The following is a 72089-nucleotide window of genomic DNA, read 5'->3' on the forward strand; positions in this document are numbered from 1 at the left end:
AAGCTTTTCAGCTTAATATAGTCCCACTTACTCATTTTTGCTGTTGTTTTCCTTGCCCGGGGAGATATGTTCAAGAAGAGGTCACTCATGTTTATGTCTAAGAGGTTTGTGCCTATGTTTTCTTCCAAGAGTTTAATGGTTTCATGGCTTACATTCAGGTCTTTGATCCATTTTGAGTTTACTTTTGTATATGGGGTTAGACAATGGTCCAGTTTCATTCTCCTACATGTAGCTGTCCAGTTTTGCCAGCACCACCTGTTGAAGAGACTGTCATTTTGCCATTGTATGTCCATGGCTCCTTTATCAAATATTAATTGACCATATATGTCTGGGTTAATGTCTGGATTCTCTAGTCTGTTCCATTGGTCTGTGGCTCTGCTCTTGTGCCAGTACCAAATTGTCTTGATTACTATGGCTTTATAGTAGAGCTTGAAGTTGGGGAGTGAGATCCCCCCTACTTTATTCTTCTTTCTCAGGATTGCTTTGGCTATTCGGGGTCTTTGGTGTTTCCATATGAATTTTTGAATTATTTGTCCCAGTTCATTGAAGAATGTTGCTGGTAGTTTCATAGGGATTGCATCAAATCTGTATATTGCTTTGGGCAGGATGGCCATTTTGACGATATTAATTCTTCCTAGCCACGAGCATGGGATGAGTTTCCATCTGTTAGTGTCCCCTTTAATTTCTCTTAAGAGTGACTTGTAGTTTTCAGAGTATAAGTCTTTCACTTCTTTGGTTAGGTTTATTCCTAGGTATTTTATTTTTTTGGATGCAATTGTGAATGGAGTTGTTTTCCTGATTTCTCTTTCTGTTGGTTCATTGTTAGTATATAGGAAAGCCACAGATTTCTGTGTGTTGATTTTGCATCCTGCAACTTTGCTGTATTCCGATATCAGTTCTAGTAGTTTTGGGGTGGAGTCTTTAGGGTTTTTTATGTACAGTATCATGTCATCTGCAAATAGTGACAGTTTAACTTCTTCTTTACCAATCTGGATTCCTTGTATTTCTTTATTTTGTCTGATTGCCATGGCTAGGACCTCCAGTACTATGTTAAATAACAGTGGAGAGAGTGGGCATCCCTGTCTAGTTCCCGATCTCAGAGGAAATGCTTTCAGCTTCTCGCTGTTCAATATAATGTTGGCTGTGGGTTTATCATAGATGGCCTTTATTATGTTGAGGTACTTGCCCTCTATTCCCATTTTGCTGAGAGTTTTTAACATGAATGGATGTTGAACTTTGTCAAATGCTTTTTCAGCATCTATGGAGATGATCATGTGGTTTTTGTCTTTCTTTTTGTTGATGTGGTGGATGATGTTGATGGGCTTTCGAATGTTGTACCATCCTTGCATCCCTGGGATGAATCCCACTTGGTCATGGTGTATGATCCTTTTGATGTATTTTTGAATTCGGTTTGCTAATATTTTGTTGAGTATTTTTGCATCTACGTTCATCAGGGATATTGGTCTGTAGTTTTCTTTTTTGGTGGGGTCTTTGCCTGGTTTTGGTATTAGGGTGATGTTAGCTTCATAGAATGAGTTTGGGAGTATCCCCTCCTCCTCTATTTTTTGGAAAACTCTAAGGAGAATGGGTATTATGTCTTCCCTGTATGTCTGATAAAATTCCGAGGTAAATCCATCTGGCCCGGGGGTTTTGTTCTTTGGTAGTTTTTTGATTACCTCTTCAATTTCGTTGCTGGTAATTGGTCTGTTTAGATTTTCTGTTTCTTCCTGGGTCAATCTTGGAAGGTTATATTTTTCTAGGAAGTTATCCATTTCTCCTAGGTTTTCCAGCTTGTTAGCATATAGGTTTTCATAGTATTCTCTAATAATTCTTTGTATTTCTGTGGGATCCGTCGTGATTTTTCCTTTCTCGTTTCTGATTCTGTTGATTTGTGTTGACTCTCTTTTCTTCTTAATAAGTCTGGCTAGAGGCTTATCTATTTTGTTTATTTTCTCGAAGAACCAGCTCTTGGTTTCATTGATTTTTGCTATTGTTTTATTATTCTCAATTTTATTTATTTCTTCTCTGATCTTTATTATGTCCCTCCTTCTGCTGACCTTAGGCCTCATCTGTTCTTCTTTTTCCAATTTCGATAATTGTGACATTAGACCATTCATTTGGGATTGCTCTTCCTTTTTTAAATATGCTTGGATTGCTATATACTTTCCTCTTAAGACTGCTTTTGCTGTGTCCCACAGAAGTTGGGGCTTAGTGTTGTTGTTGTCATTTGTTTCCATATATTGCTGGATCTCCATTTTGATTTGGTCATTGATCCATTGATTATTTAGGAGTGTGTTGTTAAGCCTCCATGTGTTTGTGAGCCTCTTTGCTTTCTTTGTACAGTTTATTTCTAGTTTTATGCCTTTGTGGTCTGAAAAGTTGGTTGGTAGGATTTCAATCTTTTGGAATTTTCTGAGGCTCTTTTTGTGGCCTAGTATGTGGTCTATTCTGGAGAATGTTCCATGTGCACTTGAGAAGAATGTATATCCCGCTGCTTTTGGATGTAGAGTTCTATAGATGTCTATTAGGTCCATTTGCTCTACTGTGTTGTTCAGTGCTTCCGTGTCCTTACTTATTTTCTGCCCAGTGGATCTATCCTTTGGGGTGAGTGGTGTGTTGAAGTCTCCTAGAATGAATGCATTGCAGTCTATATCCCCCTTCAGTTCTGTTAGTATTTTTTTCACATATGCTGGTCCTCCTGTGTTGGGTGCATATATATTTAGAATGGTTATATCCTCTTGTTTGACTGAGCCCTTTATCATTATGTAGTGTCCTTCTTTATCTCTTGTTACTTTCTTTGTTTTGAAGTCTATTTTGTCTGATATTAGTACTGCAACCCCTGCTTTCTTCTCACTGTTGTTTGCTTGAAATATGTTTTTCCATCCCTTGACTTTTAGTCTGTACATGTCTTTGGGTTTGAGGTGAGTTTCTTGTAAGCAGCATATAGATGGGTCTTGCTTTTTTATCCATTCTGTTACTCTGTGTCTTTTGATTGGTGCATTCAACCCATTAACATTTAGGGTGACTATTGAAAGATATGTACTTATTGCCATTGCAGGCTTTAAATTCGTGGTTACCAAAGGTTCAAGGTTAGCCTCTTTAGTATCTTACTGCCTAACTTAGCTCGCTTATTGAGCTGTTATATACACTGTCTGGAGATTCTTTTCTTCTCTCCTTTCTTGTTCCTCCTCCTCGATTCTTCATATGTTGGGTGTTTTGTGCTGTGCTCCTTCTAGGAGTGCTCCCATCTAGAGCAGTCCCTGTAAGATGTTCTGTAGAGGTGGTTTGTGGAAAGCAAATTCCCTCAGCTTTTGTTTGTCTGGGAATTGTTTAATCCCACCGTCATATTTGAATGATAGTCGTGCTGGATACAGTATCCTTGGTTCAAGGCCCTTCTGTTTCATTGTATTAAATATATCATGCCATTCTCTTCTGGCCTGTAGGGTTTCTGTTGAGAAATCTGACGTTAGCCTGATGGGTTTCCCTTTATAGGTGACCTTTTTCTCTCTAGCTGCCTTTAACACTCTTTCCTTGTCCTTGATCTTTGCCATTTTAATTATTATGTGTCTTGGTGTTGCCCTTCTTGGATCCTTTCTGTTGGGGGTTCTGTGTATTTCCGTGGTCTGTTCGATTACTTCCTCCCCCAGTGTGGGGAAGTTTTCAGCAATTATTTCTTCTAAGATACTTTCCATCTCTTTTCCTCTCTCTTCTTCTTCTGGGACCCCTATAATACGGATATTGTTCCTTTTAGATTGGTCACACAGTTCTCTTAATATTGTTTCATTCCTGGAGATCCTTTTGTCTCTCTCTATGTCAGCTTCTATGCGTTCCTGTTCTCTGATTTCAATTCCATCAATGGCCTCTTGCATTCTATCCATTCTGCTTATAAACCCTTCCAGAGTTTGTTTCATTTCTGCGATCTCCTTTCTGGCATCTGTGATCTCTTTCCGGACTTCATCCCATTTTTCTTGCGTATTTCTCTGCATCTCTGTCAGCATGTTTATGATTCTTATTTTGAATTCTTTGTCAGGAAGACTGGTTAGGTCTGTCTCCTTCTCTGGTGTTGTCTCTGTGATCTTTGTCTGCCTGTAGCTTTGCCTTTTCATGGTGATAGGAATAGTCTGCAGAACTGGGACGAGTGACGGCTGGAAGGACTTCCTTTCTTGTTGGTTTGTGGCCCTCCTCTCCTGGGAGAACAGCGGCCTCTAGTGGCTTGTGCTGCGCAGCTGCGGGCAGACAGGGTTTCTGGTTTCTGCTTCCTGCCTGGCTGCTATGGAGTTAATCTCCGCTGTTGCTGTGGGCGTGGCCTGGCTCGGGCAGCTACTCCAAAATGGTGGAGTCGCGTTGGAGCAGGAGCTGCTGGGAGGCTATTTATCTCCGTATGGGGCCTCCCTGCTCCCTGCAGCCCAGGGGTTAGGGTGCCCAGATATTCCGGATTCCCTACCTCTGGATTAAGTGACCTGCCCTGCCCCTTTAAGACTTCCAAAAAGCACCCGCCAAAACAAAACAATGACCAAAAAAAAAACAAGAAAAAAAATTTTTAATTAAAAAAAAGGTGGTCTTTCGTTTTTCTTTATTCTCCGGTTCCAGCCTCAGGCCTCTGCTCACTGGTCTTTCTGCCCTGTTTCCCTAGTCTTGGGGTCCCTGTCCCTTTAAGACTTCCAAAAAGCGCTCGCCAAAACAAAGCAGCAAAAAAGCAAAAAAAAAAAAAAAAAAAAAAAAAATGGTCGCGCGCTTTTCTTATGTCCTCTGTCGCCCAGCCTCCAGTGCCTGCTCACTGTTCTTGCTGACCTGTTTTCCCAGTATCGGGGGCCCTGCACTCTGGCCCGGATGGCTGGGGCTGGGTGCTCAGCAGCCCTGGGCTCCGTCTCCCTCCCGCTCTGCCTGCTCTTCTCCCGCCGGGAGCTGGGGGGAGGGGCGCTCGGCTCCCGCGGGGTCGGGGCTTGTATCTTACCCCCTTCGCGAGGCGCTGGGTTCTCTCAGGTGTGGATGTGGTCTGGATATTGTCCTGTGTCCTCTGATCTTTATTCTAGGAAGGGTTGTCTTTGTTATATTTTCATAGATATATGTTGTTTTGGGAGGAGATTTCCGCTGCTCTACTCACGCCGCCATCTTCCGCCCCCCTACTGCCCATTTTTAAATCAAGTTTTGTGAGGTATTTTTGCCCCTGAGTTATAGGACTTCCTTCTATATTCTAGATTTAACAACTTATCAGATATATGATTTGAATACATAATCTTCCCTTCCTTAATTTTCCACTACAGTTTTTTAAATTCGTTCCTTTTATTTGCAGAGTATTTTTAGTTTGCTTTGGTCTCAATGTTTACTTTTGCTTTTTTTTTCAGTACATTTGCTATCATATTAAAAAATCATTGCCCATGTCAATATAAGTTTTCCCAATATTTTACTTGAAGTGTTTTCTATTTTCAGGTCTTGCATTTAAGTCTTTCTTCCACTTTTAGTTACTACTTATGTAGGAATAGATTATGTCAAATTTCAATCTTTTGCATTTGACTATCCAGCTTTCTCTGTACAATTTATTGAAGATATTTTCCCTATTGTTTTCTCTTTGAGTCCTTGTGAAAGATTATTTGTTAACACATGCAGCTCTTTATTCTTTTCCATTTGTCCGTAATTCTTAATTCCAGGACCATACCGTTTTGATTACAGTAGATTTTTAATATATATATATATATTGGATTCTTTGGGAGACGTGGCTCTTTTTTACATCCAATTTTCAACCAAATTCACAAGTTATGCAAGGAATCAAAATTATGTATTATGATAGGAATAACAGCTGAACCTATGTAGGAATAACAGCTGAACCTACCCATGAAGGAACGCAGGCAGTAGATGTAAGTCATTGATATTTTAAATTGCCTGACATATGTTAAAAGCTAAAGGAAAGACACGGAAAAGCAACTGAAGGAAAATAATATGGACAAAGAATATTAACAAAGAGATAGTAATTGTACAAAAGAGCTAAACAGAATTTTCTCTAATATTAAATATTAACTGTGTTGAAACAAAATCAGTAAAGGTTTCCAACAGCATACATTAACAGGCAGGAAAAATAATTGAACGCATTTGCAGATAAGACATTTGAACTTTAGAGGCTGAGGAAAAAAGACACAAGAATGAAAAAAGTGAACAGAGCCTAAGGAAAATTTTGGAGAACTCCAAGTGGAAAAATGCATGCAGTATGGGAATCCCAGAAATAAAAGAGAGAAAGAAAAGGCCACAAAGATTATTTGAAGCAATAATAACTGAAATCTTCCCAGAATCGAGGAAATACTTAAATCTGCAAATCCAGGAATGTCAATGAACTTCACATAGGCACCCACTGAGATGCTTTATAATCAAACTGTTGAAAGACAAAAGAAACAGTCTTGCAAGCAGCAAGAGATGAGTGACATTTGAAGGAAGCACACACAGAAAAGACTAAGAAGGAATCTGTTAGTAGAAATCCTATAGAACAGTAGGCAGCCAAATTACATATTTAAGGTACCCAAAGGAAAATAAAAAATCTGTCAACTGAGAGCTGTATCTGAAAACTATGCTTCAAACATGAAGGAGAAATTAAAACAGCCCCAGAAAATCAACAGAGAGACTCATTACTTCAAAACCTCCCCTAAAGCAATGTTAAACTGAGTTTTTTGTTGTGAAATGAAAAGACACTGGAGAGTAATTATATGCTTTAGAAAGTTATTAAGTTCCAGGAAATGGAAATAAGTGGACAAATGCAAAAATGAGTATTATTACAAATGAGCATTATTGCCAAAGATTTGCTCAATACAGGTTTGCTTTCACTTTGGAACAAACACAATATCTATGAATTTCAGTAAAGTGAAACACAATAAAATGAATATGTTCATTTAACCTAGTGGGAATTCCTTTGTATGTGAGAAGCCTCTTTTTCCTAGCTGTTTTAAAAATTATTATTCTTTAATATTTGACTGTTGATTACAAAGTGCCTCAGTGAAGTCTCCAGTTTGAACCTGTAGGGGGCATTTATCCATCATGTACACAGATGCCTATCTCTCTTCCCAGAGTTTGGAAGTTTTCAGTCATTATATTTTTTAAGTAAGCTTTTCTACCTTTTTTCTGTATGTTTTCCTTCTTGGACACCCATAAAGCATATATTAATATCTCTGATGAAGCTCCATAAATGCAGAAGGCTGCTTTCTTCATTTACTTTTTGGTTGTTAAATTTCCTCTCTCTGGATTTCCAAAGATCTTCTCTTTAAGTAAGAGGATTCTTTCTTGAACTTGAATAACTTTATTTTCTTGAAGAAAGAGAAACTTGTTTTCTCAAAGAATTTCTTTTTGAGTTCAAATTTCAAGGACTTCTTAAATGTCCTTATATTATTTTCTGAATATTGTTAGACAGTTGGTATTTGCTAAGCTTTTTCCAAAAATCTCACAAGAGTTTTAAAACTGATTCTGGAATTTAACACATCATAGTAATGTGCATTTCCATTGCACTCAGTCTAAAGGAATTTGTGTACATGACGGCCTATCAATTATTGAACATTCTGTAAATGTGAGCTAATTTATTATGTAGTCAGTGCTAAGTATAAATAAATTAATTGTTAGTTGGTTAAATTATCTTTCATATGCCTCACTGCCTGTATGGACTTGATGTTTTTGAGTTTGTGATATTGATTGATATCTGTAGATACCCCAGCAGTTAACCTTGCTGTAATTTAGTTCCTGCTTAAGCTTATTCTACAGCTGAAACTAATCTAAGAGAGAAAAACTACAGGCGCTGCGTGTTGGAATCTGGTGCGAGTCATGAGCAGTGTGACAAGGACTGCAAACAGTTCTTGGGATCCTTTCCGAGGCAAACTCAGATGGGAATCACACCGTGAGGCTCAAGTGGCCAGATGACTTGATGAGACATAAGAGAAACTTTAAGAAATAATTAGCTTGCAATTCTTTAGCTTGATGAAAAAACTCATCCTATAATTGTTAATCGATGCCCGTCTTTTTGCTTGCTGTAAGAATAAAAGCACAGGGGAGTGGTGCCTTGGTGCTTAGTCTCCAGAAGAAGTCTAAGCCCTCTGCTTAAACGTCATTCTGACTCGGTTTCTCATTTTCACAGTCCCCAACTGCTACTGATATCAATCATTGGAATCACGTATTTGTCAGCCCAGATCTCTACAATATGAAGGGACACTCCAACACTACAAGTGGAAATATGACTTTGTGATTTCAATATTCTAAGTTAATAAAAGTGTATTTGTACTGGGAGTAAGATGACCAGCACCTGGAAAAGTGCCAGGTGAATGGCTCTTCTCCATAAGAGCTCATTGCGTGTCTGGGTAAATATATTTCTTCAGTGCCTTCTTACCAATTATGGAGATTCTTGACTGCATGCCAACATAGAAAGTGACTCATTAATTAAGGAAAGGCCATTGTGTTACTTTATTTTCACAGGATGCAGAGTGATAAGATTTGTCCCATAACAGTGAGGGACAGTTCACATAAGTCAATTCCAATGAAAGTGGCATCATTTCCCTTTGGAATATTCCAGAGTTCAAGCTTTTGGGAGATAAAATACTGATATCATTGTCATATTCGTTCTGATTGCTCTTTGTAAAAACTGTGCTAAAGTTGAAACATCAAGAATCAAAGTGACTTTCAGGAAAGGAGTTTCTCAATTCTTGAAAGTCAGAATTAGTGATGTCCTTTTTTATTAATCATCGGTAATACTTTCACCAGCAACTATACTCAAATCTTGCTGATGTCTTGAATCTTCTACAGAACACTTCAGTGAGTTTATTTTCTTTTAATCTGGTTGTTGATAGTGATTTCAGCCAGAAAAGCATAGACTTGCTAGAAAATTCTTAAATTCTTCAAAAGTTTCTTGGGTCATTACATGTTAATGTTAAGGTTTCTAAATTTGGGTTTGGTAACAGGCCACAGGAAAACTATATGTATATATTTACTTATGTTCCAAAACATGAGCTCATATACCAAATACATATTAGACTTTGAAACAGTTACAGAACTATTTAAAGCATAAAAGGATGCTGAGTTCACTGGAATCAATAAAAATCGGTTATGATATTAGGTACATTTTATTTCAGTTATAAGCAGAAAGTAATGAAGAATGAAGTAAAATAATGATGTGAAGTACTTAAAATATAGCTAATTTGGAAATAAATACCACTAAAATATATAGAATATAACTTGGATCATAAGCTAGTGTCTTAATAAACATTGCTTAATTTTGACTCATGAAATGGGAAGGTGCCTTAAATGATGGGTTAGATAAGAAAAACACTTTTAAAATTCTAAGCATTTGATTATGTGTGATGAAGATTCTGGTATAATTCAGTTATAAATCTCTTCTCCACTATTAAATCTGATAATCTGTAGTGAATATAATTTTGAAATTGTTGGTTTTAAGTGGTTTTCTTCTAGTAAAGGATGAGAGCAGATATATTGTGTTTCAAATATCCAATTGCAATCATTATTTATGTATTTATTATTTATGTATGTTACTCAAAGTATAAAACTGGACACACACACACATACAGTGCTTAAAACTTGTGTGTATGTGTGTTTATTTATACATGTGCAGAGAGAAGGGGAGTGGGAGAGAACACATAGCATTAGTGAGATAATGAAATAAAAAGAAGCCTGGACCAAAACAAGTAAATAAAAAGATACATTAATAGTATTATGAGAGTTAAGTGAAGGAGTATTTTAATAAAACTTGTGCACTGAAGAAAATGACAAATACCTGTTTGAAATGATTGCTATTGTTTACTCCTGTTATTTAAAAGATCAGAGGGCTTTTGGAGGGAGCCAATCTATCATCTTTCTAGGCATATAGATATCAAAAATGTATGAAATGACCTTAGAGAATGCCTGTTGTTTTGTGAAGTTCATATTTAAGATGAAAATGAGAACAATTAAGTCTAAGTCAAATAATCCATTGATTAAAAGTAAAAAATTGTAAAGCACAAGGATAAAGGACATGGCATGCAATGTTTGCATTTTTAATATCTATCCCTTCACTTCCTTTCACATGTAAATTAATATTTTTCTCCATGAGGGGTAGATAGCATGGTGCAGTGAATATGGTAAACAATTTGTACATATGCTTTCATTGCATTATAACACTTAGACACCTAGAGAAACAGAAACTTTGAAAAGAAAGGTACATATACAACACATGACTAATTAATTGGATTATGTTGTTGGAGAAAATATACTCTTAAAACTGTTTTTCACTTTCTCTTTCACACAAACACAAATACACATGGACACACACACATTCAGTGACAAATATTAAATAGGAACACAGTTTTTCTTTAGCTGTACAGAAGTAAAATTAAGTAGGTGTAGAATTTTGACCACTTTAACCATACCTTTTCTTTTATTAAATGCAGAACATTTCATCAAGAATGAAGATTATCTCAGTGGTGACAGAATTTCTTCTCTTGGGCTTTTCTGGCCCATAGAGGCTTCAGTTCTTACAATCTAGGATCTTTGTAGTGATCTACCTGATGGCCCTAGTGGGGAATGGCCTCATTGTCACCATAGCATCCTTGGATCCCTGCCTGCACACACCCATGTACTTTTCTTAAAGAATCTGTCCCTTTCTGATGTTTGCCTCATGTCTTCCACTGTGCCCAAAACTGTTGCCAACTCCTTGACACACATCAATTCCATCTCATTCTCTGGCTGTGTCATGCAGGTCTTCCTGGTGCCTTTTGCCACAGTGGCAGAGCTGTTCCTGCTCACAGCGATGTCCATTGACCGCTATGCTGCCATCTGCCAACCTCTGCACTATGAGCTCATCATGAGCAGGGGCCTGTGTGTGCACATGGTGACTCTGCCCTGGCTCAGTAGTAGCCTGACATCCGTTATACATACAGCAGGAAACTTTTCCCTAACTTACTGTGGGCCCAATGAAATCCAGCTATTCTTTTGTGACATTCCCCAGTTGTTAGCTATTACTTGCTCAGAGACTGTAACTGCAGAAATCGTGCTCATTCTTATAAATGCAGTCTTGGATTTATGTAGCTTTATCTGCATCATAATCTCATACATATACATCTTCTCCACTGTCAGAAAGATTCCATCCACAGAAGGACAGTCAAAAGCCTATTCCACTTAACTCCCACACCTGGTATGGTTTCACTTTTTCTCTCCACTACTTTTATTACTTATCTGAAGCCTATCTTAGGGCCTACATCAGTCACTGATCATGTTCTATCATCTTTCTATATTTTGTTGCCTCCTTCCCTTAATCCCATCATATACAGCCTAAGAAACAAAGCCATGAGAGCTGGTTTGGAGAAGCTGATCACTAAGAAGCTCTGGGTGAAGAGAATATCATTTTTCTCCAAGAATAAAGGCATTTTATTCTTAAGATTTGTGTAAGTCCAAGATTAATTTAGCTGCTCAGTTGCAAATCTGTGCTTATCTCCAGGGTTATGTGAAACCCTGGTGGTGATTCTGCAGCAAATTCGAATAAAGTATACTAATGGTAATGAATGAAGTTGTCCTCAGGTCTGACAGTTACAACTTTTAAGCATTGGTAGAAAAAATGTGTACATTCATATTTGTACCCAGTTTCTGTTAGGCTGTCTTGATTTTTGTTTATTGATCATGCATCCTGCTATTGGGTACTGGAGTAGATAGTCAGAAAAGTCTCATACTTGAAAGGGAATGTGGATTCCCAGATGTTCTGGTTTGCAATCCAGAGGAAACATGTCTTCTGTGACTAAGAATGGCTCCTGGAAACAGCCTGGGTGTTCTGAATCTCCTTAATATTGCCTTAAATGTCTGTGTTCTTCCTGCACTATACTGTTTAACAAATCTTTCCTTAGCATGCACTGGCGGATTATACTGGTTCTTGTGTATTATCTAAATCCAAAACCTGGAACAGTGGCAAATAAAACATTTGCTTCTATCTCAAAAGCAATTCATAAAGAGAATAAAAGAGGAGGGACACTTCTTCCTGGGAGATTCACTTCTCCATAGACAGGCAGTTCTTCTACCTCTCCATAAACTTTGTATTTACTACACCCATGTGTATACATCATTTCAACAACTTTGGATTGTAGTACATATGGAAAAAACTAAGAATGTATTAATAATTTGTGTTCTAATTGCAGAATTAGTTATTTTATTTATTTAAAAAATTTCACTTTACAATCTACTTCTTATACAACATTTTTAAAATGATATTAATTTTCCATTATAACTGACTAGGACACAAATATAAATGATATGGGATTCCTTGATGTGTGTTTTATTAGAGTTCATTTTAGGCACTGCCAATTCAATCTCTGTATCAAATAACTACAGGAAGAAAAATCGGCTAAAGAACAAACTCAAATTTCTCAGATAATATTGCTGAAATATACATCTATATATATATTCACATATGTGCATAAGTTTCTATACTTTTCTGGCTCATGATCTCAGCTAATGTGCATCAAATAAATCTTTACATGAAAAGAAGTGTTAGAATTTACTGGAGAAATGTGAGGGGTAATGATGTGAGCCTTGTCTGCTTATGCTTTTATTACATTCCCAAATCTTCACCTTTTGAAATGATTCACTTAGTTTTTGACATTGCATATAATATTTTTCACCACTAGTATAATTGCTATATATTTATGTTTTAGAAGAAAAGTTTAGCATATTACGATCATGTCTTCAAAAATGTACAAGGGTTAATAAATTTATGACTTCAATACTGGTTACTTAATTTGAATTTCACATTATACTTTACACTTATTTATAATTCCATATATACACATATGTACTCATTTTCTTTCAGTCCATATTTTAAAGTGAATACAGTACATTGTTTATACATATATTTAGCTCTAATATTTTCTCCTTTCAATACAGAGATGTATGTCCATATTGTATATATGATGGGAAGTAATCGAACTTCAAGTCATCTTTTTTCTTCTGTTGATTACCCATTTTGCTCTCTCTCTAGAAGTGCAACGAAGTGTGATTTAAACGTCAGTGTTCAGCAAATATGCTTCAGTTGGATTCAGCTTTATATCCATCATGTGTATAGCTAATAGCTTCCTGTTTTAATGTCACTGATATTCCAGAGCATTTGCATGATATATGAGCAATGGATAATTTAACACTTATGTATTTTTATAATTTTAATGTGTTATAATTTATTGTTCATATAATTATGTGTTAAGAATAATACATGAAAATACATATATGTGTATACATACACACATTGATCTAAAAAGACAAATATTCAAGTGGTCCACTCATTTCAGTAGTTGACTCATAAGATTAATATATGCCATATTTTTTAAAACTAAAAAAATTAAAAAGAATAAAACAAAGTGTGAATAATAATTATTGACTTTAAAGATTTGAAAAAACTTACTAGAACTAACATAAATGGAAACAGATTGTTGTTTAAATTAAAAATTAAATGAAAGCTTAAAGATTAAAACAAGTTAATGAACTCAACATGAAGATGAGCCAGAACATTTTACAGAGAAGGAAATAACATTTTACAACCACCCACTCATACACAAACATACACATGAGTAAAAATATAAAGTTATATAGAGAATAAAGAAGGAAAGAATGAAGAGACACTTTGTTTCAGTGTGGGCAACATAATTTACTGGACATGTCTTTTCATGAATGTAGGGAGGCATTTCTGCTGGAATCCCACGGGACGGCTGAGCTGGCTGAGAGGTCTTCCCAGACAAAAGCTGATACGGCAGTTTCGCCCAGAGTTGAACTGAGTTGACAGAAGTGTCCGCCCAGAGCTGAGACCTTCATCTCTCAGACCACATAACCCATATGGAAACCTTCAGCTAAGGTTCCAAAGGAATAGTGGGTAGTGTGCACAGGATGACCTTTTCTTGGTTGTTTAATAGATGTGGTTTAGCCTTCACGTGTTTGCACTTCCTTCAAGTTTCCTTTTTGTAATTGATTTCTTGATTTATACCACCGTGTTCAGAAAGTTGTTTCATATTGTGTCAGTCCTCTTAAATTTATTGAGACTTTTCTGTGGCCTAACATTGATCTACCCTGGACAATGTTCCACTTCCACTTGGAAAGGATGTGCATTTTGCTGCTTGAATACAATGATCTGTGTGTGTGTGTATTTATATATGTATATAGTGAAGTCCCTCTGTTCTCATGTGTCATTAAAGGTCAAAATTTCCTTATCGATTTTTTCTGTCCCGGTGATCTATCTATTGATGTAAGTAGGTGTTACAGTCCCTACTATTATCACGTTGCTTCTCCTTATCCCTTTATATTTCAGTAGTTTCTTTATAGAATTAGGTGCACTTAGCTGGGCTGTGTAGATATTCATAACTGTTATAAGTATTTTGTTACGGTAGTTGTTTTGAAGTCTATTTTGTCCGATATGAGTCCAGCCTCCTTTGGTACCCATTTGCATGGTAACTCTTCCATCCTTTCACTGTAGGTCGGTGAGTGTCCTTAGGATTTAAGTAAGTCTGTTGCAGGTGGTATATTGAAGGGCCTCTTTTTTTCCCCTCCATTCAGCCACCTATGTCTTCAACTGGAGAATTTAGCCATTTATTGGCAAATGAATTATTGGCAGGCATGTACTTCCTGCCATTTTGTTAATTGCATTTCTCACTTTTTTTGTAGTTTCTCTGTTCCTTTCTTCTTTCTTGTTTCCCTTGTTACTTGAGCATTTTCAGAGTGTTGTGTTTAGATTCCTTTCTCTTTTTCATTTGTGTATTTACTATAGGCTTTATCTTTGTGTTTTCTGTGAGGATCACATATAACATCTTATGTATATCACAGTCTCTGTTAAGTTGATAGTAACATAATTTTAAACACATTCCCAAGCATTACATTTTAGCTCACTGCCCCATGTGTTATATTTTGGATGACACATCTGATATTTTACATTATGTATCCCTTAACTATTGTATTTTTAATTTATAATTTTGTTCTTTTATCTTTCATACTTTATTTGTAAGTGATTAATCAACTACCATTATTATTTACTTTAACAAGTTAGATATTTACATTTGTATGTCTTGTTATTTTTAACTAGCTCCACTTATTAACTCAGAAAATTCCTTTTTATACTTCCTGCAAGGCCAGTTTAGTGGTGATAAACCCCTTTAGCTTTTTTTTAATCTGGAAAACTCTTATTCTGTTCATCAATCTGAATGATAACCTCGCCACTTAGAGAATTCTTTGTTGTTAATCTTTCTTCCCTTTCATTATTTTAATTATGCCATGTCTCTCTCTTCTGTTCTGTTAAGTTTTGGCTGTTAAATCTGCTTATGTCTTATGCGGTTTGCCTTATAGGTAATATGCTGGTTTTCTCTTCTGCATTTAAGATACCTTTTTTTTATCCCTAAATTTCACTATTTTAATTATAATTTTTCTCCGTGTGTTTCTCTTTTAGTTCCTGGCACTTGGAACTCTTGTTATTCCTGTACCCGAATGTCTGTTCCTCTCTCCATATAACAGAAGTTTTCCACCATTGTTTATTAATGCAGTTTTCCTTGCCCTTTCTTTCTCTCTTCTCCTTCTGGGGCCCCTCTAATGAAAATGCTGTTCTCAATGTTGTCTCAAAGGTTCCTAACGGTGGCCTCACTTCCTAGCATTCCTTTGTCCTTGTGCTCCTATGCCTGGGTATTTCCCATTGCTTTGACTTCCAAGTCACTGATTTGTGTTTGAGTTCATCCATTCTGCTGGTGAACCCTTCTAGAACATTTTTCATTTCAGTTATAACTTTTCTTTGGTATTTTCTTCATTTTTTTCTATCACTTTATTGAAATTATCATTGTGTTCTCCCATTCTTCTGAGTTGGGTGAGCATCTGCATGATCATTGGTTTGAATTCAGTCAGACTGCTTATCTGTTCCATTAATGTTTTTTTTCTGTGTATTTGACTTGTTCTTTGGTATTGTACATATTCCTCTGTCTCCTCATGTTTCCCATCTCTCTGTGTTTATCTTTATATATTAGGGGAAATAGCAACCTCTTTCAGTTTTGAAAAAGTGGTCTTTGTAGAAGCTTTGTTTGCTGGCCCAGAGCTCAGCCTACCCTGGACGCCAGAGCCAGGAACCCTGTAGGAGTCTCTTGTGTGTCTGGGAGTGTCAGCTGTTCTGATATGGCTGCAGCTGCTGTGTGTGCAGGGCAGGGCTTGGTGCACTTGGCCACCTGATTGCAGTTTGGCCACTTAAAAGGGAGAGTGGGGTTTGGGCCACTTTCTCACCCCTGTTGCAGTTGTGTCTCTGCATAAGTTGGCCAGAGCTGAGGTTGCTCTTCTTGCTGGGGGCAACTTGCTACCTGTACAGTGAGGATGATGCTCAGGGTGACTGCCAATCCAGTTGGGGTCCAGTCACTATATGGGAAAGCTGAGCTTGGTGCGCTGACCTGGCCTGTTTGCATCTGCACTGCTGATCCAGGAGGATGGTGCTCAGGACAAGTGTTCTGGCCCTGTCTCTGCATGGTGTGGGGCAGGTCTGTTGCAGGCTGGCCCTGTCAAGGCTCGAATTATGCATATGGTTTGGGTGGGGCAGTAGCCCAACCAAGTGACAGCACAAGGTGGGCAGAACACACTCTCTGGGACTTGCAGGCCAGGAGGGCACCAGAAATGGATTCTGTCAGCTCCATCCCCACAAGTTAGGATGAGACTGCAAAAATGTCTACCAGTGCTTCTCCCCTTGAGGGTAGTCCCTGCATTCCTGCCTCTACAGCAGTCACTGTAAAATTACGACCATTTGGTAAACTCCCCATAGGTCCATGGTTCTCCATTAAATCCTGTTGATCTTCAAACTTGACATTTTGGTGTCTCATCTGTATGGTCTGAAAGTGCAGTCTGCCCCTGCCACAAGAGCCAGACACCCTATTGGTGTCTCTTTATTGTTGGCAATAACCGCTGGTGGAGATAAAGCTGCAGCTGCCATGTGGTGATGGTCTGGACACTCCAGAGTCCGGGTGTCTGATGTGGGCAGTCCCTTCACTCCATGAGAGTTCAGTATTTTGGGATCCCTCTTGATTGCAGGCTTCTAAGAGAGGCTGCATCTCTGCCTCTTTTAAACTTCTCAATGTGTCTCTTGTCTTTTCTTGTAGAGGTGCTGTTCATTTAGTTCTCAGGTCTTTTTGAGGATAATTATTCCATATTTAGGCATAAATTTGCTGTGTCTATGGGAGGTGAGGTCAGGTTCTTCCTGCTCTGTCATCTTGAACTCTAATCCAGAAGGTTATACTTTGTGCTTTAAAATTTGGTGTATGATCCATGTTGAGTAAATTTTATTGCTGTTTTCTTCTTATGTAAGAAATCTAGCATTTAATGAGTTTTCAAAAATATGAGCAATGCTCATTCCAAGTCCATATCAGAAGACAGGAAGTGACTTCAAAAAGGATTCCTGGTACCCCACTCAGCCACCTACAAATTTATCACTACATAAGCAAAAACTGTTGGGATTTTTCCAGAATAGGTTAGTTTATTCTGATCTTTTATAAACGGAGTGAGCCATTGGATATCGCAGTGATACTATGTACTTATTGCACATATCAGTACAGTTTTCTTTTTTGATGTCATAAAATCCTAAGACACTGAGCAAATCTACCAGAAATTTTGGTTTTTCAATTTTTTGATACTTGGACCTAAAATTTGAGGCTATTGTGAATAGTATTTCATGAATATTCTTTTAAAGCCTGATTTTAAAAGTAGGACTAAGGAATGGATAAATGAGGATCATTTTTCTTAAAACAATCAATATATACTTTTCTGTTACAACACTGTGCCTCTGTGCATTTTACTCAGTACAAACGCAAGAAATGCAAATACTGTTATTCCAGGGATTCCCAATTACCAGGAAAGAGTTGGGAAAATGTGTATGGGCTTAAGGTCTCACACTGGAATTTACAAGTATCAGGAGAATGCGGATTGTTTGCCTTAAGTAAAATGAGCTTTTCACTAATGGATGTGGGCAGCTGATCTCTGCCTTCTACGTAAGGATGATTTGTATCCACAAACATGGAGTTGTAAAGTGTATGAAGGTGCACGGTCTCTAGAGCCAACATATCAAAAAAAGCCATGCACTAAAGCCATAGCCGCTTTACTTTTTTTTTTTTTTTTTTTTTACTGATAAATACTGTGAAATGCTTTAATTTACTGTGGTAGATACAAAAATCAAGAAGTAACAGATTATATAAAAAAAAAACTACATGAATTTTATAGCTGTTTAAATAAACGAAATATAACAGTAGTGTGTTTTTTAAAAAAGAGGTATTATTACACTGTAAACAAAAAACAGAGCATAAATAAATAAAGGCAATGTGCAATTAATAAATGGTTATCATTTTCAACTTAATAACAACAGACAAGAATTTTCCAGTTATTTATGGACTCTGCCATTTAAAAATTTGGCTTGCTTGTGTACTTCTTATTTAAGGATGCCATAGGTATCAATATACAAGCACATCTTTAAACATGCAGACCAAGACAACACAATTTTCCCATCCCTATTAAACAAAAACTTTGTTTACATTTTATTTAAAACACTTAAATGTGGTTTCTTATGTGATTCTCTTGTGCTTATTAGTTAGTAGCAACCTACATTAGACATCTTACTTCCTAGTCCAAACAGTGTAAGAGAGAATCAGTTTTATTTGCATATGGATTAAAAACAGAGCAAACAAAACAAAGTCAATATGCCTGTTACTCTCTTAGGCTATCCAAGATTTTTAAGAAGAAAAAATCCTTTAAATGGTATACCCAAATGGAAAAGCAAAGTCACTTCTGTTTCAAAGAGAATAGTACCCTAAGTAACTCCTTTTCCTCAAAGATTCCTGGGTTGGCTTCAGAACTGCAGGAGAACAAACTGGTTAGTTCCTCCACCTTAAAAGGATTCTGCTGGTTAGGTGCAGGAAGCGTAGCAGGAGGAAAATAGCATAACTTAGAAAAAATTTTGGGAAAGTATTATTTGCCTCTGAACCATATGCTGGTACTAAATGCTGGCTTTATTATTATTGCAAATAGATCTTCAGAGTTTTCTGAGGGAAAGCTATCAAAGCACAATAACATGAGAATTCTTCATTTGGAAATATTTGTAACATGCTAATAAAACTGCTTCATTTGCTATAAATTGAAAAGAAAACCATTTACTGTCTGACTTAAAATGCAGTTTCTTTTTTCATGCTATTTTATTAGAAACTCCAAAATGGGTATTTTGAAGTTACTATATTCAGAATCTAGTGAAAACCCAACATTTTGGCCAAAATGTTGAACTTTATTTTTATGCCAAGCTACATCATTTTGACACAAATGTTATTACTGTATTCACTTTTGTCTAGTATCTTATCCTATCTTTCTCAAAAGTTAGTGTTTTAGTACAACTCGTGATCAAAAAAATTAGAAATAAGCCTTGTGTATCAATCAAAGTATATATAAAAATGGTACTTTTCTTTTGTGCTTGTAATTGGCTTACTTTATCAATGATTCTTTAGATCTGATTTCCTTTCTAATATCCTGACCCTTAAGGAGAAATGATCATTATACAAATATTGCAAAGTACTCAAAGTAACTAGTTTACTACCAATGTGCATGCACACTAACAATAAAACTGAAAAGAATATAGCCTTGAATCTAATTAGTCTGAAAATAGTTACACTCTTGTACAATCATTTTTATTGATTTGTAAAAGCTGTATACACATCTAAAACCCTGAATTTACTTTGTAAAAATAAATCTTTAGCAATAAATGGCACTATCAAAATCCCATTATTCTCAGTCTATAATGTAGTTATTTACATGCTTTTCAACAATTGAAAAGAATCTTATAGGACCAAAGCCAGTATATCAAAATACCCTGTGAATTGCATTTATACTGTTGTTTACCTCTATATGAAAATATGGCTACATGCCTTAAATTAATGCGAGTGCAGCTATCTGTGCTGCTACTGAGTGCGAGCTGTGCACACCTGCCACTAGGTTCTCCCCCGTCGTTAATGCCTTCTTCACTGTGCTTCCCTCCCCAGTGGGAACACCTGTGACAAACGACTTATGGAGAATGTTAAAGTGCTATAAAAGAGGGGGACTGGACCTACATCTGTCTCTGCCATCTGGACTTTTCCTCATTCAAGCAATTTCTGTGTTTTTATAAAACCATGCCTCCTCCCCTGAACATACTTCAAATTGGATAAAAAATAAAACGGTATTCTAAAGTTGGTGAGCTTTGTCAAGGTGTTTTGAGACATAAACATGAAAAGGTTAAAGGCACAATAAGAGGGAAGTGAATGCTACATATAAAATATATTTCAAGTCTTCTAGGTTACTCAAGTCCAAAACCTTCTGAAGTCGAAATTCCAATGATCAATTTCTGTTTCAGGTCCTTTTTGCTCATGTAGGTGTTAAGGCAAAGTTTATTGAAGCAGGTGTGGGCCACAGGCAACCAGTAAGTAGAAGTTTCATTTTTCGAGATTTTAAAGTTCAAATCAGCCATCCCTCCTACAGGCACTCTGTCACTTCCTGTAGTAAAATGTAGCAACTTCTTCTGAAGATCAAAAGGAAATCCAAGCACAACATCCCAAAAATTTCTTATAGTTAAGTCAGTTTTTGCATAGCCGTCATACTGAGTACTTCTCTGCAGAGCATGCATATCCAGTTCAGGGCTTCCACATACTAGAATTTCCACCTCTTCTGGACGAAGAAGCATTAGGGCATTTGAAGCACACACACTGTGAAATCCATAATAAAATTCAGCAAACTGCTTATAGATGGATTTGTTGAGAAGAAAGTCAATATAAAGATGTACATATTCTTTCCTATTTTGATTGTTAACTGGAATTTTATCACCACCTGCCTTTAAATTATAGGATTTAATTATTCCAAATTCTTCTTGAAAAACCTGGAATGTTGAATAGAAATCTTCTTCAACATTGCCTTCATATGACAGGAGTTCACTTAATCCATGAGCCAACTCAGGCATGATTTGACATAAATCATCAGTGGTAACATTGCAGACACCTACTGGTGTATTTTGATCACTAGGAACGATGGGAGAGCTCAATAATTTCTTGTAACAGCAGGGGGGGAAGCGAATATCCAAGGTAATGCTGTTATAAACTGCGAGTCCCTTAAGAATTCCAACCAATCGGAATTCAGAATAGTTATCACATTTAAAGCTGCTAAACCAATGACAATGTGAATCCTTGTGGTATGCATACATGCCATAATCTGGATGAAAAATTTGGCGAATTAAAAGAAGGAACCATTCTTTAGTCAAGCCACCCATATCCAAACCAGCTTCCCCTACAAATGTAACTTTCAACTTCTTTTTCAAGTCTGCTTTTTTCCGGGTTAAATCATCAAGTGAATCGCTAACCAAATGTGTCCGTTTTACTTTCATATTTAGAAATAACATATTCATATCAGGTCTCTGTCTTCGAGATACTTTATCCACCAGACTTTGCCTTGCGATGCTTATCATCTGTTGTTCTGAGTCTTTCTGAATAATGATTTTTTTTTTGCAGTTATAGAAATAACGAATGGATATTGACAGAAGGAAAACCTGTGTGAGTTTCCAAAGCTCTGCCAGGTGTGGTATTCTTCCATGAGATCAATGTGATCCAATGTAGAATTATAGAAATCAGTATAAGGAATAAGGGGAGGGTGAAGCAAATTGTTTGCAGTATTAAGTAAAGCCAACACTTTAGATGCTGATGGGATCCACCAGGAACACTTTGTTATAGGTGGAAATTCTTCAGGCTTTGCAGAAAACAGGCGTAAGGAAATAAATTGCAGCAATTTTTCTACCAATTGTTTGAACCTCTTCTGGGATAATTTTTTAAACCAGTGAACTAGGAAATGATGGTCAGCTTCCACTAAAGTAGCTATCTGTCGAAGCAAGTGAGCATAGATGACATACGTAGATGTGTTATTAAATTGAGGATTCTGTAAAAGTATAAAATATGCTCTAAGATCATCTTTTGCTCGTGGACCTTTCCATTCTCGTAGTAGGCTGTTAATGATTCCCTTTAATACTGTCTTCTGAATGTCTTGAGGAGTATTAAGTAAGGCATCATATACAGCATTCACAAATTTAGCATTAATCCCAGAATCTTCAATGGTATTAAATGAGGCGGTGGTGTCTTTCTTAAATGCAGCATTTAGTTCTGGGAAAGACTCAAACGTTGTTAGATAAAAATCATGTACTGCTTTCCAATCTCCAGATGACTTAACTTTTTCCACATCTTCCTGAAAGTCTTTTATAGTTTTGGGCTGGATAGGAAGGGCAGGTTCTGGAAGACCTGGGACCTTCGTTTCGGATAATAATGTATCCATAGAGATGCGCTGTTTCTGTCTAACAACAAGGCAAATTGGTGTTAGGTCTCTCACATTCTTGATGTTAGGGAAAACACGATGTGTAGGTGAACGTCTGTTTTCTGCAGCTTCTTTATTCTGGCTAACAGTTGAAATAAAACTGCTGAAAGTGGAAATTTGGCCTTCGGATCCTCTGTCCAAACCCGCAGCAGCGCCGGCACCCGCCGGCACGATGGGCGGCAGCTTCTCCCGCTCCGGCTCCTTCCCTTTCCTCTCGTCGGGCGCGGCCACCTCCGCCGCCGGCGGCGCGGAGAGCGAGGGCACCCGAGCCGCCTCACTCATGACGGGCCGGGCGGCGGGCGCGCGAGGGGGCGGCGGCGGCGGCCGGGCTCTGCTGGGGCTGGCGCTGCTTCCGCCACGGCCGCGAGAGGGCTCTGGGCCGCCGTTCCCACCGCAGCCGCCGCTGCGACCGGCCCGCGCCCGCGCCCGCGCCCGCGCCGCTTTACTTTTTAATATTAGGCTAGGGATTTCTGGTTGAGAATTTGCATAAATACAAGATGGGTATTTTAATAGTTAAAATTTATCTCCTTTTCTTGGACCTTCTAAACATGGCAAATAGCTCCTTGATTTCATAGGAACAGATATTAAAATATGTATATATTATATATTTTCTGTAGATTTAGATGGGTTGTGTGCATCTTCTCCTGTGTGTTTGTGTGTTTCTAACAGGCATTTCTAACCATGAAGGAAAAGAGAGATTTGGAGAAAATGTGCAAATATATATCACCTTGTGCCCACAGAGCCATTGAAAAATATGTAAGCCTATGTCATTTTTGCAGCTTTTCTTAGAGTGACAGTGCTTGGCTACTTGTTTTCTGATATTTTTGTGATATCTTTCAAAATTAATAAAATTTTAAGTACCATCATTACTTCTTAGGTTATAATTATTGCTTCTTTGTTTTGTGGGAGTAATCTTTCCTAACCCCAAGGTCATAAAGTTGTTTTCCTATGTGTAGCTCTTGGGGGAAGGGTGTTCCAGCTTGGGGTGAATCCCCCATGAGACTGGTAATACTGCAATAATTCAAGGGACAGTGTGGGCTGGGTGAAACCATTTTTCTTGCTAACAGCCCGCTGGCCCTGTCTGGTGCCTCTGGCTGCTGCTTTCACTCTACCCCCATGGTAGAACTATTTTATTAAATAAAAATATTATTAATATCCTCTTATGCTGGCTTTTCAAGTAGGAATTCTAGACTACTTTGAAATACCTTTATTAATATTGCTAAATAAATTTTGTTAGCCACTACCCAAAACATACCACAATAGTTGTGTTCCACTGATGTCTCCAGGTATTATTTCCATGTGTCTGAAGAACATTCCAGAGTGGCTAAAATACTACAATAATTTTAAGATACATCCCCATTATTTAAATGGTAAAATTTGAAAATGATGTATCTCGGAACTAAGGAGGGATCTCTCTCTAAAATAATCAAATGTATTTAATTTGCCTTAAATGATACAATTCCAAGGATTTTCCCAACAGTCAATTTTATGTCCTTGTTTCTATGGCTGTAAATGATGGGATTCAGTGATGGAGGCACCACTGTGTAAAAGACTGATAAAGTGATATCTAGGTGTGACCTTAATTCAGAAGTTGGCTTCAGGTAGGTCATGGCACCTGTTGTAAGAAACATAGTCACAACGACCACATGAGGGAGACAGGTGGACAGGGCTTTGGACCTGCCCTCCAGGGAGGAGACCCTGAAGACAGCAGAGAAGATGTGCACATAGGAATATAAGATAGAGAGGAAACAAACCAGTGCAATACTTGCACTAAATGCACTCACTGCCACTTCATTTATATTCATTTTGGTTTCTGAAATCAAAATAATTTGAGGGATATCACAGAAGAAATGATGGATCTTATTGGACCTAAAAGATGTGGAAAAAGTCGTGGCAGTGTGCATGCCTCCATAGACACCCATGGTGATGTATGACGCCACCACCATCCGCCTACAGGCCCCCTTGGTCATGATGGTCTCATAGTGTAGCGGACAGCAGATGGCCACGTAGCGGTCATAGGACATCACTGTGAGAATGGCAAATTCAGAAGAAGCAAAAGTCACAAAGAACAACATCTGGAAAACACATCCATGGAAGGATATTTCATTCCGTTTCATCAAGGAGTTGAGAACAAATTTAGGAACAGTGTCAGAAATGTAGCAGAGATCTATGAGTGACAGGTTCTTCAGGAAGAAGTACATGAGTGTGTGAAGCTGAGGATCCCAAGTGATGAGCATGATGATGAGTCCATTTCCTAACAAGGCTGCCAGGTAAGCCACGAGGAACAAGCAGCCATGCAGGGTTTGCATCCTCGGGTCCTCAGAGAATCCCAGGAGGAAGAACTCAGTGACGCCTGTGTGGTTGCTCATTTCATGCAATGGCATGTTTCCAGGAGTTAACTGTTTTCTGTAATCAAAGTCATAGAAATAAAGGGAAATGGTACCTAATTATCTTCTGTTTGGTTATTTTTTTCACAATATTTGTTCAAGAATTTACATAGCACATATGTGTATCTCCATATCAGTTATACACATTAAATATATATATATATATATTATTTGCCATTTAATGTCAAAAAGGTGGAAAATAAAAGTTATAGTGTCAAGAAAAAATTAAGATGTTAAGATTGTAATTCTAGCAGGGTAATTAACTTTAGTGATTCCCAAGTTGCAGGGATTCATTGATTTTCTATTGTGATGATGGGTGCACAGCTGTTTAATGACTAGCTGGGATGGATAGATGAGGTGACCATTTAATGTTTGTCCAGTCCAGTGAGGTCATCACCATTACAGCTGTGTCAGCTTTCCAATGGGTCACAACTAACAGTGAGGAAGTAATAAATTCTGGAAATTCCTCTCCAAGCTGTTGCAGGAAACTCCAGCTCATCACTATAAAACAGATCCAAGAAAACCCAAGAACAGGCAAAACCAAAGTCTTCCTGTAAACTTATTTAAATATTCTCATTATATGCATATATAACAATGCATTAACATGTTTTATTGGTTTTATTCTCTTTAAACATGAGTTAGTCTTGAGTACATATTGTCATTAAAATAATCCAGTTGCAAAATGACAAATACTGTGTGATTCTATGTATATGGTTTCCCTGGAATAAACGTCCATAGACAGAGACTAATGGTGATGGGAAGGGCTGGGGGGATGAAGGAACTTGGAGTCATTGTTTAATGAATACAGTTTCAGTTTTGCAAGAAGAGACAGTTCTGTAAATGGGTGGTGGAGATGGTTGCCCAACTGTGTGAATATAGTTACTACGACTTGACTGTACACTTAATAATGGTTAAAATGGAAAATTTACTACCTATATTTTACCACAATTAAAAGTAATTTAGTACTGAAGGACCAAAGTTTCTAAGACTCAGAAAAGATTCCTGTGATATGAATGTTTGAAGAAAGGAAATATGAGTTCTTAATGTAAAGTCACAGCAGAAAAAAGGTGTTCTATTTTCAACATTTGTCAGATTTTTTCAGAACATTTCTTATTTGTGCAGAAGGTATAAAATAATTCATTCCATTTCTGAATTTTAGTCAGCTAATTTTGGGAAAAAGAATTCTCTATAGGTTTATAGAAGGACTCTGAGATTCTTTTAATAAAGGAGAAAGGACAGATCAGGGATTAGAAAAATTCTTGTTTTCAGTCTGAACCTGTCATGTAGTGGACGAATTACCTTGTGGTATTTGCTTAATGTTATATGTGACCATGTTTTACAATAGTTAAGAAAAGATTATATGTGGAATCCCATGAGAGATTATTAAAAGGAATAGGCATATTTTTATATCACATCTAGAATTAAGTAAACATCAATGTCTGTAAGCAGCTGGTAAATAAGACAGTTAAAATAAGAATTTTTTATTAGACATTTATTATTTATTATTATAATTTATTATAAGATTTGATTATAGACATTTACTTGGTATTTATTTGGCATCAGGTAAAGTTAAATGTAGTGGGTTAAAAGCAAGGCTACCAGAATTTTTCATGTATCCCTTATTGTTGTTCCTTACTAGTTATAGACATTTGACAAGTTACTTGAAGCCTCTGTGCCTAAGTCATGAATTTGATACAGGACTGTTTTAGATACTAAATTAGTACATATTTAGAAGTCTCTGAAGCACTTTACTAATGAAATGATTTTGGCAGCAGTGATGGTCATCATCACTATGAACTACTGAAGATGTTGAAGTTATTTCTTAAAAATTTTAGTCCACAGAGTGAACAAGAGAGTAAGGTGTCAATACTACTTTCATTTCACCAGTGAGGATAGTAAGACTTGGAGAGGGTGACTGTTCCCCAACCTCCAGCCCCAGTGTAAAGGGACATAACCAGTAAATGGCAGAGATGGGAGAGGATGGTTTTTCACTGACTTCTATTCATCCCTGTTCTCTGAAGAGACACACAGCATAGGGAGATCTTGGCAGGCTGGAGGCAATAGTTTAGAAAACAATAGAAGATAAGTTTAATTTTAGGCCCACATGAATGTTAAAGTATAGAAAACTAGAACCAGGCCATTTAATTGGTGCTAACAACTTCATCTCAGAAGATCCTGCCATTCTACCTGATTGAAAGGGTGCTTAAGTACATGTGCAGCTACTGCACTTAAGTATTTTGTATAAAGGGCAGGAAAAGAGAAAATTGTCTCAATTTGAGGTATGTTTAAGTCTTTCCAGTTCTGGTTTTCAATAAGAATTAACTATGCATCACATACTACTTGTGTTTACACTATCAGAATATATTCTTTCCAGTTTATTTGTTTACTTCAACCTGGGTCTAGAAGACAGAATCCTCCACCTGTAATTTCAGCTTTTTCCAATTTTTCAGAATTTTTTTGAATTCAACAGGAAGAATGGCAAAACTTTTAACTCAAAATTCCATTACTCAGCAAAAATTACATTTCCTCCTCCTCTGGCCATGGCCTTAAATACCATTGCCTATTATTGAAAACAATGTCCTTGAATTGTTTCTGACTTTTGTTCAGTGTCTCTGTCTTAATTATCTCAGATATAATACAGCAATCTTTCCTCATCTTTAAGTGGCTTTATAAAGCCCAAATGACAAAGGATTCATCCATGAAATGGTGTCCACGAAGAAAGTGATGAAAACATTTCTGATAATGCCTGAGTACATTTATAGATTTCCAAGTCCCATTTGAACCTGGATTGCATGTGTATATGAATCAGCAAATATAACTCAGTCCCCTAGGGTATGTCAGCATCAAGTATTGCTGTGGCTTAGAACACTGTGCTGTGTCTTGTGTCCAGATCATGGCTGTCCAATGAGGCAGAAAGATTGTGGGAAGGCTCATTCTCAGGTTGAGCCACTCCCAGTCTTTGTGTACTCTGGGGTTAGATATTTCTTTCCAAATATGTTTTAAGGAGAGCCTTGGAAAAAGAAATAGTCACAGAGAAACCCTTTTTACTGTATTATAATTTTGATAAAAGTTTGTAATCATTGTTTAATCTTGACTGGCAAGAGGTCATTAGTCATTGTCCTTTCTGGTTTACTGTAGGCTTAATTTTTATGGAAATAAAAACATACTTATCAGAATATATTTTGAATATGGAAAATAAATTTAAACTGTTTACTATGTGTCTAATAAATTAAATACAAAAAATTTTCAGAATTTATTTTCAAAATGAAATTGGAAGGTGGTTTTAAGAATAGGGAAAGGTACCCAAAACTACAGATTCTTATAGGTTATGAAAGGTATTTTGATTTTTAACTTTATGACTTTTTGTTGTATTTGGGAACTCATTGGGACAGAAAAAAATACTTCTTACTGTATTTCTGTGTATTTTTTGACAAATGGCTTTATCCATACCACATTCCTATTTATACTTTCCTATTTATGCATGTATGAGTGTGCTTTAGCATGCATGCATGTGTATATGTGTGTGCCTGCTTTTACTTATGCTCACAACACACATGTTTTTTTAAATTCTTGGATATTTATCCTTTAACTGTGTCTGCGACCAAATAATAAAAATTTTCAATAAAACTCATGATGATTATATAGGTTTTGAATCAGGGTCTAAAAATCTACAGGTGCAAGGATTACACCTAACTTTTCAATTGGATCTTATGTTTGAAAAATAATCCTTTCTATAGACAATGAATATTTTATCCTATCCAAAAGTGCTAAATAAAGGTTAATTACATTTTGAACATGTATTAATCTCTGAAAAACGTTGCTGTAAAAGAGACTGTTTCCTTATTATAGCAATTCTACATGTGACTTGAACTCTCCAATCTTCAAACATTCTCTTCAGGAAAATTTGTTCCAATTTATTGTAACAGGAAATAGTATAAGGCTTGTATCTCAACTGGAACTGTGGGGAACTCAGTAATCCTCACAATGAGAGATCACTTCCTACTGCCTAAGTAAAGACACATGGTTGCAGCTCTGAGGCTCTGGGGTCTCCCCTAAGTCCTCCCAAGAACTCCCAGGAGAGGAGGAGGGGGAAGCAGACCAGGGGGGGCAGTTGCAAGTCAGGGACCTGGAGACCAGGGAATAAACCCACAGGTCTGCTTCAGGGAAAACTGTTTCTTTTGTGATGCTGTTTGGGTGGGAAAAGACCAGTTTAGCAAAGCAATTCAGCATTGAGCTAGGAAACCTCTGAGAAAGTTAAAATCCCTAGTGCTGATCTACCAACTTCATTTTTTCAATACCTAGAAATGCAAAACCTTTTTCTGTTGTCTAGAATAAGAATTTTCATAATAAAAAGTTAAATATTAAGTCTTTAAAATGTCTCTATATCTTATACAACATATATCCATTGAGCTAATTTCTGCCTTTATTGTGTATATTTCTTTGGTTTTACATTAAAAATTATATTACCTAGGTTTTTCTAAAATATTGCTCATTTTATTTGTATTCCAAACAAATATTAATGTTTTAAAATAAGGATCAAGTGATAGTTTTCCTGCAGGGATGATTAATTTGATGTAATTATTATTTGCTCCTGCTGAAATACATGTGCTTAGTATTATTTTACATGTTATCTTCTGTTATTGTTTTTTTGTTTAACGTGATGAAAAAAATAAGAGTAATAATTGCAAATATGGAATGAGTAGGAAATGCCTTTAAAACTGCCTGAACCACATAAAGAACATAAAATTCAACTCCAGAGAAAATTGTCTGAGGGGATGCACTGCTTAGAAATCTAGAAGTAGCTTCCCAAAGTGTGTAGAACTACGTGATGCACTTTTCAGATATGTAACATTTACAAGAAGGCTGAAATCATGAACAAAGATTTAGAAAGAACCCTTTCTCTCTATCAAAAAGGAGATTCTCTTCTGTAAGAAATTCTCAAGTTGTTTGGCACCTCTGTCCACTGAGAGGAAGCTCAAGGAGCTGAAAAAAGAAATCATCAGGGAAATACTTGCTAACCTCAAGTTCTAGTTTGGCCTTTCCCACGGGGCCCTTTTGGTCCTTCTGTTATATGCCCAGCTCACAGATCCCAGAATTATTATAGAATAATTGGGCCTTGAGGTCCCCAAGTAAAGAGCCCAGTCATATTTTCAGGACTCAGAAATCTGGAGTCCCCTCCAGATTTGACTTGGCTTTTATAGAAACTGATACCTGAACACCCACAGTTACAATATAATAACATTTATGCATTTCTTCCCTCTTCATACATCATAATATTTTCATTAGTTTAATCGTATATTCCTTGAATAACTAAGGGAATTAAGAATTTCAACCTTTTGTTTCATGTTTTGTCATTTTTTAAACCTTTGTTATTTTGTGTAAGATAATTGTTGTTTACTCAAATACCTGATAAATTTGTGCAGTTAAAACAAATTTTGCCATGATGCATAAAGAAAAAATAGTACATTACAAAACAAACCACACATTTTTAGAAAATACTTCCAAGTAACATATCCAAATAAGAGACTTTATCTAAGTTATAAAGAAGAATGGGTATGTAATTCTCATCAAACAATCACAAGAAAACTTAAAACATTGACAAGTAATATGGTATTGCCCATCCACACTTAAGTATTTATGCAGGGTAACCAGAAACACCTGGCAATAAATGTTTTCCAGTAAGTTATTTTTACTAGGCTGAAACTAGAAACAATACATATGTTCATCAACAGAAAATGGATAAATGAAGTGTGATTATGTCCTACATTCAAAAACTACTTTGCAATAAATGAATAAACTGTTGATTCAGAAAATCTCATGGATGACACTCAAAATTATTATGATCAGTGATGAAGCCAAAGAAAAACAAGCACCTGCTTTATTTATACCTAACAAAAAATTCAAACACACATATAGTCAGAGAAAGCAGTTCAGAGATTGGGGGTTTGGGAGACAGGGAAAGCCAAATGGAGGGATGACCACAGGGCCCAAGGAAACTATAGAGGGTGATGTTTGTGTTTATTTTGATATGAAGAAAAGATTTCAAGGGTATATATGGTTGACTGTGTATGTTATCAGGTTGTGCACTGGAAATATATTCAGTTTACTGTACTTCAGTCATACTTTAATTAACCTGTTAAAATAAAACAACAAAAATCGAGTGTACTAGGTGTTTTTTTCCATTGTTTTGGTGTCATATAAAAAAAATCATCTTCAAGACCTATATCCAGGAGTTCACTGCATAAACTCTTTTCCTAAGCGTTTAATGATTTCCGGGCTAACATTGACGTGTTGTCATCAGTTTGAGTTATTTTTACATAGTGTGTAAGACAGCAATAGTTTTATTCTTTGCTTGTGGCTGTCCAGTGTTCCCAACCTCATTTATTCAATATCTCATGTGTATATCCCATGTATATATTCTTGGCTCTTTTGCCATATAATAATCAACTATATATGTAGGTTTACATCTGGGCTTTTTATTTCCTTCTTTGATGTATGTGCTTCCTTTTAGGAAAATACTACACTCTTTTGATTACTATAGGCTTACAGTATAGTTTGAACCTGGGGACCATGCTATATCCAAGTTTGTTCTTCTTTCTCAATATTTTTATGACAGTCTGGGTTCATTTGTTCCATAAAAATGTAAGGATCATTTGTTCTATTTATGTGAAATATGCCACTGGAAATTTGAAAGGGATTACATTCTATCTGTAGATACTTTGTGTAGTATAGACATTTTAACAATATTAATTTTTCTAATCTATGAGCAAGGAGTATCATAAAAAATTTTTGTTCTTTTAAAATGTCTTTTCTCAATGTATTTTAGTTTTTAATAAACAGGTCATTTTCCTCATGGTTAAAATATTTAAAAAATTGTATTATTTTTCTTCAGGTGCAAATTATTTCTTTTTAGTGACTGTACCAATTTATATACCCACCATCAGGGTAGGATGGTTATCTTCTTTGGACATCCTTTAAAAATTTTAATATATAAGTTAAACCAGACTATTATTCCTTAATCATGAGTCAGGTGTATCTAAGAGAAAGGCTATAGAATATTTGTATTACATCTCATGATATTCTATCTTATCTCTTGATTTGTGAATACTGCGTTATAAGTTTTTACTATATACCAAAGTATAACAATATGAATAATTAACAAAAAAATAAAGCATATGGCTTGATAATTTTTATAAACTCACTATGGGACTGAAACAACCAAACAAATCAAGAATAATTACTACCATTCCAACAATATAGTTTTTGTCCACTTTCAGTCATTGACCTTTTAAGGTGAAACAATTGAATTAATTCAAACTGTCAATTAGCATGGATGACTTTATGTCTGTTAATAATGGAATCATCCTATGAGGTTTGTTTTTGTCAATCTGCTTTTTATTATGATTGTGATTGACTCAATATTGTTTTTCTAATGTCACCATGAGTAAATCATAATGTAACTTTTTAACTGGGTTTCCGCATTGTATTAGTTTCTAGTCTGTGCAGCAGAAATTACAGGACATGTCTTTTGGTGAATGTAGGTAGGCATTTATGATGGAATCCCATGGGATGGCTGTGTCCTGGGTAACTGGATGTCCATGGCATGCCCCAATGCCCCCATACCACAGCCATATTCCCATGAGCACTACTGGGGGAAGGAGGACAGGGTTCCTGACCATGAGGATATGTCCCTTAAGTTTCATGTCACTTTACCTCTGACACTGCCCAGAACATAATCACATGTTCTTAAACAGTTGTAATGGAGGCTTTTTTGTAATGTCCAAGTGTGATCAAGAGCACAGGGAAATAGCACTGTTGACATGAGACACTTACTGAATGTGTACTGTAAACATATTGTTGCAGTGGGACAGTGTGGTGCACAGGGGTCTCGCCTCCTTGTCCTGGAGAAGGACATACCTGGGCAGCCTCTTGGCAAGAGGAAGAAGGTAAAAATACTAGGATACAGTATGCTTCTATCTACCTACACACCCCTCTATTTTCTATTTAATTGTGAGCCTAAGAGAGAAAGGAAAACTGCACTTTTCCATTATAAGGATAAATGAACTCTCATTCTGACAGTCTGAACAGAAAGGGCAGCGGTTTCATACCAGGGCCAGGCTGTCAAAACCGAGGTTATGGGAAAAATAAAGACAGGGTGTGGATACACTTGATATGAAATGATATAGCAGTAAGGGTGCTAAAATGTAGGAAATGTAAGCAAAATATTTGATAAACTGTAGGATCATACTTGTGCAGGTCCAGGTATTTTTGAAGATAAAAAAGTACATAGTATGTTATTACTCATATCCACCTAAACTGATTTTACAATGAGGAAGTGTAGATTTATTTTTTAGAAAACATATATTGTCCTCTGAGATCGGAAACAAGACAGGGATGTTCACTGTCCCCACTGTTATTTAACATAGTACTGGAGGTCCTAGCAATGGCAGTCAGACAAAACAAAAAAATAAAAGGAATCCAGATTGGTAAAGAAGAAGTTAAACTGCCACTATTTGCAGATGACATGATACTGTACTTAAAAAACCCTAAATACTCCACTGCAAAAATACTAGAACTGATATTGGAATACAGCAAATTTGGAGGATACAAAATCAACACACAGAAATCTGTGGCTTTCCTATACACTAACAATGAACCAACAGAAAGAGAAATCAGGAAAACAACTCCATTCACAATTGCATCAAAAATAAAAATACCTAGAAATAAACATAACCAAAGAAGTGAAAGACTAATACTCTGAAATCTACAAGTCACTCTTAAGAGAAATTAAAGGCGACAATAACAGATGGAAACTCATCTCATGCTCATGGCTAGGAATAATTATTATCGTCAAAATGGCCATTGTGCCAAAAGCAATATACAGATTTGATCCAATCCCTATGAAAATACCAGCAACATTCTTCCATAAACTGGAACAAATAATTCAAAAATTCATATGGAAACACCAAAGACCCCGAATAGCCAAATCAATCCTGAGAAAGAAGAATAAAGTAGGGGGGATCTCACTCTCCAACTTCAAGCTCTACTATAAAGCGATAGTAATAAAGACAATTTGGTACTGGCACAAGAACAGAGCCACAGACCAATGGAACAGACTAGACAATCCAGACATTAACCCAGAAATATATGGTCTATTAACATTTGATAAAGGAGCCATGGACATACAATAGCGAAATGACAGTCTCTTCAACAGATGGTGCTGGCAAAACTGGACAGCTACATGTAAGTGAATGAAACTGGACCATTGTCTAACCCCATATACAAAAGTAAACTCAAAATGGATCAAAGACCTGAATGTAAGTCATGAAAATACTAAACGCCTGGAAAAAAACATAGGCAAAAACCTCCTAGACATAAGCATGAGTGACTTCTTCTTGAACATATCTCCCCGGGAAAGGAAAACAACAGCGAAAATGAACAAGTGGTACTATATTAAGCTAAAAAGCTTCTGTACAGCAAAAGACACCATCAATAAAACAAAAAGGAACCCTACAGTATGGGAGAATATATTTGAAAATGACACATCAGATAAAGCCTTGACTTCCAGAATATATAAAGAGCTCACATGCCTCAACAAACAAAAAACAAATAACCCAATTAAAAAATGGGCAAAGGAACTGAACAGACGGTTCTCCAAAAAAGAAATACAGATGGCCAACAGACACATGAAAATATGCTCCACATCGCTAATTATCAGAGAAATGCAAATTAAAACTACAATGAGGTATCACCGCACACCAGTAAGGATGACTGCCATCCAAAAGACAAACAGCAACAAATGTTGGTGAGGGTGTGGACAAAGGGGAACCCTCCTACACTGCTGGTGGGAATGTAATTTAGTTCAACCATTGTGGAAAGCAGTATGGAGGTACATCAAAATGCTCAAAACAGACTTACCATTTGACCCAGGAATTGCACTCCTAGGAATTTACCCTAAGGATGCAGCAATCAAGTTTGAGTAAGACAGGTCCACCCATATGTTTATCGCAGCACTATTTACAAAAGCCAAGAATTGGAAACAACCTAAATGCCCATTGATAGATGAATGGATAAAGAAGATGTGATATACATACACAATGAAATACTACTCAGACATAAGAAAAGGGCAAATCTTATCATTTGCAGCAACATGGATGGAGCTGGAGGGTATTATGCTCAGTGAAATAAGCCAAGCGGAGAAAGATAAATACCAAATGATTTCACTCATCTGTGGAGTATAAAAACAAAGGAAAAACTGAAGGAACAAAACAGCAGAATCACAGAACTCAAGAATGGACTAACAGGTACCAAAGGGAAAGAGACTGGGGAGGGTGGGTGGGTAGGGAGGGGTAAGGTGGGGGAAGAAGAAGGGGGCTATTAAGATTAGCAAGCATGGGGGGGTGGTAGAAAGGGGAGGGCTTTACAACATAGAGAAGATAAGTAGTGATTCTACAACATTTTGCTATGCTGATGGGCAGTGTCTGTAAAGGGTTTTACAGGGGGGACCTGGTATAGGGGAGAGCCTAGTAAACATAATATTTGTCATGTAAGTGTAGATTAATGTTAAAAACAAAAAAAGCAGTTCCTGTGTGGTGCCCTCCAATGAGTTCTATACAATGTTACAAAGGGCATATAAAAGTATAGGCAAAGGGTCTGTTTGTGTTTATACAGAGGATCAAAGCCTAATTGGGCTACCCCGAAAATGAACTAAGATACGATATGAAAAAGAAATTCGAACATCAGCACTCTCTGGAAGACTCACACCAGAAGATGATCATCAAAAACCCCAAACAAGGATCCACGTGATTCTGCAGCTGTAGATGCACTCATCCCACCAATTCCTGGACTTGTTATGGGAATGAAGATGGAGATACCTAAGGTGGCCTGTGCATGCAGTAAAACAACAAATTTGACTGCATCTATACTGTTGGAACTCAACCAAGAATTAGGAGAACTGCAAATTGTTGCGCTCCAAAATCTTACAACTACAGACTATTTACTATTAAAAGAACATATGGAATATGAACAGTCCCAAGGAATGGGTTGTTTTAATTTGTCTGATTTCTCTCAGTCTGTTCAAGTTCAGTTGGACAATATCCACTATATCATAGATAAGTTTTCACAAATGCCTAAGGTGCCTAACTGGTTTTCTTGGTTTCACTGGAGATGGCTGGTAATTATAGGTCTGGTTTGGTTATGTAACTGTACTCCTATTATGTTAATGTGTGTGCACAATTTAATTAGTAGTTTAAAACCTATACATGCTGAAGTTACTCTACAAGAAAATATGTCAAAGAAATAATCAATCTTCCCATGTTTTCTTCCGCCTGCTACTTCTGTAGCTTTTCTTCTTCCTACGTAATTGCAACCATTAAATACAATTCATGCCTCATATCGAATTAACCAAGTATCATAATTCTTCCAAGTGGTAAAGATACCTCAAGACAAATGCTGGGCATAGAAGCCACAGGGCATAATTATGCAAAGAAGTAAAGAGCTAACCTTTTCAAACAATAAGGCTTCTCTCTCACTTATCAACTTTACATTTCCCTGTATGGCCCCAGAAGATGACTGGTTAGCCAGAGACGGGTAAGATTCCTCAAGGGAGGAACAACCTAAGACAGACACAGTCACAGGGGGGACATCAGGTGTTAAACTGGGGATCAACAGAGGTGAATCTTAGAACCTCACCACCCCTGTTCTGAGAGAAATCTTCTGCATCCGTGGGTGTTTTATTGCCCTTGTCTAGCTCGGATTAACACATAGTCTACAGGCACACACCTGATCATCTATATTTGTTCTCTTACAACACTAAACTATGTTTTCTACCTTTATCTCGTATGTATCTACCACTTCACTATTTTATTAAAAATAATAATAATAAGGAGAGAAATGTGGTATGCATGTATAAATCAATTATAAAATTCAAGTGAATATTTATATTTGAACTGGTTTTTTTAGTTCATAATGCATGAGCAAAACCGAAATTTTCTGTGATGGCTGCCCTTGTACTTTTCACCATGTAACTTATTCACAATGTAAGAATTCGTTCTCCATCTAAGAACTTGTTCGATATGCTTCAGAAGATTGGAGACTGACGAAAATTAGGCTTGGGGTGGATTAATGATTGTGCATTGAGCATTGACTCCCCTATACAGAATTTTATTGTTGTTAACAATTGTTTAATAAATTGATTAATAAATGAGATGCTTTAAAAAAAAAAAAAGTACACCCTTCCAAATGTAAAATAAATGAGTAACCGGGATGTAATGTATAGCGTAAAGAACATAGTCAAAATATTGTAACTACTTTGTATGGTGAGAGCTGGTAGCAACAATTATCATGTATATAAATGTTGAATCACTGTGTTGTACACCTGAAACTAATGTAATACTGTGTGTCATGTACCCTTCAATAAAAAATAATTATGTACAAAAAAACATATATTGCTAAAGATATTTTGCTAGCCACTACCCAAAATATACCACAGCAATAGTGCTCCACTGATATCTTTGTTTCTTTCATTTGTCAGAACAACCTTCTGCACTGACACCTCTACTGCTGTTCCCAAATTATTAAGATAGTACATTAATAATACGGTACATGAAAGGCATATGTGTTATGACTAAGGGCAAAATTCTCTCAAAACTACCCAGATATATTTAATTTTACTTAATTACCAAAACTATAAGGAGTTTTCCCAGAGCTACCTCTATCCTTGTTTCTAAGGCTGTATATGATGGGCTCTACTGATGGAGGAATCACTGTTTAAAATATCTACAAAACCATGTCTACAACAGACTTCAATTCAGAGGTTGGCTTCAGGTAGGCCAAGGCACCTGTTGTAAGAAACACAGTCACAATGACCACATGAGGGACGCAGGTGGAGAGGGCTTTGGACCTACCCTCCAGGGAGGAGATCCTTGAGACAGAGAGAAGATGTGCACACAGGAATATAAAATAGAGATGAAACAAACCAGTGCAATACTTGCACCAAATGCCATCAGTGCCACTTCATTTATATTCATTTTGGTTTCTGAAATCAAAATAATCTGAGGGATATCACAGAAGAAATGATGGATCTTATTGATCCTAAAAGTTGTGGAAAAAGTCGCGGCAGTGTGCATGGCTCCATAGACCTGCACAATGATGTATGAAGCCACCACCATCTGCCCACCGGCCCACTTGTTTTGATGGTCTCATAGTGCAGCGGATGGCAGACAGCCACGTAGCAGTTATAGGACATCACTGTGAGGATGAATAATTCAGGAGCAGCAAAACACAAAGAACAACACCTGGAAAACGCATCCAAGGAAGGGCATTTTGTTCCTGTTCATCAGGGAGTTGAGAGCAAATTTAGGAACAGTGACAGAGATGTAGCAGAGATCTATGAGTGACAGGTTCTTCAGGAAGAAGTACATGGGTGTGTGAAGCTCAGGATCCCAAGTAATGAGCGTGATGATGAGTCCATTTCCTAACAGGGCTGCCAGGTAAGCCATGAGGAACAGGACACCCTGTATTGTTTGAATCTTAAGGTCATCAAAAAATTCTAGGAGAAAGAACTCAGTGACACCTGTAGAGTTGATCATTTCATCCAATATTGTGGTTCCCAGTAGTGAATTGTGTACTGTAAACAAACATATACACTAAAGAAAATGTTACCTAGTCATGTTGATGGACATGTAAATTATCTGCAGTGGCCATTTCACAATGTGCAGTGTGTGTATGTGTGTGTGTTTGTCTATAGCTTCTCTTTGTTCTTACTAGTTACAGATATTTGTCAAGTTACTAAAACCCTGTGTACCTGTTTTGTCATTTTCTAGAAGGACGGTTCTAAATTATTAATATATACATTTAAAAGCTTTTGAAAAACTTTATAAAAGGACACAAAATAAGGAATGAACAAGTGGGACTACATCAAACTAAAAAGCTTCTGTATAGCAAAGGACACGATCAGCAGAACAAAAAGACATCTGACAGTTTGGGAGAATATATTCATAAGCAACTTACCTGATAAAGAGTGAACATTCAAAATATCTAAAGAACTCATTTGCCTCAACATCCAAAAAACAAATAATATGATTAAAAAAGAGGCAGAGGACCTGAACAGAGACTTCTACAAAGAAGAAATAAATGGCTAACAGGCACATGAAAAGCTCCACATGGCTAATCATCAGGGAAATGCAAATCAAAGCCACAATGAGGTATCACCTCACACCATTTAGGATTGCCACTATCCAAAACAAGAAATAAATGCTGGCAAGGATGTGGAGAAAGGGGTGTCTTCCTACACTGTTGGTGGGAATGTAAATCAGTGCAACTGCTGTGGAAAGCAGTATGGAGATTTCTCAAAAAAAAACTAAAAATAGAAACACCATTTTACCCAGTAATTCTACTCCTAGGAATTTACCTGAAGAAAACAAATTCCCTGACTCAAGAAGATAAATGCACTCCTATTTTTATTGGTACACTATTTGCAATAGCCAGTATGGAAGGAACCTAAGTGCCCATCAATAGATGAATGGATAAAGAAAAGATGGTACATATACACAGGGAATATTATTCATCCAGAAAAGGAAAGGAATCTTGCCATTTTAACAACATGGTTGGGTCCAGACGGTATTATTCATGCTCAGTGAAATAAGCCATAAAGAGAAAGAGAAATGCTATATCATTTCACTTATATGTGGACTATAAAAACTAAGCAAAACAGAAGGAAGAAAACAGTGCTAGATTCATAGACTGAGAAGGGACTGGTGGTTACAATGGGGCAGGGGAAAGGGGATAAAAAGGCACAATAATCAATGACAATATAAATTTCACAGCACGGAGAATATAGTCAATGATGCTCTAACATCTTTCTAAGTTGATGGTAATGACACTAGACGGGGTGAGCATTTAATTATATGGGTAACAGTGAACCACTGTGCTATATTTGAAACCAATATAAAATTGTATATCAACAGTACTTCAATAAAAAAAGTTTTGGCAATGGTGATTCATCACCACATTGGTTATTGATACTGAAGTTGTTATTACTAAATGTAATCAGAACAACAAGCAAGAGAGTAAAGTCCCAACACTATTTTAATCTCAGAGCTGAAGAAGACACAGAGGGGCTGCCAGAACTCTTTTCCGACCCCAGGGTCAAAGGTCATAACCAGTTTATGGCAGAGATATGACTGGTCAGTGGTTTCTTTCACTTCATGCCTGCCTGTTTTCTGGAAAGACACACAGCAGAGAGAGTTCCTGGCCAGAAGCAGGGAATGGATGTAGCTTAGAAAAACATAAAAAGTTAGTTCTTTTAACTCAATATTATTTACAGTTAATTGGAAAATAAAACAAGGCCATTTTATTGCTGCTAACAGCTTCATCTCAGTAGTTCCTGCCATTCTCACTGGATGGAAAGGGTGTGGTTATATGTGTGCATCATGTGCACTTAAACGTTGGTGAGTGAAGGGGAAAGTCAGAATAATATTGCCTCAGTTAGTGGCTTGTCTAAAACTGGCCAGATTTTTTAAGTAAGCATTTATTATCAATTACACAGTATTTATACATTTTCAGAATAACTTTTCCCTTGTTCATTTGCTTACTTCAGCCTGGGTCTAATGGCAATGAACCACCACCTATAGTTTTAGCTGTTTCCTAACCTGTGGGAATTCTAACTCAAAATTCCAGGAGTCAACAAAATGTACACTTCCTCTTTCTCTAGTCTTGCTCTAAATACCACCAAACATGAAAGACACAGTTCTTGGCTTTGTTTAGTTTCTGTGCTTTAATTCTCAGATGCATAATACAGCAAATTCTTTCTCACCTCTGAATGGTTTAATGAACTCCAAATACTAAGGGACTCATTCTGTGAAACAGACTCCATATAGTTAGGGCTGGAAACATGTCTGGTACACCCTGACTATATTTGTGGATTTCCAAATCCAACTAAACCTAGATTTCACATTTGTACAAATCAGAAAATGAAACTCAGTTTCTCAGTAAGACATGTCCTTGTATCTATTGTCTTAGAAACCCCTGTACTACATCTGAAGGCTTGATGAACACTCAGCTGTTGATGCAGAATTTGAAAAAGAATACAGGTGGGCTATTCTCAAGTCAGGTCACTCCCACTTTGTCCAGTCTACTGCTGTGTCACACTCCCTGATCTGGAGCATGTGAGGGTTGAGGAATGAAAAATATGTTGTCCTATTTGTGGGCCCTGGACACTATTTATCTTGGTGCTAGATTGATATTCTGAATCATCTCTACATAAAACACTGTTTTAGTTCCCAGGAGAGAGATTTTGTTCCTTTTCATTAGAGAGTTAAGAAAAAATTTAGGAACAGTGAAAGAAATACAGCAGAGATCTATGAATGACAGGTTCTTCATGAAAACGTACATGGGTGTATGAAGTTGAGGATCCCAAGTAGTAAGGATCATGATGTGTCCATTTCCAAACAGGGCCTCCGGGTAAGCCATGATGACCTGACACCATGTAGGGTTTGAATCCTTGGATCATCAGACAATCCCAGAAGAAAAAACTCAGTGACACCTGTGTGGTTGATTGACATCCGGTGGCTCCCAAAGAGTGAGCTGTGTACTGCAATCAACACACAGAAAGAAATAAAATGTTGCCTACTTGTGCTATTAGATATGTTAATTATCTTACCTGTGGTCGTTACCTTACTAATTGTGTGTGCCTATATATATATATATATATATATATATATATATATATATAAAGTATATGTATACCTATATATCAAGTTGAACCCTTTAAATATATACAATTTTCATATTATTTATCCCTCAAAAATCAGGAAAAATAAAATACATAGAGTAGGTTCTTTCAAAATTAAGGTATTAGGTTGTATGTCTAAGCAAGGAAATTAATCTTTCAAATTCCCTGTTACACTGATCTTTTTGTTTTGTGTTACTGTGACTGGCTCATGTATGTGTGACAATGTCTGTGATGGATGAATGAACTGATCTTTCAGCATTTGCAAATTTATGTGATGTGTTCCCAGTTATGGCTTTATCAAATTACCCATGTGATATCCACTAACACAAAGTAAGTTATGCTCAAAACACACTTCCAGCTGTTAGAAGAAACTCCAGCACATCTGTATAAAAGAGTTTCAAAGAAAACCAAAGTAGAACCAAAGACCAAGGTACCCCTGGAAAGTTACTTATTTTGCTTCTTGGTTTTATTGCCTTTGAAAATGAGTGAGTCTTGAATACATCAAAATAGTCTAGTCATAAAATGATACAAACTGTGATTCTATTAAAATGTACCTACAGTAAGTTCTTATAGACAGGAAGCACATGATGTTTGTTGAGTTCTTGGGGAGAATGAATATGGAGTTATGCTTTACTGGGTTAGAATTTCAGCTTCTCAGTGTGAAATAGTTCTGGAGATGGATGGTGAATGGATGCCAGGTAATGTGAGTGTCATCACCAGCACAGAAATACGGTTAAGAATGGTTAAGGTTTCTTATGATACATGCCTTTCCCCGCAATTAAAGTAATTTTAAAAATTTCTAACTTTCAGAAGTGATCCCTCTGAAATGAATGATTTTTGAAACATATATTGTAAGACACATTTTAAAATAATAGCCAAAAATATGCACAGTACCAGAACACTTCTAATTTGTACAAAAGATATTAATTTCATGAACTGCTGAATTTTAGCCAGCTTCTTTGGAGATAAAGGGGGAATTTTGTATGGGTTTATATTAAGGAGTCTGAGAGTCAATATAATGTAGAAGAAAGGAAAAGAATCAGGGACTAGAAACATTTTGGTTTTCAATCTGTCTGCCTTGAACTGGGTGAATTACTTTGTGAAACTTTGTGAATTTTTAATAGACTAAGCGTTACAATTACTTAAAAATAGATTGTAAGTGGAGTCCCATGGAAATTTACTAAGAGCAATAGGAGTAATCTGTACACAGTGTTTACCACAAGGTAAACATTCACTGTAAACAGCTACTAAATGAGATAAATAGTTAACATTGGCTTAGTATTTACTGTACCTCGGTGAGTTAAATACAGCGGTTGAAAGCAAGGCTACAGAAGCCAGAACTATGAGGTATGCACTTCCTCATTGCTGCTCAACACCTGTAGACATTTGCCAAGTTGCATAAATCCTTGTGTTTGTTTCATCACTTCTCGCAGGACTGTTCTAGGCATTAAGTTAGTTATGTAAAGAAGTTACTGAAACCCTTTGTTCACTGGAAGATTTTGGCAATTATGATGGTCATCATCAACATTACATTTTTGGTGATGTTGAACATGTTATTTATTACTAATTTTAATTTTCTCTGTAAACAGAACAAGATGTCAATACTACTGTCATTTCACAGCTCAAGATAGTAATACAAAGAGAGGCCAAAAGACCCCTGACCTTCCCCCCATGGGGCATGGCCCATAACTGGCAGAGGTGACACTGGAAAGTTGTTCCTCTGGCTTCTGCTCCTGCCTGTACTCTGCAAAAACTCCCACAACACAGAGAGTTCTTGGCTGGCGGGATGCAATGTATATATTACCTAAATAAATGGTTATTTATTTAGCCCAACATTTATTTTAGATTATAGAAATATAGGATTGGGTCATCTAGTTGCTGCTAACATCTGCATGGCAGTAGTTATTGTCATTTGCATGGGACAGAAAGGGTGTGTTTCTATCTGTGCAGTTTGTGCCCTTAAATATTGGTGAGTGAAGGGGAGGAAGGGAACACTGTCTCAATCACAGGCATGTTTAAATTCTCCTAATTGTGTTTTTTAATTAAAAGTAAGTATCACATACTATTTATCTTCTACATTTTCAGGATAATTTGCCAGACTATTTGCTTACTTTAGAAGTCATTGTTCCATCCCTTAAAGTTTCAGCTGTTTCATAACACATAGGAAACTTCCTATCCTAGGTAGGAGGGATGGCAAAAATTCAAACTCAAAATTACAGGTCTCAACAAAAAGTACATTTCCTCCTCCACTCCTGGTGGTCTTAAACACCCATAGCCTATTGAAAGACTTAGTTCCTGGCTTTTGTTCATTCCCTATGTTTTAATTATCAGAGATATAACACAGCTAATTCTTCCTTATCTCTAAGTGGTTTTATAAAGCGCAAACATGTACCAAAGTGTTCATCTATGAAAAGGAGTCCACGAAGATAGGGATGTAAACATCTCTGATAATGCCTAACTTTATTAATGCATTACCAAATTCCACGTGACACTGGATTGTGTATGTTCATGAAACAGCAAATATAGCTGCTTCCCAATATGCTCTGTCAGAGTGTCAATGATTTCTGTGACTCTGAAAACTCTTACACATCTGAGGGCTTTGTTAACTGTGGCCTAATGAGGCAGCATTTGCCGGAGGTAGTGGGCAGGCTCCTGCTCTGTCTGGCCACCACTGGCCTGCTCAGCATCCTAAAGTCTGACACTCCTCAATCCAGAGCACCTGAGTACGATTCATGAAAATGCTGTTTCCATTTTCATGGACCCTGGACACCACGTGGTGTCTTGGTGGTAGTTGAAATGCTGAAGCATCTCTACATAAAATCACCATGTGTTAGTGGCCATATTGCAATTCTACACATCAAACTAATTTAAGTGCTAAATACTCACAGTTTTTCATTTTTCTGGCAAGAGTAAAGCATAGCAATGTACTGGGGATAATGTTGTAAAGCACACATGTATAAAGATGTGTACACGTTTGTCGGATAGTTTCTTTTGTAAGGGAATAATGGAAGAGAGGGCTGTCCATAAATCCTCTAATTGAAGAGAGCCATGAACAAAGGGATAAAGAAAGCCACACCCGAGCCCTCTGTGCCCGCCCAGGCAAGGCCCCGGGAGGCATGCCCAGCTCCTGCACGCTGCCACCGCGGCCCTCGGCGGCGCGGCCCACCAGCGGCTGCTTCTCAACCGTCCTTGAGCCAGAGCCGGGAGCCGTCCAGAGGACCATTGGCCGGGCAGAAGCGCCGAGAGGGTCATTGGGGGAGGTCCGGGCGCTAAGCGCGTTGGTGCCAGCGCACCGCAGGTGCATGTGAGGTTACCCTGGGTTGCTCTACCTGTAATCTCATCTTTGAAGAACACATATTTGAAAAGTTATAACCAGTGAATGATGAGGACAATGACATGCTTGATCTGGCATATGGGTTAACAGATAGACCCCGGTTGGGCTGCCAAATCTGTTTGACAAAATTCTATGGCCAATATGACTGTCTGAGTACCTGATGCCGTGGCTGATGCCAGACAGTCCATTGACATGGTCAAGAACTCCTAAATAAATATGAGTATTTTCACAAAATGTTAATCTGTTTTTACAATTATTATTATAAATGTAATTGAGAATATGGATGAATGGTTTATTCTTATGACTAGTTTTATTACTTTAATTCACCTTGTCTAACTACTGAGTATAATAGTTCAGAAAGTATGCAATCTTTATTTTGGTTAAACTATAAGAAGCAAATCAAATGTTAGAATATAGTTAATATGATAAAACTTTATGTATTTTACCCCATTTTTGTTTAGTGATTTTGGCAAATTTTTTCATATAAATCTTATGCCTGCTACCTATAAAGTAAGTTTAAATAATGGTATTATTATTCCTTTTAGATGTGGGTGAAGATAGAACAAGTTAGAAGATCTATACTTGAATCTGCATCTTGTTACTACAAATTGTATGTTTAGATTGAAACTGGAGAAATTACAAATATCTTTACAGCAATAACAGGTGAGTGTGTACGGACAAAACTGCTCAATTTCAAAGACAGTTATTAACTTATAATTAAATATATGAAAATTAAAAAAAAACAAAGACATAACCATTTCATTCGTATTATAATTTTGAGAAACACTGCCTCTAATAATTACTTAATATGATGGGTGAGAACTTGAGTCATTTCCTTTCCTAGCTTGTAGAATGATGTGTGGAAATAATTTATGTGTAAATAAGAAACTTCTAATCAGAATGTATTTTGAATACAGAACATTATTTAAAAAGTACACAACATTCTTATAAACGAAATGCATGTGTCAGAATTTATTTTATCAATATGTATGATAGGCTTAATGAATGTAGAGGCTATAGGGTCCCATATATAATGTATATATTTTGATTTTAACTTTACTGTCAAACTTTTCATTATATTTAGGAGCGCATTTGGGCAGGAGAAACCTTGCTAACTGTGTTTCTGTGAAGTGATTATATTTACAAAATGATTTTATCTATGCCACATTCCTAATTCTGTTTTCCTCATTTATGTGTATATGTGTCTGTCTGACTTTCCCTGATGTTCATAACTGTCTGGGTTTTTTTCTTTCAATTGTATCTGAGATGAAAATTTAAATATTCAATATTATTCAAGTTCATTTGAGAATAAATGGAAGTTTTGAATTAAGGTCTACATATGTACAATATAAAGGCTCACAGCAATTTAATTGGGTTAGAAAATAATGATTTTTATATAGAGAAGGAAAATTTCATCCTCCCCAAAATTACAAATAGTTGTTACTTACATGGTGCTCGTGTGTTTATCTCTGAAAATCCAGGCTGTAAAAGAGACAATTTCCTTACTACAGGAATTGCACATGTGTTTTGAACTCTTCAATCTTCATAGATTCTCTTCATTGAGGGAGATTTGTTCTCATCTAATGTAATAGAAATTAGTAGCAGGCTGTATCCCAGCAGGAACTGGGAGAACTGTTATCCTCTCACTGGGAGAAGAACCTCCTCAAAGTATTCTAAGGAAAAGGTAAATTGTTCCATTTAAGAGGTGGTGGTGTGTCCCCGTCCTTTCAAGAACACCCAGGGGGGAAGAGTTGGCACAGGGGAGACCAAAGGGAGGTGGTTATAGCCTGAGGACATGGGGAGCTAAAACTGAGAATAAACACAGAGGTCTATTGAGGGGAAAGTGTTCCTGTTGTGATACTGGTTGGGGAGAACGTGGCTGGCTCAACAGAGCAATTGAACATTAAGCTAAGAAATCTCAAAAATCCCTGATGCTGGGCTACCAAATTAATCATTTGAGTACAAAAAAGTACGAACATTGCTTATAAGTAATCTAAAATATTTGTTAGCTAGAACAATAATTTGTATAAGTGAAAGTTAAATAGATCTTTAATGTATATAATTATTGTTAATAAAATATTAATTATATGTACAAGTAAATATATGTCTACTTTCAGAGACATACATTAAATGAATATTCACACTATGTGGAATATACTTAAGATCCATTTAAGCCCATTTCTGACATCACGGTTCATGCTTCCTTGGTTTCAAATGAAAAAATATATTGCCTGGGGGTTCTTTAGAAATTATTCACTTTATTTATATTTCATTTAAGTTATTAGTAATTTACAGTACAATCTAGTGGTTAGTTACAACAACTGCTTTTGAAAATTTAGCAAGATAACATGTTTTCTTCTGGGATGATTAATTTCATGCACTAATAACATTTCTGCCAGCTGAAATAGATGTAAATATTCTTAGGTAACCTTTGTTACTGTAATACTTTTCTTTAAAATTAGAAAAATAAAAATAATAATTGCAACTGTGCAATGTGTGGAAACTCCTTAAAATAATCTCTGAATGTCATAAATTGGATACAAAGCAACTCCAGAGAAAAATTGTTGGAACAGGAAATACCCTGTTTAGAACCTAGATTTAATTTACCAAAGTGGGTGGAAGTTTGAGCTTCATATAGCAGAAATGTAACATCTATAAGAAGGCTCAAGTCCTGGAGAAAGGAATGGGATGAATCACTTCTTTCTCTCATTAGGAATTATTTTCTATGGGAAAAGAGCTCAGGAAAGTTGGAGGACAGCTTTGTAAACTGAAAGAAAGCTCAAGGAGCTTAGAAAAGAAAATGACCACATCCAGCAAATACTACTTAACATTGGGTTGAAATTCCAAGCTTTATCAAGTGATCGTTTATCATCTCCTCCATGCACAGGTCACAGAGTCCCAGAATTAGTATGGGACCATGTGGGTCATCATACACCCAAGGAAGGAGCAGAGCCACACTCTCCAGGGGCAGGCATCTGGGGTAAACTAGATTTGACTGGGGTTTCTCAGCACCTGAGCCCCGACACCCACAGTCACAGGGGAAATTCTACTTCTGTAACTGGCAGGTTTTCCTACATTTTATACGTAAAAAAAAGTATTCTTCATAACATAATATACACAATAAGGATGCATTTGATATTTCTACCTAGTATTTGTTATTCTAAAATTATATTTTATAATTTATTGCATTGATGAGGAAATCTGGAGAACAGGAGGGTTTTAGCAACAGGGTCCGGTTGGAAATTCCTGGAGTGCCTGGGTCACTGGTTAAGTGAATATCCAGGATGCCAGGCTCATGGGCTTGCTCCCCAGTGTCCCACAGTACAGCAGCATCCCATGAGCACTATGGGGTGCAGGAGGAGGAGGAGGCTCCTGACCATGAGGGCATGTCCCTTAAGGTTCATGTCACTTCCCCTCAGACATTGTGCAGAACTCTCAATTACATATTCACAACTAGTTGCAATGGAGGGTTTTGAAAAATCAAAGCATCATGAAGAGCACAGGGAATCACAGCAGTGTTGGCACGTGAGGCAGATGAGAATGTGCAGTGCCAGCAGCATGTGGAGCAGGGAGTGAGCACAGCACACAGTGTCCTGCAGCCTCATCATCATGTGAATGAGCCTCCTTGGGCACCAGGCTTTCGTCAGGAGGAAGCAAGCAATATTATAGGAGAAAGGAGCCTTCTCCTCCACTCTCCCAGCCCTGCCGTTTCTAATTACACATGAGACTGCAAGGCGGAGAAATACTTGATTTTTATATGATGAAGATAAAATGGAATTCCTCAGTCTAACAGTCTATACAGCAAGAAGCAGAGGTTCATATCTGTTCCCCTCAGTGAACACTGAGATTCTGGGAACAAATGGATATGCTTCATTTGGCAGGAAATGATACAGCAGTAAGATCACCCCAAATCTAGGAAATACAGAGGAAAATTTTATCTTCTAAATTGTAGAATCATTCTGGTTTGTGGAAGCCCAGGTTGTTCTAATTTCATTGGATTGTGTTTATGAAGAACACTGCTGATGCAATAATTTCTGAAGTTATTGTACCACATAAAAATATTATTAACACCCTTGTATGATGTCATTTCAACTAGGAAGTCTAGATTTCTTTGTAATCTTTCTATTAATATTGCTACATAGACTTTGAAGCCAATGCCAAAAACACACCACAATAATCATGTAACACTGATGCCTCTGTGTTTCCTCTATGTGTCTGAAAAACATTCTGCAATGTTAGCTGTATCCCTGCTCCAAACTGGCTAAAATAATATGTTAATTTTAAGATACAACCCCACAAAATGAATTGTAAAATTTTAAAACAATATACCTTGGACTTAAAGATAAACTTCTTTGTAAACTAACTGAATATATTTAATTTTACTTAAATGCTACAATTCTAAGGACTTTCCCCAGAGTCAATTTTATGTCCCTGTTTTGAAGGCTGTAAATGATGGTATTCAGTGATGGAGGGATCACTGTATATACCATAGACAGAGTGCTATCCAGGTGTGACCTCAACTTAGAGGCTGGCTTCAGGTAGGCAAACACAGCTGTTGAAAAAAACACAGTCACCACGACCAGATGAGGGAGGCAGGTGAAGAGGGTTTTGGAACTGCCCTCCAGGGAGGAGATCCTTGAGACAGCAGAGAAGATGTGCAATAGGAATATAAAATAGAAGTGAAACAAGTTAGTGAGATAATTATAACAAATGCAGTCACTGCTACATCATTTATGTTCATTTTGGGGTCTGAGACCAAAATAATCTGAGGGATATCACAGAAGAAATGATGGATCCTATTAGAACTAAAAGTTACAGAATATTTTGCTGCTGTGTGCATGGCTCCAACGATTCCTGCACTGACATATTAAACCACCACCATCCTCCCACAACCCCCCTTGTTCCTGATGGTCTCATAGTGCAGCGGATGGCAGATGGCAACATAGCAGTCATAGGACATCACAGTGAGGATGAACATGACAGCATCAGAAAAACTCACAAAGAACAGCACCTGGAAGACACATCCAAGAAAATATATTGTGTTTCTGTTCATCAGGTAGTTGAGAGCAAATTTAGGAACAGTGACAGAGATGTAGCAGAGATCTATGAGTGACAGGTTCTTCAGGAAAAAGTACATGGGTGTGTGAAGCTGAGGATCCCATGTGATGAGAATGATGATGAGGCCATTTCCTAACAGGGCTGCCAGGTAAGCCACGTGGAACAGGACACTGTGGAGGAATTGCATCTTAAGGTCATCAGAAAATCTTAGTAGGAGGAACTCACTGACCCCTGTATTGTTGATCATCTCATCCAGTGTTGTGGTCCCCAAGAGTGAGCAGTTTTCTTTAATCGAAATCACAGAAATAAAGGAAAATGGTATCTACTTGTGCCAAGATATTATCTAAACTGTGTTGATTATCTCACTATGTGTAAGCCTATTAATAAAATGTATATGTTTATCATTATATTAGGTTAAATGTCAATTACTGACAAAAATATAAATTTCTGTATTGGCCAATTAACCTAAAAATGTGAAAATAAAATAAGGAGAGTGGTTTCAACAATTAAATTAAGATGTTAAGGTTGCAATTCTACCAGCATAGTTAACATTAGTGATTCCAAGCTCCAGTGACACAGTGGTTTTCTATTATAGTGAAGGACACACAAATGTTAAACGGGGCTGGGATGGATGGATGAGGTGAGCCTTTAATGTTTGTGGGGTCCTGGAATTATCTTCACCATTATGGCTGCAAAAACCAACAATGGGTGTTAACCTAGCACCAAGATAGGAAGAAATGCTCCAAAGTTCCCTCCAAGCAGATGCAGGAAACTACCTCACAGTGTAAAAACAGTTACAAGAAAATCCAAGGTGCAACCAATATGGCGTCGTGAGTAGAGCAGCAGAAATCTCCTCCCAAACTCACATATATCTATGAAAATATAACAAAGACAACTCTTCCTAGAATAAAGACCAGAGGACACAGGACAATATCCAGACCACATCCACACCTGCGAGAACCCAGCACCTCACAAAGGGGCAGCCCGAGCCAGGCCACGCCCACAGCAAGAGTGGAGATAAACTCCATAGCAGCCGGGCAGGAAGCAGAAGCCCTGTCTGCATGCAGCTACCCAGCACAAGCTATTAGAGGTTGCTGTTTTCCCAGGAGAGGAAGGTCACAAACCAACAAGAAGGGAAGTTCTTCCAGCCATCACTCGTCCCAGCTCTGCAAACTATTCCTATCACCATGAAAAGACAAAATTACAGGCAAACCAAGATCACAGAGACACCAGAGAAGGAGACAGACCTAACCAGTCTTCCTGACAATGAATTCAAAATAAAAATCATAAACATGCTGACAGAGATGCAGAGAAATACGCAAGAGATATAGGATGAAGTCCGGAGGGAGATCACAGATGCCAGAAAGGAGATTACAGAAATGAAACAAACTCTGGAAGGATTTATAAGCAGAATGGATAAGATGCAAGAGGCCATAGATGGAATTGAAACCAGAAAACAGGAATGCATAGAAGCTGACATAGAGAGAGATAAAAGGATCTCCAGGAATGAAATAATATTAAGAGAACTGTGTGACCAATCCAAAAGGCACAATATCAGTATTATAGGGGTCCCAGAAGAAGAAGAGAGAGGAAAAGGGATGTAAAGTATTTTGGAAGAAATAATTGCTGAAAACTTCCCCAAACTGGGGTAGGAAATAATCGAACAGACCACAGAAATACACAGAACCCCCAAAAGAAAGGATAAAAGGAGGACAACACCAAGACACATAATAATTAAAATGGCAAAGACTGAGGACAAGGAAAGAGTTTTAAAGGCAGCTAGAGAGAAAAAGGTCACCTATAAAGGAAAACCCATTAGGCTAACATAAGACTTCTTGACAGAAACCCTAGAGACCAGAAGAGAATGGCATGATATAATTAATTCAATGAAACAGAAGGGCTTTGAACCAAGGATACTATATGCAGCACGACTATCATTTCAATATGATGGTGGGATTAAACAATTTCCAGACAAGCAAAAGCTGAGGGAATTTGCTTCCCACAAACCACCCCTACAGGACATCTTACAGGGACTCATCTAGAAGGGAGAACTCCAAAAAAGAGCACAGAACAAAACACCCAACATATGAAGAATGGAGGAGGAGGAGGAATAAGAAGGGAGGGAAGAAAAGAATCTTCAGACAGTGTATATAACAGCTCAATAAGAGAGCTAAGTTAGGCAGTAAGATACTAAAGAGGCTAAATTTGAACCTTTTTAACCATGAATTTAAAGCCTGCAATGACAATAAGTACATATCTTTCAATAGTCACCCTAAATATAAATGGACTGAACGCACCAATTAAAAGACACAGAGTAATAGAATGGATAAAAAAGCAAGACCCATCTATATGCTGCTTACAAGAAACTCACCTAAAACCCAAAGACATGTACAGACTAAAAGTCAATGGATGGAAAAACATATTTAAGGCAAACAACAGCGAGAAGAAACCAGGGGTTGCAGTACTAATATCAGACAAAATAGACTTAAAAACAAAGAAAGTAACAAGAGATAAAGAAGGACACTACATAAAGATAAAGGGCTCAGTCCAACAAGAGGATATAACTGTTCTAAATATATATGCACCCAACACAGGAGCACCAGCATATGTGAAAGAAATACTAACAGAACAAAAGGGGGAAATAGACTGCAATGCATTCATTCTAGGAGACTTCAACACAGCACTCACCCCAAAGGATAGATACACCAGACAGAAAATAAGTAAGGACACGGAAGCACTGTACAACACAATAGAGGAGATGGACCTAATAGACATCTATAGAAATCTACATCCAAGAGCAATGGGATATACATTCTTCTCAAGTGCACATGGAACATTCTCCAGAATAGACCACATACTAGCCCACAAAAAGAGCCTCAGCAAAAACCAAAATATTGAAAATCTACTAAGCAATTTTTCAGACCACAAAGGTATAAAACTAGAAATAAATTCTACAAAGAAAAAAAAGGCTCACAAACACATGGAGGCATAACAACATGCTCCTAAATAATCGATGGATGAATGAAGAAATTAAAATAGAGATCAAGGAATATATAGAAACAAATGACAACAATAACACAAATCCTCAACTTCTGTGGGACACAGAGAAAGCAGTCTTAAGAGGAAAGTATATAGCGATCCAAGCACACTTGAAGAAGGAAGAACAATCCCAAATGAATAGTCTAACATCACAATTATTGAAACTGGAAAAAGAAAGACAAATGAGGGTTAAAGTCAGCAGAAGGAGTGACATAATAAAGATTAGAGAAGAAATAAACAAAATTGAGAAGAATAAAACAATAGCGAAAATCAATGAAACCAAGAGCTGGTTGATTGAGAAAATAAACAAAATAGATAAGCCTCTAGCCAAACTTATTAAGAGAAAAAGAGAATCAACACAAATCAACAGTATCAGAGATGAGAATGGAGAAATCACGACAGACTCCACAGAAATACAAAGTATTATTAAAGACTACTATGAAAACCTATACGCCAACAAGCTGGAAAACCTAGAAGAAATGGACAACTTCCTAGAAAAATACAACCTTCCAAGACTGACCCAGAAAGAAACAGGAAATCTAAGCAGACCAATTATCAGCAACAAAATTGAAGTGGTAATCAAAATACTACCAAAGAAAGAAACCCCCAGGCCAGATGGATTTACCTCGGAATTTTATCAGACACACAGAGAAGACATAATACCCATTCTCCTTAAAGATTTCCAAAAAATCGAAGAGGAGGGAATACTCCCAAACTCATTCCATGAAGCCAACCAAACCAGACAAAGACCCCACCAAAAAAGAAAATTACAGACCAATATCCTTGATGAATGTAGATGCAAAGATACTTAATAAAATATTAGCAAACCGAATTCAAAAGTATATCAAAAGGATCATACACCATGACCAAGTGGGATTCATCCCAGGGATGAAAGGATGGTACAACACTTGAAAATCCATCAACATCATCCACCACGTCAACAAAAAGAAGACAGAAACCACATGATCATCTCCAAAGATGCTGGAAAAGCAGTTGACAAAATTCAACATCCACTCAAGATAAAAACTCTCAGCAAAATGGGAATAGAAGGCAAGTACCTCAACTTAATAAAAGCCATATATCATAAACCCACAGCCAGCATTATTCTGAACAGTGAGAAGCTGAAAGCTTTTACTCTGAAATCGGAAGTAGACAGGGATGCCCACTCTCCCCAAAGCTATTTAAAATAGTAATGGAGGTCCTAGCCACAGCAATCAGACAAAACAAAGAAATGAAAGAATCCAGATTGGTAAAGAATAAGTTACACTGTCACTATTTGCAAATGACATGATATTGTACACAAAAAACCCTAAAGACTCCACCCCAAAACTACTACAACTGATATCGGAATAGAGTAAAGTTCCATGATACAAAATTAACACACAGAAATCTGTGGCTTTCTTATAAACTGACAAAGAACCAATGTAAAGAGAAATCAGGAAAACAATTCCTTACACAATTGCATCAAAAAGAATAAAATACCTAGGAATAAATCTAACCAAAGAAGTGAATGACCTATCCTCTAAAAAACTACAAGTCACTATTAAGAGAAATTAAAGGGGACACTATCAAATGGAAACTCATCCCAAGCTCGTGGCTAGGAAGAATTAATATCGTCAAAATGGCAGTCCTACAAAAAGCAATATACAGATTTTATGCAATCACTATCAAATTACCAGCAACATTCTTCAATGAACTGGAACAAATAATTCAAAAGTTCATATGGAAACACCAATGAACCTGAATAGCCAAAGCAATCCTGAGAAAGAAGAATAAAGTAGGGGGGATCTCACTCCCCAATTTCAAGATCTACTAAAAGCCATAGTAATCAAGACAAATTGGTACTGGCACAAGAACTGAGCCACAGACCAGTGGAACCGACTAGACACTCCAGACATTAACCCAAACATATATGGTCAATTAATATTTGATAAAGGAGCCATGGACATACAATGGCAAAATGACAGTCTCTTCAACAGATGGCGCTGGCAAAACTGGACAGCTACATGTAGGAGAATGAAACTGGACCATTGTCTAACCCCATATACAAAAGTAAATTCAAAATGGATCAAATACCTGAATGTAAGCCATGAAACCATTAAACTCTTGGAAAAAAATTTAGGCAAAAATCTCTTAGACATAAACATGAGGGACCTCTTCTTTAACATGTCTCCCCGGGCAAGGAGAACAATAGCAAATATGAATAAGTGGGACTATATTAAGCTGAAAAGTTTCTGTACAGCAAAAGACACCATCAATAGAACAAAAAGGAACCCTACAGTATGGGAGAATATATTTGTAAATGACAGATCCGATAAAGGCTTGACATCCAAAATGTATAAGAGCTCACATGCCTCAACAAACAAAAATCAAATAATCCAATTAAAAAATGGGCAGAGGAACTGAAAAGACAGTTCTCCAAAAAAGAAATACAGATGGTCAACTGACACATGAAAAGATACTCCACATCACTAATTATCAGAGAAATGCAAATTAAAACTACCATGAGGTATCACCTCACACCAGTAAGGATGACTCCCATCCAAAAGACAAAGAACAACAAATGTTGGCGAGGCTGTGGATAAAGGGGAATGTACACAGCTGGTGGGAATGTAAATTAGTTCAACCATTGTGGAAAGCCATATGGAGGTTCCTCAAAATGCTCAAAACAGACTTACCCTTTGACCCAGGAATTCCACTCCTAGGAATTTACCCTAAGAATGCAGCAATCAAGTATGAGAAAGACCAATTCACCCTTATGTTTATTGCAGCACTATTTACAGTAGCCAAGAATTGGAAGCAACCTAAATGTCCATCAGTAGATGAATGGATAAAGAAGATGTGGTACATACACACAATGGAATACTACTCATCCATAAGAAAAGGGCAAATCCTACCATTTACAGCAACATGGATGGAGCTGGAGGGTATTATGCTCCGTGAAATAAGCCCAGTGGAGAAAGAGAAATACCAAATGATTTCAGTCATCTGTGGAGTATAAGAACAAAGGAAAAATTGAAGGAACAAAACCGCAGCAGAATCACAGAACCCAAGAATGGAATAACAGGTACCAAAGGGAAAGGGACTGGGGAGTATGGGTGGGTAGGGAGGGATAAGGGGTAGAAGAAGAAGGGGGGTATTAAGATTAGCATGCATGGGGGGTGGGAGAAAGGGGAGGGCTGTACAACACAGAGAAGACAAGTAGTGATTCTACAACATTTAGCTATGCTGTTGGACAGTGACTTTAAAGGTGTTTATAGCGGGGACCTGGTAGAGGTGAGAGCCTAGTAAACATAATATTCTTCATGTAAGTGTAGATTAAAGTTAACACACCAAAAAAGAAAAAAAGAAAAAAAAGAGGGATTACTCTATGATAGGATAAAACTATAAATCAACGAGTAAAGCATGCTTTAAATATCCTTAATTTTGATCACTTAAAGTGTGTCAGATGATCGGCTGTGGAGGTACACTTTTCTGATAATATTCATTTCTCTTAAAAAAAAAAAGAAAAAAGAAAGCAGTTCCTGTGTGGTGACTTCCAAAGAGTTCTACACATTGGTATAGAGGTGATATCAAAGTGTGGGCAAAGGGTCTGTTTGTGTTCATACAGAGGATCAAAGCCTAATTTGGCTACCCAGAAACTGAACTAAGATACGATATGAAGAAGAACTTAGAACATCAGCACTCTCTGGAAGACACACACCAGAAGATGATCATCAAAAAACCTCCACAATGATCCAGGCGATGCTGCAGTTGTAGCTGCATTCATCTCTCCGGTTCCTGGACTTGCCATTGGAATGAAGAAGGAGATATCTAAGCTGGCCTGTGCACACAGTAAAACAATAAATTTGACTGGACTTCACTGTTTTAACTCAACCAAGTATTAGGAGAAGTGCAAGTTGTAGCGCTCCAAAATTTTACAACTACATACTATCTACTGTTAAAAAAAACATATGGGATGTGATCAGTTCACAGGAATGGGCTGTTTTAATTTGTCTGATTTCTCTCAGACTGTTCAAGTACAGTTGGCAATATCCATCATATCATAGACAAATTTTCACAAATGCCTAAGGTGCCTAACTGGTTTTCTTGGTTTCACTGGAGATGGCTGGTAATTATAGATCTACTTTGGTTATGTAACTGTATTCCTATTATGTTAATGTGTGTGCACAATTTAATTAGTAGTTTAAAAACCTATACATGCTGAAGTTACTCTACAAGAAGATATGTCAAAGAAATAATCAATCTTCCCATGTTTTCTTCCATCTGCTACTTCTATAGCTTTTCTTCTTCCTTCCTAATCACAACCCTTAAATAGAATTCGTGCCTCAAATCGAATTTACCGAGTATCATAATTCCTCCAAGTGGTAAAGATACCTCAATACAAATGCTGGGCATAGAAGCCACAGGGCATAAATATGCAAACAAGTAAAAAGCTCACCTTTTCAAACAATAAATCTTCTCTCTCACTTACCAGCTTTACATTTCCCTGTATGGCCCCGAAAGATGACTGGTTAGCCAGAGACAGGTAAGATTCCTCATGGGAAGAACAACCTAAGACAGGCACAGTCACAGGGGGCCATTAGGTAAGAAATTGGGGATCAACAAAGGTGAGGCTTAGAACCTCACCCCCCCTGTTTTGAGAGATATCTTCTGCATCCGTGGATGTTTTATTGCCCTTGTCTAGCTTGGATTAACACATAGTGTACAGGCACACACCTTATCATCTACATTTGCTCTCTTACAACACTAAACTATGTTTTCTACCTTTATCATGCATCTACCTACCACTTCAGCATTTTATTAAAAATAATAATTATAATAATAATAAAGGGAGAAATGTGGGATCCACATATAAATCAAGTATAAAAATCAAACGAATATTCATATTTGACCTGATTGTTTATAGTTCATAATGCCTGATCAAAACCAAAAATTTCTCTGATGACTGCCTTTGTACTGTTCACCATGTAAGAACTTATTCACTATGCAAGAATTTGTTCACCATGTAAGAACTTGTTAGTTATGCTTCAGAAGATTGAAGACTGATGGGAATTACGCTTGGGGTGGATTAATGATTCTGCGTTGAGCATTGACTCCCCTATACAGAATTCTGTTGTTGTTAACAACCATTTGATCAATAAATATGAGAGATGCCGTCTCAAAAAAAAAAAAGAAAGAAAGAAAATCCAAGCAGCAGGAGAAACCAAGGTCTTTCTGGAAACTTATTTACACATTCTCATTGTGTGCATAGATATTTAATATTGCTTCTTGGTGTTATTTGTTATCTTTGAACATGAATTACTCTTGAATACAATATGGTCATTAAAATAACCTAGTCATAAAATGAGAAATACTGTGTGATTCCATTTATATGGGGTCCCTGGAATAAATTAATGTAGACAGAGACTAAACTGTGATGGGAAAGACAGGGGATGAAACAACTTGGAGCTATTGTTTAATGGATACAGAGTTTCAGTTTTGCAAAAAGTGACCATTCTGGAGATGGGTGTAGGATGCTTTCCCAATGATGGGACTTTTCAACACCACTTGACTGTACACTTCACAATGGTTAAGATGGGAAATTTGTGTTACATGTATTTTGCTACAGTTAAAAATAATTCAACATTGAGGAGTCAGAATTTTTAACACTCAGAAATGATCCCTGTGAGTGTCAGTATTTGAAAAATAATAAATGGTAGTACATACTTTAAATTCATAGACAAAAAAAATAAACAAAAAATGCCCAATTTTCAACATTTTTCATACATTTTAGAACATTCCTATTTTGTGCAGAAGATCTTAAAATAAGTTAATTCATTTTTTAATTTTAGCCAGTTCATTTGTTAAAAACTGGAATTTTTTACAGGTTTATAATGTCTCTGAGACTCATGTAACTTAGGAGAAAGGGAAGATCAGGGATTAGAAAAATTCTTATTTTTAGTTTGAATCTGTCATGTCGTGGGTTAGTTATCTTGTGGTAGTTGATTAATATTGTGGGTGACTAAGTTTTATGACAGTTAGAAACAGATTCTATGTGGAGACCCATGGGAGTTTATCAAAAGCAAAAGGCATATTTTTTGTATAACATGTGGAACATAGTAAATATCAATATCTACAAGGACATACTATATAAGACAGTTAAAATAAGAATTTATTATTTATTTTCATTATTATTAAACATTGATAATAAACATTTAGTATTTATTGTATATTATAGAAGTCTATATTTAGAATTCTTTGAAACACTTTACTAGTAAAATGATTTTGGCAATGGTGATGGTCATCATCACTAATGAATTGTTGAAGATGTTGAAGTTGTTACTTATCAATAATTTTAGTCTGCACAGTGAACAGAGTGTAAGGTGCCAATGCTGTTATGATTTCACAACTGAGGGTAGTAAGACAGAGAGAGGGTGACTGTTCCCCCACCTCCAGCCCCAGTGTAAAGGGACATAATCAGTAAATGGCAGAGATGGGAGAGGATGGTTTCTCACTGACTTCTATGCCTCCCTGTTCTCTGAAGAGACACACAGCATAGGGAGATCTTGGCAGGCTGGAGGCTATACATGTAGTTTAGAAAACAATCAAACAAAAGTTTAATTTTAATTCAACGTGAATGTTAAAGTATAGAAAACAAAAACCAGGCCATTTGAGTGTTCCAAACAACTTAAACTCAGTAAATTCTCCCATTCTCAGTGATGGAAAAGGTGTTTAAGTATGTGTGCAGCTATTGCACTTAAGTATTTGTGCATAATGGGCAGAAAAAGAGAAAATTTTCTCAATTTGTTTCATGTTTAAGTCCTTCCATTTCTGATTTTTAATAATAATTAAGTATGCATCACATACTACTTGTGTTTACACTTTCAGAATATAGTCTTTCCAGGTTATTTGTTTACTTCACCCTGGATCTAGATGACAGGATCCTCCACCTCTAATATCAGCTTTTCCAACTTTATAAGAAATTTTCTGAATTCAATAGAAAGAATGACAAAACTTCTAGCTCAAAATTCCAGGACTCATCAAAAATTACACTTCCTTCTCCTCTGGCCGTGGTCTTAAATACTGTTTCCTATTAGTGAAAAGAATGTTCCTGACTTTTGTTCAATATCTCTGTCTTAATTATCTAAGTTATAAAACAATCTTTCCTCATCTTTAAATGGCTTTATAAAGTTCAAATAACAAAGGATTCATTCATGAAATGGAGTTAATGAAGAAAGTGATGGAAACATTTCTGGTAATGCCTGAGTACATTTATAGATTTCCAAATCCCACCCGCACCTGGACTGCATGTGTATATGAATCAGCAAATATAACTCAGTCTCCTATGATATGTCAGCATCAAGTATTGCTCTAGCTTAGAAAACTGTTCTGTGGCTGGAGACTGGATCATGACTGTCGAGTGATAAAGAATTTGTCAAAGATCATGAACAGGCTCATTCCCAGGTCGAGCTGCTCCTAGTCTATATGTTCTCCTGGGGTTGGAAGATCCCTGACCCAGAGCATATGAGTACTGAGACAGGAAATGTTGGTGTCCATTTGTGGAACCTGGGCACCACTTCTTTTGGTAGCAGAAGAAATATTGAGGCATCTCTACATAAAACCATTGGGTTTGAGTGGGCACACTGCAATTCTACATTTAAAGCTAATTTCAGAGCTAAAATACTCAGAACAGCTCATCTCTGACAAGGATAAAGCACATTTTGGTAATGACAATAGTGCTGTAAAACACATATATGAAAAGCCTTAAGATGTGGACACATTTGTCAGATAAATTCTTTTATAAAATAAATCTATAACAGAGAGATATGTCTCTCCAAAGCTGTTTTAAAGAGAGCCTTGGAAAAATAAATTATCAAAAAGAAAACCCTTTTTCCTGTGTAATTTTGATAAATGTTTCTCATCATTGTTCAGTCTTGATTGGTGAGGGTTCATGAATCATTGCCCTTTTTGGCCTACAATATGATCTGTAGGGTTAATTCATATTTAAATAAACACACATTTATCACAATATATTTCAATATATAACATTAATTTAAAATATTCACTATCTCATACATACAAAAGATTGTCAGAATTTATTTTCAAAAATGAAATTGGAAGATGGTCTTAAGAATATATAGCAAAGGTCGTCCCAAAACTACAGGTTCTTGAAGGATATGAGAGGTGTTTTGATTTTTAACTTCACTCTGTGACTTTTTGTTTATTTGGCAACTGTTTGGGACAGGAAGAAATTCTACTTTGTATTTCTGTATATGTTTTGACAACTGGCTTTATCCATACCACATTCCTAGTTATACTTTAGTATTCATGTGTATGTTACTGAGGTTTAGCTTTCCTGCATGTGTGTGCATGTGTGTCTGCTTTTACTTAGCTCACAACTATGTTTTTTTAACTCTGGGATTTTTCTCCTTTAATTGTATCTGAGACAAAAATAATTGAAATTTTCAATAAAACTCATGATCATTTTAGAGTAGATATAAGTTTTGAATCCAGGTCTACATATCTACATATCAGATGAAAGAATCACACCTAACCATTCAATTGAACAATATTTTAGAAAAATAAACCTTTGTATAGACAAGGATTATTTGGTCCTATCCAAAATTCTAAATAAAGGTTACTTACATTTTTGTCATGCTTTAATCTCTGAAAAACTTTGCTATTAAAGAGACTGTTCCCTTATTACAACAATTTTATATGTGACTTGAACTCTTCAATCTTCAAAGATACTCTTCATCCAGGAAGATTTGTTCTAATCTAGTGTAATGGGAAGTAGAATTAGGCTTCCAACCCTCCCAGAACAGGGGGAACTCACTTATCCTCTCACTGAGGGAGACCACCTCGTGGCTCTCTGAAAAGGTACATAGTTGCAGCTCTGAGGCTCTGGGGTCTCCCCTGAGTCCCTCCAAGAACTGCCAGGAGATGAGGAGGAGGGAGCAGACCACGTGGGGCAGCTGCCAGTCAGGGACCTGGGGAATCAGACCAGGGAATAAACCCACAGGTCTGCTTCAGGGAAAAGCATTTCTTTGTGACAGTGGTTGGGTGGAAAAGGACAGACTTAACAAAGGAGTTCAGCATTAATCAGGGAAATCTCCAAGAGAGTTCAAAACCCTAGTGCTGATTTTCAAAAAATTTTTATTTTAGTATCATTAATATACAATTGCATGGCTAGTGCTGATGTATCAAATTAATTTTTACAGTATCAGGAAGTGCAAAACCTTTTCTATGAGCCATTATAAAGAGCTGTTGCTTAGAACAAGAATTTTTATAAGTAAAAGTTATATATTAGGTCTTTAAAATGTCTCATCTTACACAAACAGATATCTATTTGAGCTAATTTCTTCCTTCATTGTGCATGTTTCTTTGTTTTCATATTAAAAATTATATTATGCAGCGGTTTTAAAAAGAGTGGTTATTTATATCCCAATGACAGTAAAATTTTAAAATTAGGATCTAATGCTAGCTACAGGAACTGATTATACAATCTAGAAAGAAAAACATGTTTTCTGCAGTGATAATTAATTTGATGTAATTATTATTTCCTCCTGAAATAGATGTGCTTATTTTATTTTACATGTTATCTTCTGTTATATTTTTCCTTTAAAATAAAAAAAAATAATAATTACAAGTATATAATGAGTAGGAAGTGCTTAAAATACTGCCTGAATCACATAAAGAGCATAAAATTCATCTCCAGAGAAAATTATTAGAGGAGGAAATATACTTCTTAGAAATCCAGAAGTATTTGTTCCCAAATTGCTTCCCAAAGTGTGTAAAACCATGAGCTGCACATTTCAGATATGTAACATTTACAAGGCTGAAATCATGAACAAAGAATTAGAACCCCTTCTTTCTATCTAAAGGAGATTCTCTTCTGTGGGAAATTCTCAAGTTGGATAGCACCTCTGTCCACTGAGAGGAAGCTCAAAGAGCTGAGAAAAGAATCATTGGGGAAATACTTTCTACCTTCAAGTTCAAGTTCCAGCCTTCCTTATGGGGCCCCTTTGTTCCAACTGTTCCATGCCCAGCTCACAGATTCCAGAATTACCACAGAATACTCCAGGCCTTGAGGCCCCCAGGTAAAGAACCCTGTTATATTTTCAGAGCTCAGAACCTGAGACTTGGTTACCCACATTTACAAGGTAATATTTATGAGTCTCTTTCCTCTTCATAATTCATACTTCAATAATATTTACATTAGATTAATAAAAAAATTCCTTGAAAAATTAAGGAAATTAAGAATTTCAACTATTTGTTTCATGTTTTGTCATTTATAAAATATTTGTTATTTTATATAAGATAGTATTTGTTATTTACTGAAATACCCCTCAATTTTGTACAGTCAAAAAAGTTTTGCCTTGATGCAAGAAGAACAAATAACACATTAAAAAACAAACCACAGAATATTAGAAATTATTTGTAATATATCCAAGAAGAGACTAACATATACAGAAGAATGGTTACATAATTCTCATAACACAATCAGGAAAAAACTTAAAACATTGAGAAATAATATGGTATAGACTTCCACACCTAAGATTTATGCAGGATAATCAGAAACACTTGACCAGCAATGTTTTCCAGTAGTTTGTTTTTAATAGGTTGAAACTACAAACAATACAAATGTCCACCAACAGGGAATGGATAAATGAAGTGTGGTGTGCCCTACATTCAAAAACTAATTTGGAATAAATTAATAAACTATTGATGCACACAAAGTAATCGATGAAATTCTATGAACTCAAAAATTATTATGGTGCATGAGGAAGCCAAACAAAACAATTAACCTGCTTCATTTATGTATAACTGGAGAATTTTAACACATACACAGAGAAAGCAGATATCATGTCAGAGTTTGGGGAATTTGGGAGACCTGAAAGCCAAATGGAGGGATTACCACATGGCCCAAGAAAACTATAAGGGGTGATGTTTGTGTTTATTTTGACTTGAAGTAAAGATTTCAAAGGTATGTACACTTTCCTATGTACATTATCAATTTGTGCACTGAAAATATATGCAGCTTATTGTATGTCAGTCATACTTTTATTAACCTTTTAAAATAACAGAACAAAAAAGCTAGTGGAATAGGTACTTTTTTTCCTTTGTTTTAGTGTCATATACAAAAAATCATCTTCCAGACCTATATCAAGGAGCTCACTGCATAAGTGTTTTTCTTAGGAGTTTAATGACTTCAGGCCTTACACTAAAGTGCTGACATAATTTTGAGGTAATTTTGCACACTGTGTAAGATAGCAATGCAGTCTCATTATTTTGCTTGAGGCTGTTCAGTATTCCCAACCTCATTTATTCAGAATCCCATGTGTACATTCCAGGTATATATTCTTGTCTCTTTTATCAAATATTAATCAAGTATACATGTGGGATTATATCCAGGCTTTCTATTCCCTTCATTGATGGATGTGTTTCCTTTTAGGAAAATTCCACACTGTTTTGATTACTATAGGCTTATAATATAGTAGCAATCCAGGGACCATGCTATATCCAGATTTGTTCTTTGTCAAGATTTCTATAACAATTTCAGTTCATTTGCTCCATAAAAATGTAAAGATTTTTTGTTTATCCTATTTCTGCAAAATATGCCATTGTAATTTTGATAGGGATTTCATTCCATCTGTTGATACTTTTTATAGTACAGATATTTTAAAAATATTAATTTTTCCTATCTCTGAACATTGAATATCTTGAAAATTATTTGTGTCTTTTCAATTTTTTACCTCAATGTCTTTTAATTTTTAATACACAGGTCATTCTCCTTATGCTTACAATTTTTCAAAATTTGTATAATTTTTCTTGAGTTGTAAATGATTTTGTTTTTTGATTATTCTTTCTGATAATTATGATTGTATAGCAAGACAACTCCTATCTGTATCTCAATTCTGTATCCTATGATTTAATTCATATTAACTCTAATAGAGATTTGGTGGAGTTTTCCATGTAAAGTAAAATATCATCTACAAATAGTGACAGTTTTATTTTTTCCTTTCCACTTTGGATGTATTTTATTTGCTTTTCTTGTCTGATTGCTATGGAGAGGAATTTCAATGTTATATGGAATAAAAGTAGCCAGTTTGGATATCCCTGTCTTATGCCTGATCTTGGAAAATCTTTCAGCTTTTCTTTGCCATTGAAAAAGAAGTTGCTGTAGGTTTTTCATATATGACTGTAACTGTTGAGAATGTTTCAATATCCACTTTGTTGAGTTTTTACTATAAACTGATGTGCTGAATTTGTCAAAAGATGCTTTTTATGCATCTACGGAGATGATCATATGATTTTTATCCTTCATGTTGTTCATGTGTGTACCTAACTGATTGATCTACAGATTTGAACCATCCATGCATCCTTGGAATACCTATTTGATAGTGGTGTCTGATCTTTTTAATGTATTGCTAATTTCAGTTTGCTTATTTGTTGAGGGTTGTCACATCTATGCTCATCAGTATATTGGTTTAGAATTTTTTTGTTGTGTCATTCATTTTTTAATCAGTGTTATGCTAGCCATATAAAATGATTTTGGAGGTGTCCTTAATTTTACATATTTTAGGAGTAATTTGTGAATTATACAAGTTTGTCCTTTACATGTTTGGTGGAATTTAGGATTTCAATTAGTGATTCAATTTCATTATTTTAGTTAGCCTATTCAGACTCTTTATTTCTTTATAATTCATTCTTGGATGATTTTATGTCTCTAACATTTTGCCCACTTCTAGGTTTTCTAATTTGTTGGCATATAACTGTTCATAGCAATCTCCTATGAGCATTTGCCTTCCTGTAGCATCAGTTGTAACTTCTACACTTTCATATTTCTGTTTTTATTTATTTGGCCTCTTTCTGTTTTTCATTGCTCATGACACAAATTTACAGAATTTATTTAACTACTCAAAGAACTAGTTATCATTTTCTTTGATCCTTTTCTACTGACTTTTTTACTCTGTATTTCATTTCTTTCCACTCTGATCTTTATTATAACCTTTCTTTTACTAACTTTGGGCTTTGGTGGCTTTCAGCTCCATTCAGGGAATGGTAGGATGAGTGTGAGAATATACTGTTTACCAGAGATTCCATCCATGGTTGTAGACCCTGCATTTTCCTGCCTCTCTGGAAGTGCCTTTGAAATGAGAAAGTGCATCTCCCTTGCATTTTGTCTTGACAACTTTCACTCTCTTGATTTGGCACTGGACCTCAGAGTAACAGAATCTGCTCATCAGTCCTTCAGGAGTAGAATTTTTGTTCCCTATAGTTCTATGATTTTCCTGGACTCAATCCCTGTTGATTTTCAAACTAGACAGATGAGGGGCTTGTCTTTCATATGCCAGCCCAGGGTCATGGTGTCTGATATGGAACACAATCACTTCAAGTGAAAGTTCCATATTTTGGTATCCCTCTGTTGTGCAGGGTCAATGCACTTGGGTGGGGTTCCATGAAAGACCTTCTTTGTGCCTCTCCTCACTTTGGTATCTCTCTTTTGTCTTTTGCTGCGAAGGTGCTGTTCATATCTCAGGTCTTTATCAGTGGATAATTATTCAATGTGAAACTGTGAATTTTCTAAGTACATGGGAGGAGGTGACTTTAGGGTCTTCCTACTATGTCAGTGAAATACACACTGCAGGAGAATTATAGTTTGTTTTACATTTTTGTATATGACCCATTTTGTATTAACCTTTACTGTTGTATGTTAGAAGTTTATCACTTGATGGGTCTTCAAAAATACATGCACATGTTCAGTGCAAATCCATTTCAGGAAATTGTTTCACAAAACATTCCTGATGCCCTAACTCAGCCACCCTCTCTATCTTCCCTTCATAAGCAGCAACTATTAGGGATTCTTTTCCAGAATAGTTTGGCCTGATCTTCATATATGTGGACTTCACCATATGATTTTTTGTCCAAATAACATTTTGATACTTACCTACTCATTGCCTATGTCAGTAGAGGTTTCTTTTTGTTTCCCTTTTTAATGTGGCTGGTAGTAAGACACTGAGGGAATGACCAAAATTTGTTAATTTTTTTTGATTGATAGACACATGCGGTGCTTACATTTGGGGGTTATTGCAAAGAGTATTTTATGAACATTGTTTTAGAAGACGTTTATTCAAATACGCTCATTTTCATTGGTCAATACCTGTGAATAGAATTGTTCTGCATGGGTTTATTTGATAAGTAACTGCCTTTAATTTAAAGAGACATTGTTGAATCTTCTCACAATGCCACCAAAGTGAAATGAGCATTCTTGCAGCAGCACATCCTTGCTAAATTCAGCATTTTTTGTCTTATTTTTAATTATGTAATTATAGTTTTAGAAGGATTATTGTCATTTGCTTATTGGGTTTTGCTCATCTTATTGAGTGAGATGAGTTTTCCAATCATTTCCTAACTTTATTTGGTCATTTGTCTATTCCTGAATTGCAAGCATTTAAAGGCAGGTGATTTGAACGTTTCAAGGTCTGACAAATCAGGAATGTTTGTTGTTCTGGGAGACAATTTCAGAAGTTATTTCAATGTGATAGGAGTAATTGAATTCTGATATTCTCATGGTGATTAACCAGGTAAGATGTGGACTGAAAATCAACTACTAGAATTAAGAATTTGAAGGTCATTAACAGCCTTGATGAGAGACATATGTTGCAGTACTGGGGGCATTGACTCATCAGAATGTGTTTAAGAGAAAATGCCAGGAGAGAGTAAGAGACAGAACCAGTAATGTGTGTGGGGTGATGTAAACATTAGCACTCACCAGAGCTCTGGTCTGGAAGAGAGTTCTAGGGATTCCCCCACCATTTGGGCAGTGCTACAAGTGAAAAACCTATTACCTTCACCAATAGTGTGTTAGCCTCTTAAACTCTCTAAACTGTGAGATTTTTCTGGCCTCAGGCAGGCCGATATGTGCTCTAGTCCGTCAGTGATATGCCTCCTTACTGAAGGGCTGTCTTGGAGATGGAGATGGGTCGCCCCTAGTAATGTTCCCATCTCTCCTGCCATTTTTTTTTTTTGGTCATTTATCCCACACTGTCTGCTCAAGCCTCATTTCTTCCTAAGGATGATTTTCTCTGTGTGTAGGATTAGATTTGGTGTGTGTGTGTGTAGCAGGAGGATGGGTTCTGACTTTAAATCCTGCATCTTGGAATGCCTCCAGGACTGAATATTCTAAACAGTAGTATTTCCATGGTTAAGCACATTTCCTAAAATGAGTGATCAGTGCAACTGTAGTTGTATTAAATTTCAAATAAAGACAGATCCTGGCTTCCTTGGGTGTTTTGCATATTAGAGTCTTAATGACACTTGGTAAATCCTTAGTTTAGAGCATCAGGGTCCTGTTGCCAATTCCTGGAATGACTCTGTCACTGGTTAAGTGAGATTATGGGAACAGATGGGCATGCTTCATTGACCATGAAATGATACAGCAGTAAGGTCACACTAAATCTAGGAAATATATAGCTCAATATTATTTTCAAAATTGTAGAATAATTCCAGCTTGTGGGGGACCAATTATAGTGAGTTTTGTTTATTAAAAAACACTGCTGATGTAATACTTTTTCAAAACTATTTTACTAAATAAAAGTGATATTATTAATTTCTTCTTATGTTGGCTTTCCAAGTAGGAATTCTAGATTACTTTGAAAAGGCTTTATTAATATTACTAAATGAATTTGGCTGCCACTACTCAAAACATACCACAATAGTTACATGCCACTGATATTTCCATGTGTTATTTCCATGTGTCTGAAGGACATTCCCAAGTGGTAAAATACTACATTAACTTTGAGATACTTCCCCATTATTTAAATGGTAACATCTTTTAATGATATATATTGTAATTAAGGAGGGACCTCTCTGTAAAATAATCAAATACATTAATCTGACTTAAATTGTATAATTCCAAGGGTTTTCACCAGGATTACTTTTATGTCCTTGTTTCTATGGCTATAAATGTCAGGATTCAGTGATGGAGGCACCACTGTTGAAAACACAGACAGAGTGATATCTAGGTTTGACCTCAATTCAGAGGTTGGCTTCAGGAAGCCCAAGACACCTGTTGAAAGAAACACAGTCACTACGACCACATGAGGGAGGCAGGTGGTGAGGGCTTTGGACCTGCCCTCCAGGGAGCAGGTCCTGAAGACAGCAGAGAAGATGTGCACATAGGAATATAAAATAAATATGAAACATAACAGTGCAATACTTGCACTAAATGCAATTATTGACACTTCATTTATATTCATTTTGGTTTCTGAAATCAAAATTATTTGAGAAATATCACAGAAGAAATGATAGATTTTATTGGAACTAAAAGTTGTGGAAAAAGTCATGGCAGTGTGCATGGCTCCATAGACCCCCACAGTGATGTATGACGACACCACCATCCGCCCACAGGCCCCCTTGTTCATGATCGTCTTTTAGTGCAAAGGACAGCAGATAGCCACGTAGCAGTCATAGGACATCACTGTGAGGATGGCCAGTTCAGCAGCACCAAAACACATGAATAAAAGCACCTGGAAGACACATCCAAGGAAGGATATTTCATTCCTCTTCCTCAGGGTGTTGAGAACAAATCTAGGAACAGTGTCAGAGATCTATGAGTGACAGATTCTTCAGGAAGAATTATATGGGTGTGTGAAGCTGAGGATCCCAAGTGATGAGCATGATGATGAGACCATTTCCTAAGAGGGCTGCCAGGTAAGCCACGAGGAACAGGACACCATGGAGGGACTGCCTCAACGGGTCCTCAGAGAATCCCAGGAGGAGGAACTCAGTGACTCCTGTGTGATTGCTCATTTCATGCAATGACATATTCCCAAGAGGAAACTGTTTTCTGTTATCAAAATCATAGGGATAAAGGAAAATAGTACCAGCTCTTCTAAAGGATGTATTAATTAGCTGTGGTCATTATTGCACAATCTTTGTGTAAGTATATATATGTATAATTCATATGTATATCTCTATATAAGGTGTACACATTAAACATATATTTTATTTGCCAATTAATGTAAAAAAATTTGAAAATAAAATATAGGGTAAAATTTTAATAAAACATTAAGTTGATTAAGTTGTAATTCTGGCAGTGTAATCAAATTTAGTGATTCCAAGCTTCAGAGATGCTTTGCTTTTCTATTATAGTGATGGGTGCACAAATGTTTAACAAGTGACTGGCATAGCTGGATAGGGACACCATTTAATGTTTGTCACATACAGTGGTGTTATTATCAGCATTATGGCTGCAACAGCTCACCGATGTGCCATACCTAACACTGAGATAGAAAGAAATGCCCCAATTTTCTCTCCAAGCGGTTACAGGAAACTCTACCTCACCCCATAAAAGGAGTTCCAAAGAAAACCTAAGCTGCAAGTAAAGACCAAGGTATTCCTGGAAACTTATTTACACATTCTCATTATGTGCATAGATATTTAATATTGCTTCTTGGTGTTATTATCTTTAAACATGAGGGAGCCTTGAGTACACCATCATCATTGAAATGATCCAGACACAAAATGAGATATGTTGTATGATTCCATTTACATGGGGTCCCTGGAATAAATTCATGTTGACAGAGGCTAAATGGTGATGGGAAGGTCTTGGGGGATAAAGGAACTTGGAGTTTTTGTTTAATGGATACAGAGTTTCAGTTTTCAAATCAGAAACAGTTCTGGAGATGGGTGTAAGGATGGTTGTCCAACTATGTGACTAGTTACTACCACTTGACTGTACACTTAAAAATGGTTAGGATGGAAAATTTATGTTACCTGTATTTTACCATAGTTAAAAATAATTTAACGTTGATGAGCCAATTTTTTCTAACACTTGGAAATGATTCCTGTGATGTGAATGTTTGAAGAAAGGTAAATGTTTGTACTTATTGTAAAGTCACATAATAAAAAAACATGCCCAATTTTCAACATTTCTCAGATTTTTTGTTGGAACTTTTCTGATTTGTCAAGAATGTATTCAGTTAAGTAAATCCATTTCTGAATTTCAGTCAACTTATTTTGGGGAAAAAAGGGGAACTTTTTACAACTTTATAATGAGAACTGTGAGATTCTTGTGATATAGGAGAAACGACCAGATCAGGGATCTGAAAAATTCTGGTTTTCAGGCTGAGTCTGCCACATAGTGGGTGAGTTACCTTGTGGTACTTCTTTAACATTGTAGGTGAGTAATTTGTATGACAGTTATCAAAACATTACATGTGGAGTTCCATGGAGGTTTATTAAGAGGAATAGGCATATTGTTTATACAGTATTCGTAATGAGGTAAACTTTAATGTCTATAAGCAGATACTATAAGAGTGAAAGTAATAGGTATTTATTATTAGACATTGATAATAGACATTTATTTAGTATTTATTGTGTATAAGGTAAAGTAAAAAGTCATCTACAATTAGCAACAGTTTTATTTCTTCCTTTCCACTTTGGATGTATTTTATTTGTTTTTCTATTCCTGTGGAGAGGACTTCAATGTTACATGGAATAAAAGTAGCCCAGTTGGATATCTTTGTTTTATGCCTGATCAAAGAGGAGAATCTTCCAGCTTTTCTTTGCCATTGACAATGAAGTTAGTACTAGGTTTTTCATATATGAGAGTGTAATTGTAAGGAATGTTTCTTCAATACCCATTTTGTTGAGAGTTTTTACAGAAATTGAAGTTGAATTTGTCAAAAGACGCTTTTTATGCATCTATTGAGGTGATCATATGATTTTCACTCTTCATGTTGTTCATGTGTGTACCTCAGTTACTGATCTAGAGATCTGAACCACTCATGCATCCTTGGAACACCTATTTGATAGTGGTGTCTGATCGTTTTAATGTATTGCTGATTTCAGTTTGCTAATTTGTTGAGGGTTGTCACATCTATATGTTTATCAGTATATAGTCTTAGAATTTTCTTTGAAGAGTCATTCATTTTGTAATCAGTGTTGTGCTGACCATATAGAATAATTTTGGAAGTGTTCCTTAATTTTAAATATTTTAGGAGTAATTTGTGAAGGATAAATGTTTGTCCTTTACATGTTTGCTAGTATTTACTTGTAAAATTTCCAGTGCTGGGCCTTATTTTATGAGTTTTTAAATTAGTGATTCAATTTCATTATTTTAAATAGCCTATTGAGACTTTTTATTTCTTCACAATTCATTCTTGAATGATTTTATGTCTCTAACATTTAACCCATTTCT

The 72089-nt window shown here is 36.5% G+C and overlaps 1 protein-coding gene across 1 annotated transcript; it reads right to left on the reverse strand.

The window, feature by feature from the left end:
• Positions 1 to 19086: 19086 nt before the first annotated feature.
• LOC130680325 (probable E3 ubiquitin-protein ligase HECTD2) lies at positions 19087 to 22750 on the reverse strand. Its single transcript, XM_057490651.1, is given in 2 exon segments — positions 19087 to 21493; positions 21496 to 22750. Coding segments are annotated over 2 exon segments (2331 nt in total). The 5' UTR covers positions 22633 to 22750; the 3' UTR covers positions 19087 to 20299.
• Positions 22751 to 72089: the final 49339 nt, after the last annotated feature.

The sequence above is a fragment of the Manis pentadactyla genome, chromosome 13, assembly GCF_030020395.1.
Source record: "Manis pentadactyla isolate mManPen7 chromosome 13, mManPen7.hap1, whole genome shotgun sequence".
In the NCBI taxonomy this organism is placed as follows: Eukaryota; Metazoa; Chordata; class Mammalia; order Pholidota; family Manidae; genus Manis; species Manis pentadactyla.